The 71,355-nt window shown below is 46.7% G+C and overlaps 1 protein-coding gene across 5 annotated transcripts; it reads right to left on the bottom strand.

The window, feature by feature from the left end:
- Positions 1 to 20,420: 20,420 nt before the first annotated feature.
- On the bottom strand, positions 20,421 to 64,402 carry Steap3 (STEAP3 metalloreductase). Of its 5 annotated transcripts, none has more exons than XM_004836067.4 (6): positions 64,203 to 64,279; positions 42,012 to 42,103; positions 38,104 to 38,603; positions 36,014 to 36,541; positions 29,842 to 30,006; positions 20,421 to 23,319 (listed from the first exon to the last, which is right to left on the bottom strand). In XM_004836067.4, exons 2-6 carry the CDS (start codon positions 42,034 to 42,036, stop codon positions 23,038 to 23,040), a joined length of 1,500 nt encoding a protein of 499 aa, XP_004836124.1. In that variant the 5' UTR covers positions 42,037 to 42,103; positions 64,203 to 64,279; the 3' UTR covers positions 20,421 to 23,037. The 5 variants fall into 5 exon arrangements, with proteins under 5 accessions (XP_004836124.1, XP_021092305.1, XP_004836120.1 ...); XM_021236646.2 differs by lacking the exon at positions 64,203 to 64,279 and adding an exon at positions 56,084 to 56,168; XM_004836063.4 differs by lacking the exon at positions 42,012 to 42,103 and having other exon boundaries at positions 64,203 to 64,402.
- Positions 64,403 to 71,355: the final 6,953 nt, after the last annotated feature.

Raw genomic sequence — 71,355 nt, 5'->3', positions numbered from 1 at the left:
AGCATTAATCTCTCGAGAGGGTTCCAGCCCATAATCCGAACATCTTTCACCAGCCTTCCCCCATAACACTGCAGCACTGATGGCCAAGATGAACAGGGACATATTCAAACCATGGCATTAAGTAAGGGCATCAAAAACAAAAACAGTGCTTCCCTAGCCAGTAACAAAATCCAATACTCTCATCGTTATCAATATGTGAGAAAGGATTCCAGCACAGACAGGTGTGAAGGCTGTAGACTTAGAATAATGTGTGTGCGCGTGTGCATATGTGTCTGTGTATATGTTCATGGGTATCATGTTGCTCCGCATGAGTCAAAGAAGCCATGATGGTGCTCACCCAGAGTCCTAGCTACTTAGGATGGGGTGGCAGGAAGATGGCCTGAGTCCCAGGAGGTCAAGGCCAGCCTGGGCAACATAGCAATACCTCATTGCAGAGAAAATAAATAAAAAGAAAAAGACAAATTAAAACTTCTTCATCGAAGCAAATTGGCAGTGCTGAGGAATCACTGGCTTGTCTGCTCTTTCTGCTGTCTCCTGTTGACCGCCTTAATTACCTTAATTGTGAAATTACCACCTTCAAGTGAAGGGATCTCCTAATTATCCTGAAACTGACGGTTCTGATTATGGATTGTCCTGACTCTTACTTTCTGCAGATTTTTAAGAAGCCACTTCAGCCTTGACATGCTTTCCCAGCAGTGTAGTAAGTCCTAGGAACCTTGAGCTATGAGCAAGCAGCAGTGGAACCTGTTTTGCTCACTGCTGTGTCCTAGGACCTAACACAGTGCCTGTCACACAGGGGCTGTTTGTTGAGTGAATGAATTGAATTGCCAATAAAAGGGAGAATTTATTTTATTCTTTGCATGTGGGTCTAATAAACTCTTCATATAAAACTCATTTTCAAATTCTGAAACATGGTAATAAAAGGAATATTGTGAACCCAGCACACAATTTAAAGGAAAAAGTAATTTTGTACATAGCTCTTCCTTGCTTCACTAGAAATAAAAACTATCTTGAATTTTAGGTTCATCATTCCTTTCTTTTCTTAAAGTATAGTTTAAACAATTACATATCTACGTATTCCAAATAGCAGTTTAGTCTTTTCTGGTTTATGATCATTATAAAAATAGTATCATGTGGTATATAATCTAGCTTAAATTTTGTGTTTATTAGCCATGCTTCTTGAAAACAGTTTTAAAAATCACATTAATATGCATTCCTAAGCAATATGCTATTTAGGTTTTTTCTTGGTTTCTGAGGTCTATACAAATGACATCATATAGCATGTAATATTCTGCTACTGCTTTTTCCCCCATCCTGTGTTGTTTTCTAAGTTTTACTGATCATGTATTTTCTTGATGAATAACAGCCTGTTATGGCTTAAATATGAAGTGTCCCCCAAAGACGCATGTATTGAGGGTTTTACCCCCCATACAACAGTGTTCAGAGGTGGGGCCTAAAGAGATGATTTGGATCACATGGGTGATAACCTCGTCAATGGAATGATCCATGGATGAGTTCATAGCTAAATGGGCTACTAGAAGGTTGAGCCCAGTTGGAGTTGCTGTGTCACCAGGAGTGTGCCTTTGAAGGGCACAGCACCCTGGCCCCTTCCTCTCTGGCTCTTTCCCTTTCTCTCTTCTTCCTGGCTACGGTCAGGTGAGCAGCTTTGCTCCACCATGCCTTTCTGCCATGATGTTTCTGCCTTGGAGCCAGTTGGCCATGGACAGGCCTCTGAAACTGTGGGCCAAAATAAGCTACTTCTCCTTTAAGTTGTGTGTGTCAGGTATTTTGTCCCAGCAACTGAAAAGTGACTAACACACAACCATCATCTGAATAGTACTATTTATTCGTGTAGCCTATGTCAATCAATTTAGATAATTCCCAGTCTGGAGCAACTATGGACAATATTACTATAAAGACTCTTTGAAATGGCAAGGTGGGCAGAGGGAGATGGAATAGGAGCTTATAGATGGAAGGAGACCTAAAAGACGGGGGAGAAAAGAGAGAAGAGTGGGCCCTGGAGAGGGGAGATGAAACTGGTGTTTAGAAATATAAGGAGGGTAATTGGTAGGAGGCCAGAAGTTACCCTCAGTGGGAAGGGGACTCTGGCTGTACCTGAACACCCCTAATCTCGTCTGATCTTGGGAGCTAAGTCGGGTCAGGCCTGGTTAGTACTTGAATGGAAAGGGGAGAGCCCTGTGTCTGAAAAAGGGAGGTGCCGGCTTATGAGGTCAGAACTAGTTTCCTTTTAATAGGGCATTTAAAGGTGGTAACCTCTTAATTGTATTAATCTTTCATTTCATTTCATAGTAGATATGCACACGTGTGTATGTAATTTTAAGAACTTCAAATATGTTTTTCATTTCTTTGAACACAGTAAAATTAGCTGATATAAACTCTGTGTATGGGTTGGGGGTATGGTTCAATGGTAGATTGTGTAGCATGCATGAAGCCCTAGGTTCAATCTGATATGCCATAAAATCAGACAAACCCAAAACACTGGCACAAAGTCCTTCCTTAGTAAGCCCAATATCTGGGCTTCCTCAGGAACTATTTTATTAATTGCTTTTCCCCCTATGTACAGACTATACTATATATTTTAAGCAATATAATAAGGCAACTCTGGAAGTTGGTTTTGTCTGTTGGTTTTGAATGTGTCTCCTCCAAACTTCATGGCTAAGGTGATGACAGTAAGAGGTGGTGCCTTTATGAGGTGATTAGACCACCAGGGGTCCTCCCTCCTGAAGGGGACCAGACTCTTCTAAAAGGGGCTTCACGGCAATCAGTCCTCCTTCCTCCACAGGAGGACACAGCGTTTGTTCCCTCTGGAGCTTGCAGCAACGAGGCTCAGTCTCAGAAGCAGAGAGTAGCCCTCTCTAGACATCAAACCTTCCTGCACCTTGATCTTACTTTCCCACCTCCAGAACTGCCAGAAAGTAAATTTCTGTTCTTATGCATTACCCACCCAATCTTAGGTATTTTATTCAGGCTAAGACAAGGTTCTCCCCTTTCCCTACAGTTTCTTATTGCTGCTGTTTCTTCTCATGGTTTTCTGGGTGATCTTCTTGAATTAATTAGTAAAGGTTGTATCCTTTGTTGTCCATGACCAATACTGAAGTCTCCCCTTTGTTGGCTTAGAGGATGCCTTAAGTGTCTTGGACTAATAAGTCTCCTAGTCAGAGAGTTGACAGCTGAGGCTTAACCTTTACTTCATGCTTGTGCAGAGCCTCAATGTCAGTCAGAGAGGAGAATATAGGGCTTATCATGTCCTTCCTGGGCATGTGTGCAGCCCTGTGTATGCATGTGGACTTCTAAATCCCAAAGAACAATTGGGCACAGTGACTACACTTGTGATACCAGCTACTTAGGAGGCTGAAGCAAGAAAATTGAAAGTTGGAGGCTAGCCTGGACAATTTAGTGAAACTTTGTCTCAAAACAAAATAAAAAGGGCTTGGGATGTGGCTTAGTAATAGAATGCTTGCCTAGCATGTAGGAAGCCCTGGTTTCAATTCCTGGTACTAACAAAAGAAAAAAAAATTCATGAATTCCAAGAGACATGTTGGCACTTTTCTAAGCCCCTGTGTACATCTCATTATCTAGCTCTTGCCTTTAAGCTTTGTGGTTAGTATACTGTTTGCCCCAACTGTTATCCAACACCCCAAGTAGCCATTTAAAAATTACCTATAATTGTTTTCAACAAATGTCCCTGGGAGAAGCCTTTTGCACTTGACATGCACAGAGTCAGGTCAAATAAAGGCAGTCTTGAAGTGTTTGGGGACTGTCACACAATTCAGGTGATGACAGTTCTCTGGCCATCAGGCTTTGAGGGAGACAGCTCCTCTTCTCTGCTGTCCTGTGGTTGCTGGGCTGCTGGGTTTTACCATGACCTTGGGCCCCTGGTTTTCAAGACAGCTGCAGAGTGGGAATCAGGGATGAAGCAGACAAGTTAAAACACCAAAAACACTCTCCATTCATACTGAGATACAGCTGTTTTTGTGCCTAGTGTTTCCCAGATTGTTCTGAATCTTTGGTTAATTTCCGGTGTTAAGAAAGAGTAGATTCTGATAGTTTTCTCGTTGCTTTTATGAAGGATGGTTCTTGAACCATTTTAAACTTAGAATATGTGGTTCCATATTTTTCCACAGCATATGAAACTTTGGTCCTTCAAGAACAGTGTTGATATCTAATAATATACATAATAAGTTTTAAAATAAATTATTTTTGAAGCATAATAGGCCTCCAGTTGAAATATACAGATTGTAAATATATAATTTGTTGATTCTCTGTAACTCTGTGCACTCATATAACCCACACTTTTATCAATATATAGAACATTTTCATTGCCCCAGAAAGATCTGCTAGGCTCATTCCCAATCAATCTCCACCTGCAAAGGTGACCTCTCTTCTGATTGCTTTTACCACTAAGTCTTTTTCCCTTAACACTTGATAGGTTAATTTTGCCTGTTTAAAAATTTCATATGAACAGATCCACAGAGTATGTACTCTTTTATGTCTGGCATCTTTTGGGTAATCATGAAGTATTAATCCACAAAAGCTATTGATGACTGTGTCAATGATGTAGTTCAATTCTCTTTTTATAATGCAAGACTTTCAGAAGAGTGCTTGCAGTTTTTTCCTGAAATTTTCTTCCATTCTGATGTCTATTTTGTAAGTTATAGTAAAAACACTTCTTGGTTTTACCAGAAGGTAGCTATGAAAACCACCAGGACTCATACTTCTTTTTATAATATTTCATAAGGCCATTGTTGGCTGAAAGATCAAATTTATCAACAGAAATCAAAACCTAGCTTGAATCTTTGTGGATCATAATAACTAAGTATTGGTTTCTAGGTAATAGTGACAATAGATGCTATCAATTGTAAAGAAGCATTCCAAGTTCAGAGAAATTAAAATATGCAAAATGTATATCTTTAAATCAATAAAATATGGTATATTATTTCCATATCTGTGCAGGTCTGTTTTTAGGTTCTCTGTTCTATCTATTCCTGTGCTTATACCATATTGTGTTAATTAGTATAGCTTTAAAATACATCTTGATATTTGGTAGGGCAAGTTTCCACATCTTATTTGTCATGAGTACTTTAACTTGTCTTGGGATTTCACATTTCTACAGAAATGTTGGAATAAGCTTATGTATTAGCCATGTTATTTTAGCTTCTGAAAACCCAATGCTCTAACCCTTGTCCTACCTGCTCATGCAAGGCACACATCATTCTAGACAAACTGATATGACTGGCCACCTTGCCTTGGCCCCTGCCACTCTGTCATCCTGCTTTGGGAGAAGTTATTATGGTTTAGACCTAAATTGTCCCCCAGTAGTTTCATGTGTGTGGAAGGTGATTGGATCATGGTGGCACTATGCTCATCAGTGGACTCATCCATTCATGAGTTCAGTAGCTGAATGTGCTATTAGGAGGTGCGGTCTGGTTGGAGGTGGCCACTGAGGAATACCTGGAAGGATGTGTTCTTGTCCTAACTTCTCTGTTACTCTGCTTCCAGCTGCTATGGGGTGAGCAGCTGTCTTCTGCTATGTTCTTTCACCATACCCTTTCTGCCTTGAAACCAGCTGGCTGTGGACTGAACCCACTGGAAACTGTGCACCAAATAAACTTCTCCTCCAAGTTGTGGGTGTCCAGTGTTTTGTCCTAATGATAAGAAAGCTGCCTAATGCAGGAGTCCTTTTCCTTTGAGTGCTCTTTCAAATAAAGTCCAAAGTTGATACCCCCAGCTACCTCCCTTGTAGGCTATCATGCTCCAAGCCACTGTGCACCCACCCTAACCACCAGAGGGTCAGAGAGCAGACAATCAGAGATAGCTCTCATGCCTGGAGCCCAGTACTGTCCAAACCTGCTGCCCTCTCTTACCCATTCCTCCTGCAGAAACCACAATAAAGGTGCCTGCCCACATTGTCCCTTCTCCTTTGCCTCCTGATTGAACCCAGTGCTTCCCCATGGGGCCCTGTGGGCACAATGTGGACTCCCTCTTATAGCATGTGTGAATATTATATGGCAATTTTCTCCTGATCTGTTGGCCAGAGCATAGTTAAATAATAATAAAACCTACTAAATAGCTTACCAACTTAATTTTAAAAAGCTTATTGTGTTTCTATTGCATTGAATCTACAGCTCAATTTAGCCTTTATTCAATTTTCCTTTCCAGGAACATGGTATATATTTTGCTCTTTAATGTTTTCAATAAATTTATATAATTACATACTTTAGTTTTCTCATTTCGGGTTTCCCCCAGTTGTATTAGATTTATTCTAGGTATCTTGTGTTTTTGTTGTCTTTTTAAGAGGTGTGGGTTTTTCTTTTAATGTTTTCTTACCATTTGTTGCTGGTGTATGAGAATCAATAGATTTTTATATTAATTAAAAGCAGCTAACTGGCTAAAGTCTTTTTTTGGGGGGGGTACTGGGGATTGAACTTGGGTCCTTGCACTTGCGTAGCAGGCGACGAAACCACTGAGCTAAATCCCCAGCCCAAAAGTCTTTTATTACTTATGGTAATGTTTACATTCTTTCAGGTTTCCAACCCAGGCAATTGTGTTGTCTGTAAATAATGACAATTTTGTGTCTTCTACTCTTGTTTCATATTTTTAAATTTCTTTTATTATTTTTCTCTTTTCCACTGGCTAGCACCTCTGGTACAATCTTAAATAGAAATGGTGATAGTGGTCATCCTTGCCTTATTCCTGATTGTGTGTGTGTGTGTGTGTTGCTAGGTATCAAAACCAGGGTCTTCCACATACTAGGCAAGAGCTACTGCTGAGCTATATCTCCAGTCTTTGTTTCTAATTTTCAGTGAGTTGCTACTAACATTTCACCAACAGAATGATATTCTCTGAACATTTTTAATACATTACCTTTACCAGGTTAGAGAAACCTCCTTCCATTTCTTTTGCTAACAGGCTCTTATTTTTTTTGTTTTGTTTTAAAATCATGAATGATATATTAGTCTGTTTTCTGTTACTATAGCAAAATATAAGAGGCTCAATAATTTGTAAAGAGAAGAGATTTATTTAGCTCATAGTATTGAAGACCGGAAGTCCATGATTGGGCCATCCCATTGATTTGGCTGTGGATGAAGACATCATAGTGGATGCATTACAGTGGCAGGAACACATGCAGAAGGAGAGATCTCATGGTGAAACAGGAAGCCAGAGACTAGTAAGGAGCTAGTCTCGGCTCTTTTTATAAAAACTCACACTTTCAGGAACTCACTAAGGTTCCACAAAACTAAAAAAATGCTTTCTGAGAGCAAACCCCTAATGATCTAACCATCTTCTACTGGACTTCACCTCTTAAAGGTTCCAACACTTTTTATTTGTGCCATGTTGGGGTCCAAGCTTCCAGCACACAAAGCTTTGGGGGACATGTTCAAACCACAGCACACAGATACTGAATTTTATCATTTTCTTTTTCACTATATATTGAGATTTTAAACAATTTTAATGTGGTGAATTTGGTTAATGATATTTATAGAATTTATGTAAAACCATACTTTCATTCCTGGAATAAACCAAACTTAGTCATGATGTGTGATTTTTTTATATATCACAAGATTAAGTTTGTTAATATCTTTGCATTTATGCTAGGAATGAGATTGGCCTGTAATTTTCCTTTATCACATATTTCTTGTCTAGTTTGATTATTTCTTATGGCCTCATAGAATAAGTTGGGGAATAGTTTATTTTAAAAAATAATTGTTGTGCTGGTCAGAAGAGGAGGGTCACTGGGAGCATGGCCTGGAATGGTTTGTCTTTCTCCTCCCTTTGCTCTCTGCTTCCTGTTATGCCAGGAGCAGCTCTCCTCTACCATGCCTGTCTGGCATGTGGTCCTGACTTGGAGCCAGACTGTAGACTGAAACGAGGAAAGTTGATCAGGCATGCTTTATTCACTGCTGTTAACTTCAGTGTCTGAGAAGGTGCCTAGGACCAAAAGAAGACCAACTGTGCAAAACACACAGGATCACTTACTAGAGTTCTGAGAGGATGATACAAGGATTCAGAGGTGACTGCAAATCAGAGAGGGCTTCCCAGCTCTTACTATATAGTTCATGCTGGCCTCAAACTCACGATGGTCCTCCTGCCTCAGCCTCCTGTGTGCTGGGATTACACGCATATACTACTATGCACAGCAAGAATTCTGAATTATAGAAATTACAATACCTGTGGATTTAAGACTCAAAATATTTTGTCTTAATAAATGATGCTGGGAAAACTGGCGATCCATGGGCAAAAATTACTTTTTTTTTTTTGGTACCAGGGATCGAACTCGAGCCCTTGTGCTTGTGCAGCAGGCAGCGAAACTGCTGAGCTAAATCCTTGGCCCTTGGGCAAAAATTGAACCTAGACCCATATCACTCACCATGCGCTGAACTAAACTTGAAATAGATCAAAGCTCTAAGTATAAAAACATTTAATCAGCTGGAAGATAGAATAGGTAAAACTAGAAGATATAGGTGTAGGCAAAGACTTCATGAACAAATCCCCAATTGCAAAGGAAGTAATACAAAGAATCAACAACTGGGATCACATCAAATGAAAAAGCTTTTGCATAGCAAAAGAAATGACCAATAGGGTGAAGAAACAACCAATAGAATGGGAAAAAAATTTTTACCAGCTACTCCTCAGGAAAAGGACTAATATCTAGAATATATAAAGAACAAAAAAGTCAGACCTCTCAAAGTTAAAACCCAATTCAAAAATGGGCATCTGAAATGAATACACAATTCTCAGATGAGAAAGAAAATAGCAAATAAATGTATGAAAAAATGGTGAGTATCACTGATAATTTGAGAAATGCAAATTAAGACAACACTGAGATTCCACATCATCCCAGAAAGAATGTCTATCATCAAATCAACCAATAGAAAATGCTGACAAGGCTGTGCAGAAAAAGAAACACTTCTCCATTGTTGGTGAGAGTGTAAACTGGTATAACCACTATGGAAATCAGTATGGAAATTCCTCAAGAAACTAAAACTAGAGATTTCATTTAACCCAGGTGTTCTCCTTCTAGGTATCTTCCCAAGAGTTAAAAGCATCATATCATAGTGATATTGCATATTTATGTTTTATAGCAGCACAATTCATAATAGCTAAATCTTGGAAACAGCCCAGGTGCCCATCAATGGATATATGAATAAAGAAAAGGTGGTATTTATATGCAATGGAGTACTACACTGCCATAAAGAAGGATAAACTTGAGTCATTTGTAGGAAAATGGATGGAGCTCAAGACTGTAATTTAGATAAAATAAACCAGACACACAAGTTTAAATATAGTGTTGTTTCTCTTGCTTGAGAAACCCAAAGGGTACACAGGGAGCATAATGGAGGACGGATATTGAGAAGTAGGAGAGACATGTTCAAATAGGAGAAAAAGGGAAGGGTAGGAGGAAGGGAAGGAAGGGAAAAGGAAAAAAAGAATAGAATGAAAAAGACATAAAGCTTCTGTAAATGATAAGGGAAGGAAGGGTTGAAGAGTGAGGAGGGGAAAGGGGAAAAAATCAAGATATATTATGCATAGGTACAAATTCCCTATAATGAATGTGATTAATATGTATGACAAATATGTACTAATAAAAATAAAGTTAAAAATAATTGTTGTAAGATAGAATTATTTGATTATTTGTTCCTTGAAAGTTTAGTAGAATTTTGTTCCAAAAGCATCTGGGCTGTGTGTGTGCATGTGTGTAGGGATTTTAAACTACTGATTTAATTTTTTTAATGATTTTAAAGAATATTTAGACTTGCTGTTTCCTTGAGTCAGTTTGGGTATATTTTTGTTCATTCTGTCTAAGTTTTCAACATTATTTGAGTAATCTAGGTGCAGTATTCTCTTATGAACTTTTGAATTTCTGTTTCACCTGTGATTTTTGTCTCATTTGTATATCTAAAGTTATTTATTTGAGCCTTTTTTATGATCAGCTTTATGAAAGATTCACCTACTCGATTAACTTTACCCAAAAACCAACCCTTAGCTTTACAATCCTCTCTATTGTATCTTTGTTTCCTACTTCTCTAATTTCTGTTCTTAAATTTAGCATATATTTCTATTTACTTTATTTGGATTATATTGTTTTTGCATTTATTTCTATCAAAGCTACTGGTCTCCTTCAAAGAAATAATTTTCACTTGACTCCCTGTTTGATATACAGATATTTAATAATTATTTGGTTTAAATTCTTTGAAAAGACTTCATTATAATTTCCCCTTTGATAAACTGACCTAGTTAAAAATACATATTTTAGAGGACTTCTGGGAAGATGGCAGAGTGATGAACAGCAGAGAAACAGCCTCTCCAAGATTTGGTGTCCAGATTCTGGAATATAGTAATGTGAGGAAGAGAAGGAGGGAAGTGGGTCACTGGGACCCAGAAAGGATCTAAAACAAAAATTGAAGCCCACAGGGAGAGCAAGGAGAAACACCTCAATGAAGAAGAAGAAGGTGGCAAGCAGTGCTTTCTACCTGAGCCCTGACTTACTGCATGAGAAGGTTGGCTCAAACCTGCAGCACATGATGACTGCTAGCAACCCCAGAAGCCTCTATGGAGAAACACACTAATGGAACAGAGCACTGGATGTAGTGAACTGCAGTGGCTGGTGAATTTTTCACGTTCAGACATCCCCCAGGAGAGGGCAATTGGCTGGTAGCCATCTTGGAGAGGAGCCAACTGAGGTCAGAACTAAGAACAGCTGCAGGCTGGCTCCATCAGGGCAATGTGGAAGCAAGTTCAAGACAGCAGGAGGTCAAGGAGCCAAGTTCACACTGGCCGGAGGCACACAGAGTGTTGCAGGCTGAGCAAATCAGGTTCCAGCCTCACAGCCAGAAACAAGCCTGAGACTCAGAACTAAAGGTGCAGACTTGCTGGGATTATCCACTACCCCACCATAAATCTATGACTAGCTTGTTGGGATTAATCAACACAGATCTCGACTCTGCCTGCCCACTTTGTATACCAGTGACAGCAAAGACACAAGTGGACATTTTTTTTCCCTTCTTATTTTCTTTATTCTTTTCTTGTTTTTGCTTTGTTTTGTTTTTCTTGCTTTTATTTTTATATAAAAATTGTTTCTAGTTTTTTATTGTTCTGTTCCATTCTTGTTTTTATTTTTCCTGCTCTCTTTCCCTCCTGCCTTCTTTACCAGTTTCCCAAAATTTGTGTAATCTTCATTTGTCCTATAACTTTGGTTCTAATCTCTTCCTCTTCATTGATTTCTCTATTTTTTCCCCCAAACTCTTTCAAACTTTCTTCCCTGAGGGTAAAATCACCACACTGAGGGCATACTTACTATATACTATTTTCTGGCTTGTTTAAGACTTTGTTATACAACCATAAATCTAGTTCATATAGTTAAAGGTGGCAAATAGTTACCACAGTTTGTCATTTTCTAGGCTGTGTTTGATGCTATTGTTATTGCTGATTGTACTACTTTAGTCAAAGTGACATAACTGTTCTAATGAGATGTTCTTCTTGGTATGCCAAGACTGAGATTGCATAAAGGTCATAAACAATACTACAGGCCAGTGGCAAAGAACCAGGTGTTAGGCCAAATAGGCAGCGACTTCTCATCCCCAATAAATTAAAGAAGTAGGATCTTGCAACAGACTCAAGAGACTCAAAACCAAAAGCCATCTATACCTGGAAGACATCTCTGAGAAGTAGTCATTTCCTAAGGGTTCTAAATACTAGCAATAAAGCTACTTGCTATAAGCAGTTTATAAGCATCGACCCAGGAATTAAATTAATATGACAAATCCATGCAGTTAGGAATGAGAAAGGTGAAATCACAATAGATCTTGCAGAAATCCAGAAGATAATAAATACCTACTTTGAGAACTTTTATTCCAATAAGATGGAAAACACCAAAGAAATGGACAGATTCCTAGATACAGATGAATTACCAAAGCTGAATCAAGAAGATATAAAAATTCTAAATAAGCATTTATTTACTTCTTTCTCCTAATTGCTCTGAATAAAGAAATTAGACAGGAGAAAGAAATAAAAGTAATAAGGATAGGAAAGGAAGAAGTTAAATTATTATTTGCAGATGGCATGATGCTCTACATAGAAGATCCCCAAAAACTCCACCAAAAGACTTCTAGATTTAATAAACAAGTTGAGTAGCATAGCAGGATATAAAGTCAACATTAAAAAATCAATAGCATCCCTGTACACAATAACAAACTCACTATTAGAGAAAAAAAAATTAGGGAAGCAACACCTTTCACAACAGCATCCAGAAAATGAAATACCTATGTCCCGGCCCGCGGGTAAGTCAACGGAGACCCTAGAGGGGGAGCGAGGATGAGAGGGGACAGGGGACACGAGAGATGGAGACAAGACAGGTTTCTGATCAAGTCTCGTTTATTGCGGAAGCTGCTACAACATATATACCGTAGGGCGAGAGGGGAGGAGCAAGAGGAGTGTACTGGGGCTACTTCCTTGTTGCCGGGTAGATCTGCAACAAGCCCGGGCATGTCCGTAATAGGCACTCAAGAATTCCAGCGGGGGGGGGGGCAAGGCCCCCCACATACCTAGGAATAAATCTAACAAAGTAAAAGACCTTTACATGGAAAACTACAATACTCGGACAAAGGAGATTGAAGAGGATATCAGAAAATGGAAAGATACCGCTTGCTCTTGGGTAGGAAGAATGAATATAGTGAAAATGGCCGTACTTCCAAAATAGTTATACTGATTTAATGTAATCCCAATCAAAATACCAATAGCATATCCCACAGAGTTAGAGAAAACAATCCTAAAATTCATTTGGAACCAGAAGAGACCTAGAATACCAAAAGCAATTCTGGGCAACAAAGGTAAGGCAGAGGGCATCATAATCCCTGACTTGAAATTGTACTACAAAGGTACTGTGATAAAAACAGTATGGTACTGGAAAAAAAAAAAAAAAAACCAGACCCAAGGATCAGTGGAACAGATTAGAAGATATAGAAACAACTCCAAGCATACTCAGCCAGCTTATCTTTGACAAAGGAGCCAATCACCCTCACTGGAAGAAAGATGATCTGCTTAATAAATGGTGCTGGAAAAACTGGCTGTCCACATGCTGAAGACTAAAACTAGATCCATATCTTTCACTCCGCACTAAACTAAAATCAAAATGGATAAATAAGATCTAAATATTAAAACAGAAACACTAAACCTGTGGAAGATAGAATAGGTAGAACTCTTGAAGACACTGATGTAGGGAAAAACTTTATGAACAAAACCCCAATCACACAGGAAATATCACAAAGAATAAGATGAAATGGAACCTCATCTTATTAAAAAGGTTTTGCACAGCAAAACACCTATAGATTGAAGAGACAACCAACAGTTTGGGAAAAAAATTTTGCCAGCTGTTCTTCAGACAAAGGACTAATAGCTAAACTATATAAAGAATTTTTATAAATCAGACCTCCCAAATTTAAAGGCCCAATCCAAAAATGAGCATCTGAAATGAACACACATTTCTCAGATAAAGAAGTACAAATGGAAAATAAATATATGAAAAAATGTTCAACATCACTGGTTATTTAAGAAATGCAAATTGAAATAATGCTGAGATTCCCTCTCACTCCAGAAAGAATGGGTGCTAGCAAGAAATCAACCAGGGCTGGGGATTTAGCTCAGTGGAGCCACTGTTTGCCTTGCAAGTGCAAGTGCCTGGTAGAAAGAAAGGAAGGAAGGAAGGAAGGAAGGAAAGAAAGAAAGAAAGAAAGAAAGAGAAAGAAAAAAGAAATCAACCAATAACAAATGCTGGCAGGGCTGTGGGGAGAAAGGAACCTTCTCCACTGTTGGGGGGAGTGCATACTGGTGCAATCACTGTGGAAATCAGTATGGAGATACCTCAAAAAACTAAAACTAGAAGTTCGATTTGATCCAGCTCTTCCCCTTCTTGGTATCTTCCTGAAAGAATTAAAAGCATCATACCACAGTGATATATGCACACCTGTGTTTATAGCATCATAGTTTGTAGTAGCTAAGTCTTAGAAAGAGCCCAAATGCCCATCAACAGACAAATGGATAAAGAAGATGTGCTTTTTAAAAAAATACAGTGGAGTACTACTCTGCCATAAAGAAGGATAAGCTTGAGATATTTCTATCTAAATGGTTGCACTTCAAGACCATACTCTTAAGTAAGATAAATCAAACACACATGTTTAAATACCACATTGTTTCTCTGCTGTGAGGAACTGAAATGGAGATAAATATCAAAATGTATAATAGATATTGAGAACTGGGAAGAAAATATTCAAATGAAAAGAGGAACAAGGAAGGAAGGAGGGGGAAAGGAAAGAAGGGATAAGGGAAAAAGAAGGAAAAAATGGAAACAGCGCTTTTGTAAATAAAGAAGGGAAGAGGGCTTGGAGGGAGGGGAAGTGAATGGGAAAATACTAAGCAAAATGTATCATGCACAGGTACAAATTCCCTATGATGAATGCTATCATTATGTATATCTAAAATATACCAATAAATGTTTTGCTTCAAAAAAAAAGGATCCTAAAAGAATACATATTTTAAATTTCAAAATATATGGCCATTTAAAGTATAACGTTTTGGTTTTTTAACTTTTTTATTACACAATGACTCTATCTCTAATAATGCCCTTTGTGATAAATTATGTTTTGTACGATAATAACCTAGCCACCCCAACTTTAATTTGATTTTTCCTAACACATCTTTTCTATACTTTTAGTTTTTAGGTATGTCACTTACAAATAGTATATAAATATATTGAAACACTCAAACTTCAAAACCTACATTTTTGGTGAAAAGTTCAATCTGTTTGTATTTATTTGTTACTATGGTAGCACAGGTCCCTGAATGGCCTTTGATGACCCAGTTCACTGTTTCTTGAAATTCTTGAGCAGAATGTACTGAGAATGCAGCATCCTGAGATCAGGAAGAGCAGTCTGGGCTTTATCCTCATTCCTCGAAGAACAGGAAGCTCTACAATGAGTAAGCTCAGTGAGTTAAGTGGCCCTTGAGGTCTAAGAACCCAGAGTGTACTTGTTTCCGGGTCCCTCAGCTGCAGTATAAAGTGGGTCACATGCAGATGTGATTCTTTTTGCCTTGGACAGCTCTCCTGCATCTTGGGGCACTGGCTGGTCATGGATCCTAGGCTTCTGTTTATCCTATCTGTGAGTAATGGTCTGCTTTCCTGACCTGTGCAAATGTTTTGTCTCACCAAACTCTGGCAACTGGATTTGTGGTAAGATTCCTGCCAGACCTGGGAACCTGCCAGATCTAGAAATCTGAGTAGAATTGGGAAGGAGTTTGGAATCCTCCCATGGTAAACAGTGCACTGTGTTCCCCTCATAGGGACTGATACTAGTGCATGGAATTCTGCTTCACAATTATTTGTATGTGTGGTTTTGTTTTGTTTTGTTTTTTTGGTACCGGGGATTGAACTCAGGACCTTGTGCTTGCAAGGCAGGCAGCGGAAACACTGAGCTAAATCCCTGGCTGTGTGTTTTTTTCTAATATTTACATTTTTTTCTATGTGCCTTGATTTTTTATGCTATTTTTTTCATTTCTTACTTTTGGAAAATTAAACATTTTCTTTGTTTTCATTATCTATTCTTAAGGATTAGATATCATAATCACATTTTTAGCTTTAGTTTTACATTTTTTACAATTTACATTTTTTTGCTTTAGCAAATGTTTACCTTGACATTTTTCCATGTGTGTTTAACACAATCTAAATTTGTTCAGAATTTGTCCCTACCTCTAAAGAAATATAAGGGCCTCAGAGCATTTGAACTCAATCCATTATTTGATTAATTACATACTATTATTGTCCAGTCTTTTCATGTATAGGAAAACACATAAGTAGATATTATAATTATTTCATATAGAATAAATTTGCTTATATTTATTTGCATGGTCACTATTTCTTTGCTTACAGATTACTTATTCTTGTCAGATCCTCCTCTGGGAGGAATACTTTTTAGAAGCTTTTTAAAGGAAGAACTGTTTATAAATTCTTAATTTTTATTTATCCAAAACATTCTTATTTTGCCTTCATTCTTAAAAATTGCTTTTGTTGGATTTGAACTTCTAAGTTGAGAAGTATTTTTTCTCTGCACTTTCAAGATATTAGGCCAGCATTTAAAAACTTTCCATTTATATGGTGAAGAAGTTTGTTGTAATTTCACAATGATAGGTAATGTCATTTTCTTTTGGTTCTTCTATGAGCGCCTTGGTGTGTTTCAGTACAACTTTTAAATTCACTTTTCTGCCTGGTGGTATACATTATCCTTTCTGCTCCTTTGGATTCCTGTCTTTCAGTGATTTTAGAAAGCCCTCAGCTATTATCTCTTTAAAATTTGCCTCTCTGCCATTCTTTCCTCCTGAAAGTCCAGTTATTGGCATGCTAGCCTTTATAAAAATTATATCCGTGATGTCTTTTAACTTTCCTTTTATATTCTCTAACAATTTTCCCTTTTTTGCATTCTGAGTAATTTATTCAGCTCCATTTAAAGTTCACTAATTTCCTTACATCTTCTGTTAAACTCACCTTTTCCAGCAATTTTTCACTTCTGAAGGATCTATATTTTTTTTAGATTAGAAATACTTAATTTTATTTTTTAATTAATTAAGTTTATTGGTATATTTAGATATACATAATGATCACATACATCATCGGGAATTTGTACCTGTACATGATATATCTTGATTCTTATTTCATTGTGCCTGGTCCTTCCTAGTGTCTTATTGCTTATTTTTTTTGACACTGTTGTTTTTTTCTTAATTCTTTAGGTATTTAATACGTTATTATCCTATGTTTGACAGTTCTATTCTTTGAAGTCCTTGGAGGTAGTTTCTGCTGATTCTCACCTGTGGTTTATTAATCATGGGTATAAAGCTCCTATTCAGTTGGTATGAACTGAGATTGTTTTCCACTAGAAGGAACTTGAATTTGCTTTTGCCAGGAGCCACAGAGAGCTATTTGTTTATTTGTGTGTTTCCGTTTATTTTCTGCCCTGTTGACTTCCCTTACCCCCTGAGAGTACACAGGGCCTGAAAAAGTATGTCTTTTGCAAGAGACCCAGTTGTTTTGTAGCAGGAAGACCCTTTAGGAAGTGGAAGCCCTAATGAATTCTCTGGTGGGGAGAAGTTTTTCCTGTTGGCTAAAATTATATCTTCCAGGGTAGGCTCCACATAGGACGGGAATTATAGAAATAAGCTAGGTTTCTGGCCCAATAAATAAAATCGACAATAAACAGGGCCTGACTATGCCCTCCACGGTGGTTGGTGGTCGTGGTAGCAGCAGCTTTCTCGTTGCTTGCCTCGTCCCAGGTTCCATTTGTGATTGTTCATTTCTCAACAGAAAAAAAAAAAAAAATGAAGCCAAAGCAGTTTTGAATAACTACTAGAGATCAAATTGAGCAAAGAAAAACTATCTGGAATTATTATAGAAATCTGTGGGTAAACAGAATTTCACTGAACAAAATCCACTTGCACTCTTTCAGGGAAAGATAATTAGACCAAAAATAAAAGGATAAGGTTTTTTTAATCCTAGTATGTTTTTCTTATCAGGTCCTTTTTCATTTTCTCCATCAATTATTATTATTACTTTGTTTTGTTTTTGGCACCGGGGATCAAACTCAGGGCCTTGAGCTTGCGAGGCAGGCGGCGGAACCACTGAGCTAAATCCCCACCTCCATCAATTAGTTTCAACTTTCTCATTCCTTTCCAATCTCAAAGCCTTACCTTCTTTCTTCCCTGTTATCCTCAGCAGATGGCAACACTTGTGTCATCAAAGCTAAAACCCTCATTGGCACTTCTCTTTTCTCTGTCCCTCCTAAGTGTTAAGAGACAAACTCTGCCACCTGTACCCTAAGCCTCCTGCTCTGGACCTCAGCTTTTCCCATACCCAGTAGGACTTGGTTCATCCGCATTCTTTGTATGGTTTGAATATGATACATTCCTCCCAAGGCTCACTGTATTGAATGCTTAGCTGCTGATGGACTCTTGGAAAGTGATTGGATCATGAGGGCTCTGACTTCGTCCGTGGATGAATCTGTTGATGAGATCATAACTTGATGGCATTATGGGAGGTTATGGAAACAGGTGGGATCTGGTTGAAGGGAGTGGATCCTGGTGGTATGACTTTTGGGACTATATCTAGTCCCTATCCCCTTCCTTTTGTCTTTCTCACCCTCTCTCTGCTTCCTGGCTGCCATGAAGTGAGCAGCTTTCCTCCACCATGCCCTTTTGCCGTGATATTTCTGCTTCACAACAGACCTAAAAAAAAAGGGAGGGACTGAAGCCACTGCAACTGTGAGTGGAAAGAAACCTTTCCTCCTTTATGTTGACTTTCTCAGTTTTTTTTGTCACAGGGATGAAAAGCTGACTAACATAGTCTTTTTCTGTATTATGCCTTCATCCACTCCTGTTCATTCTGTTCTTTCCAGAAACATTTAAAACACGTTCAGATCAGAGGCAGGGAAAAAATAAGGTCAGTGCTTCTTTGGCTCCCCCACTCCCTTCCAGTTACCACCCTTTCTCTTCACTCTGCTTACTTAGCCTGGTCTTGAAAGAGTTGCCCAGAATTCCTGTCTCCATCTCTTCTTACTTATCTCTAATCTGGATTTTACCCCCCCATACTCAATTGACATTCTCACCATTAAGTTTCCATGATTCCAAATGTAGTCAACAATTCCTAGTTCTTGCTCTACTTAACTTCTATATAACTTTCAACATAGTTTCATGCACTTACAGTCAACACACACACACACACACACACACACACACACAGCTTTAGCCTTTATCCTAAAATATCGGTTATAAAGCAAGAAGGTTGTATTATCAGCAATCACTGTGACAAAAATACCTGAAATTGTCAATTTATAAGGAGGAAAGGTTTATTTTGACTCAGAGTTTGAGAGGTTTTAGTTTATGGTTAGTTAGATTCATTGGTTTTGGGCCTGTGTCAAGGGAGAACATCATGTTGATCATGGTGGGAGCACGTGGCAGAGCAAACCTGCATTAGCAATGTTTACTTAAATATCATTGTATTTATCTTAAAACCAACTTCATGCAAGATTATTACTTAATATATTATTATTTATTATCACATATGTTAATATAAATTATATTTATTTTTACTTTTTCAATTAAGACAGTTCAATTAAAAATTATATATACAGGTAGGTTACATTATTTCTAAATTTTATTTAAGATGAGTAAACTGATTTTCAATATAGTACCTGTTAGAGAGTTGTGCTGGTCTGATGGGATTCAGGATTTCTGCTCTGTTGGTGCCAACTTCCTCTTGGTCCAGAGACCAGGAAATGACCCAGGCCCAAAGAGCTGCTCTTCCTGCTTTTGAAAAACATCCAACTTTCCAAATGGCTGAATGGTAACTTCCTGTCTCTAACAGATGAGTCATTTTGGTTGTTCCCGAGTTCTTACATGAGCTGAGTAGTGGGTATTTTCCATTGAGTTTTGGAAATTGATTTTGCTTATTCTTTGTAAGCTTCACGCTTCTAGTAATGTGAGAGGACAGAGAATAGGAAAGCGAATCCTCAAGCACAAGATTTTTCTCTCTCTGAACATTTATTTTTTTCAGTTATTTCCCAGCCACAGGAATTTCTATGGAAAGCTCTTATTATGGACCCACAATGGCAAAGCTCTCTTTTGGATATTGTTCTCCAGAAATAGTTTTTAGCCACCAGACTGCCATAGGTTTTATTTTCCTCCATCCAAGTAAGTTTCTGGTGCCTCTGTGGAAAGCTTGGCTGCAATGACAGAGAAGTGGTCTCCCGATGGGCTCAAGGCCAAAGGGCTGCATCCCAGGGGCATTGTGCATGTGGCACACAGTGCAGCACGATGCACCAGGGCATGGGGAAGGGTAATGGGGCCAAGACATGTGTGTGCACTGGTTTGTGTGCCACAGAGTACAGCACAGCAGAAGCAAGAGCCAGTCAAGCTGTGGTTCCTCAAAGTGTCCAAGAGTCATCACCATTGGTGTCACCCAGGAGCTTGTCAGAAATGCACAATCTAGGGCCTCCTCCCAGACCCATGCATCAGAGCATGCATTTGAACCACACTGCCATGAGAATCAGAGACACATTATAGTGTGAGGAGCACTGGTGTCCTTAATGGCCTGGAGCCTCAGCCTTCAGACCACTCCAGGAGCCTCCTGTGCTGCCTCACTGGCCTGGGGTACTCTTGTCACTCCCAATCCATACTGTGTCCCCTAATTTCGCCCATTTCCCCCACTGACCTGCCACTGTGGTCTGAGTGTCTGTCCTTCCTCAGTGGCTGGACCTAGCACAGATCATTCCCTAATAACTTATGTGCTACTCGACTGAGAGCTCTATCAGAAGGCAAGGAACTCTCAGGCACATGATCTTTGTACCACAAATAAAAGCCTGAAATTTATGGCAGGTTAGATATTTATTTTTGCTGTTTCTTGGACAAGCTCTATAAGGTAAGAATAAAATACACAGATTCTTTCAACAGCATAGATTTTACAAGTCAACTTCAGACTGTGGCATTTAGGATTCCCAGAGTATGTGGGTTGAGGCACTTTTGTACCCAGAGGCACGTAGACTTTGCCAGGCTCTGGGAGAGTGACTCGTGGTCTTGCGGATGCTGTTGCCAGCTGCCTGGTGAGGTAGGGAAGAGCAATAGCAGACACAGGGGTTGGGCCAAGCACATAGCCCACCTGCCTTTCCTGACTGGTTGGCAGATGACAGATCCTCTGCTCCACCAGTTTCCTCCTGTAACCTACCTTTGAATCACTGCTGCCCTGATGAACACCTTCAGCAAGGGCTGGGTGGGGAAGGGAGGAAGTACTCTGGCCTTTGCTCTGTGCCGTTATCTTTAGTATAAGGAACCTTCGCTGGGCAGGTAAGACTGGAGAAGAAAGGCAGCCAACACCCACTGGGGTTAGAATCACTGGGGGAGGGGGTTGCTTCCATTAGCAGGGAATCATTGTTACGCCAAGCAAATGCTGAAGTGTGTACTTCCCTTGTTTCCTTTCAGTGAGTCATGGGCCACAGCTGCTGCTCTCATCAGGGCCAATTTATGCCTCAAGATAAGCTCCTGCCACCCAGCTGGGAGTTGCAGCTGGAAACACCTGCAGGAAGAGGATGGCCTCGCCCCATCAGTCATGGGCCTATTGAGAGGTTCTGCACTGGGCTTCCTCCTTTCTTGGAAGGACACTAATGTTCTCAGGAAACACGAGGGCACAGTGCTCCCGGGGCCTGCATGGCACCTCCTCTTCCCCACGCTCTGGTTGGCTTGTGCCAGTCCAGCTCCCTGTTCTATCAGATGATGCCTTTTGGGCCGGGAGGAGCCCCTTTGAGACCTGTGTATTTACAGATGAATTTCTGGTAGCAGATCACTCTGGGCCTATGAGAGGTCGGGGTTCTTGGACTGAGGACAGCTGCTTCTTCATGTTTCAATGTAAATCAGTGACAGGTGGCATGGGACTGAGGACAGATATCCTGCAGCCCTCACTGTGGTCTGGCCTCTTGTGCTTTAGGACAGTAATGTTTTCCATTTGTACCTTTGCCAGGAAAGTCCCTCCCAGCTTTTTTTTGAAATGTAGTACAGCAGTCCCCCTGCTTATTCCTCCTTATTCAAGATCCCATTGGTGGCCTGAAACCTTGGAAAGTCCTGAACCTTGAATGTATATGGTCTAGTCCTCCTAAACCTACAGTCCTATCATAAGGGTTAATAAATTAGGCACAGCAAGAGACTAGTAATTAGTAAAATAGAACAACTATAATAACATATGAAATAAAATACATGAACACGGTGCCTCTCTGGAAAGAGGACAAATATTAATATTTTCAAGACTGCAGTTGATATTGGGTAACTGATACCCAGGAAGGCAAAGTTGTGGTTAAGGGGGAGATTGCTATCTCAGGAGGAGGAGCTTGGAGCCTGTGTTGTTTTCTGAATATTCAGTGACAGCCGAGGACACCTGCAAGGGTCCCTGATATTTTTCCAGAGGGCAAACCTAGTGAAGACAGTCCTCAGCCCTGTCAGGTCCAAGAAAGGCTGTGGCTGTGAGGCTCAGTGAGCACAGCTGTGTGGCCTCCCCAGACTGATCACTAAGAGTGTGCTCTCAGCCTTGTGGGAGACATCCAGATTAACAGGGAAAAGGTGAGAAGGCACAGCAGCTTCAAGAATGGTCACAACTGACTTAAAGGAGGGACAGCAATTACGCTTGTTCTCAAAAGGGGATCATTTGTGGCTCCAGCAAGAGGTGACTTCACACCCTCACAGGAGGATCCATTTTCAGGCTCTGTGGTGATTCTTTACTTTTGGAGGAAAAGAAAATCTCCCCAGCTCAGTGAGGATCAGGTGAAACAGCTTTAGTCCCAATCCCCCATCTGAAAAAAAACTCTACCTGGAAAAAAACCCGACTTCGGGGGCCTCTGGGGACAAACTCCAGGCTCACCACCTACACCGCCCTCCACTCATCCTCCTGTTGCTGCCCAAGGGGGACTAGAAGAACCAGACCCCCAGCCCCTGCTCACTGGCATCTCTTCGTCAGTCCCAGGAGCCTGGGTGGGCTGCAGGCAGAGCTATTATCTTCCCTGCCATTTAGAATTACAACTCTGTAGTCACCTTGGGAAAGTAGCCAAAGGGAAGTGGAGGTGAGCTAAGGACAGTACTCACCAGGATACACAAGTCTGTTCTGTGCAAAAGTGTGTATGTATCTCTGCAAAGGTCACAATAGCATCATCTGCTGCTTAACATCTGGCACTTGCTTTTAAATCTACAAGTTGAAATCTCGGGCACCCAACTTTTAGCTAAGTAAGTATAATCTCAAATTCTGTTATATATATATGAAATATATGTACATACAAATTGCACACATGTGTGTGTCATTCTGAATATTATGGCACACATTTTCATACAGGGAAGTCCCACCTTGAACCACCTGTGTGTGCACAATTACTCTGCTCTGCACTATCCAGAAAAGGAAAGTGATTATGAGCCACCTGCACCTAGTTTATGGTGCTAGGCACAGGTACCTTACACATGGCTTGTTTTTTCTGCTAAGATGGAGTCAGCTGGCAGTGTAAATTTGACCGCACCATCTTTCTCCCAGCCTCTTCGGATCTTGGTGAGTCTGCGGCTGAAGCAGGGTAGCAGGAACAGGCCTTTGGCCAGGATGATGACGCAGGGCACCAGTAGCGTGAGCGTGAAGGTAGGCGGCAGGTAGAACTTGTAGCGGCTCTCCTCGAAGGCGCGAGTCCAGCCATAGGTGAGTGTGTGCAGTGTACTCAGCACCAGGGCCACAAAGCCCAGTGTGGACTATTAAGGAAAAGAAGGCCAGAATGAGGCAGGGTGAGGTCAGACCGGGGGGGGGGGGGGGCTTCTGCTGCCTGGCCAAGGGGGACAGCAGTGGTTTAGGTTTGAAGCCCAGCCCTATCATTCTCTGTATGCAAGATCTTATGATTGCTTCCAGAACTCCCAGAGCCTAAATCCCTAGCAGAAAAATGGAAATCATGTTTCTATACTGAAGATGCATAAGGATTAACTCTTGCACATTTAATAGCAATGCTTTTTCCCCAGCAGCTCTCCTGGCTGCCAGATGACTTTAGATGGAATTTTGTTCAAAGGAGCTAAAAAACATTTTACTAACTTTGTGTATACTTTAATGTATATTAAAGTAACAGATCTGCTGGTATACCCAAATCACAACTTCACAGGTACCAGGGGGCCTAAGTTAAGGTGGGGCAAAACAGAAAATTGATTTTAAGTTGACTTAAAGAGAAACACAAAGTGAGTAACTCACAGATGGCACATGGACTTAGCACCCAACAGGTAAGTGGCTCTGAGTCTGGGTAACCTGGCACGAAACAGAAAGCCCAACATAGCCAGTGGATGGTCTTTGCCAGGGCTGCCTCACAACGAGTTATATGCTCCCCAGGCAGAAACCCCAGCAGGCCTACCCTCTGCCTGGGAGGGGATGAGAAATTTGGAGGGGAGCTCCAGCTACTCTGATTGGATAGGTCTGGGCCTCCTTACAGTGGGGCTCCACACGCCTTGAGGCATAGATGACTTTTGTGAGTCACTGCCAGAGAAAAGCAGCTCCTCCATCACTGCTCCAAACAGGACTTTGTACTTGGGTGCTCTGTGAAATACCCTGGAAGGGCTGCTTGGGCAACTTCAGCCTCTTTTGCCCGTGAGCAGCCTCGTGGACCGCAAAGGGGAGGTGCAAATTCTATTTCTGCTACTAGTTCTGACTGACATGACCCTAGGTGAGCCACTTGATCAGTCTCTGTGGGAAGCAAGAGATTCCAAAGGCCAGTTTCAGAGAGTGCAGGGCTGGAGGAGAGAGCACTGTGCATCCAGGCTGAATGGGGAGGAAGAAGAGATGGAGGCAGCTCTAACTGCATTCTGTGGGCACTGGAGTTACTGAAGAGTCAGGGTGGGAGAGACCTGTGTTTATGACATCAGGAATGAAAATAATGGTGACCCATCAAGCAATGGACACATCCACATTTTCTCCAAGGAGATGTTGCAAAGGTTTAATTTAAATGTTGTGGTAAGCTGATTACCTCAGCTCTTTATAGATTGGTTTGGAGCTTTCCACAAAAGCTGCAAAGGGGCCTCCTAGATTTCTAGCATAGCTTGTAAGCATCAACCTAAGAGCCCAGCTAAAAGAGTCTGTCTGTACTCCCCTCAGACACTTTTCTAAATGAGGCTGGGTGGCTAGGAGTACAGCTCAGTGGTGGAGCACCTTACTAGTATATGCAAGGCTCTGGGTTCAAATCCCAGCACTGCAAAATAAGTAAGTAAAAATGAATGAATGAATGAATGAATGAATGGAGCTGATTGCGCATGGTGTCTTGTTTAGGCTACTTTCTGGAAAGGAGGGAATATTCTGTGGTACCTGCTCCTGTACAAACACCAGGATTGTGGGAACTCTGGAGAATGAAAGAATGCCAGTCAGAAGAACTGCTTGTGATGCTTTTGTTAGACATAATAATAAGCATTTTCTAATGGAGATACACTATAATTTCACAGAGAGCTTCCCAGGTACATTTTTGCCCCACATAATATACCTCAATAAAACAAATCTCCCCCTCCTTTAGTCTCTGCCCTTCTTGGCCATCTCTGGTTGTTCTTGGCCTTGTGTCCACTTCAATGATCTCATTTCATTATTAATGACTTTCAGCTTCAGTGTGGCCATTTTGGGAAGCTGTGGTTGGCTTTGTGCTATTCTCTACAATTAATTTATAAATCATTTTAATGCCATATCCACATATGCAAGCTTCCTTGAGTGTAAGTCACATGGAACCAAATCCTTGTCACTCAGAGATGTCTATCAAAAATTGCAAATATGAGCCAGGTGTGGCGGCACACATTTGTAAGCCCAGCACTCTGGGAGGGTGAGGCAGGGGCCCAGCCTGGGCTAATGATTTAGTGAGACTCTCTGTCTCAAAAAGTGAAAAAAAGGGGAGAGGTTACTGGGAATGTAGCTCAGTTTGAAGGCCTTTGGTTCAATTGTGGTACTGCAAACAATACAAAACAAAATGAACCTGTAACTTCTGGGCCACACCAATTTTTCTAAATTCTGATGTCTCAGCATAGAAGATTGGGAGGAATTTGTTTTAAAAGGCTCCCAGTGCTGACCATAATGAACAAGTCTTGAAGAGCCAATCGACATTCTCCAACCAGAACAGCCCCAGCTGGTGGTCTTTCTATGCCTTTTTGTGGAGTTCCTGAGTTGGCTGAGATGGCTGCAAAATGCCTTTAATCCCTGAGAATTGCTTGGTCTGAGACTGGTTTCATAGCTGCTTGGTAAAAATCACCTGGGGAGCTTGGGAAACATGCAATTGCCCAAGGGCCATGCCAGAAAATTCAGATTAAATTGGTTTAGGGTGGGGCTCAGGCATCTGTTGTTTTTAAGAGTTCAGCAGATGATGCTAATGAGCAGCCAGGACTAAACCACTAATTTTGAAAACTCTTACATTCACACCCTTCTAGCTTGTGGTTGAAACATCCACACAAGTCTCTATGCTCAGGCTGTGTGGTTAAGGAGAAAATGAACCTGTCTGTTCTTTAGACAAACACCTACTGAAGGCCTTTTGGTTCCCACATTCTGTGTCATGGGCTTTCCCAGACGGACAACAACGAGAACCCACCCAGATCTAGGGTGGTAGCCCCACTGAGGCCTTAGCATCTCTCTTAGGGGACATGCCCTGCAGCTGCAGTGTGACCCATGTGGGCCACCATTCCCAGTCCCTCATCTAGAGAGCAGTGGATAGGCATGTGGGGCCCTAAACTGGGAAGACGTGGAGGCACACTACTCCAGGGCCTACCAGCAGCAGGTAGATCCTCCCACTCATACATTTGCATCCCTTTGCCTTCCAAGACCCTAAGGTATGGATGCCAGAAGCCACAGCCACCAGCTAATTGTCCATAGGAAGGCCACACAGCCAAAGACCAGCCAATAACAAAAGCCCTTTGACTTCCATATCCTGGTGGGAAGCTTGGATGATTCCTGAGTTTGAAACTGTCTCTCCTTGGAAACAATTTTAAAATCCCAGTATTGCCACATGGAACTAAAAGAAGAGGAGGGATTGTCCTGGGGCAATTAATAATCCCCTCAAACTAGGACCATTTTTATTATACAGAAGCTTGTTAGCAAAAAAGAAACAGCAGGGTCAATGTGGCTCCTGCTGGTGCTCAATTATAATGGTGTGAAGGGGCTTTGACAATTGCTCACCAAGCTGGGGTTAGGCTGCTCTGTCATTATTTTAGGAAAGAGATGGGAGTGAACAAGGTCACAGAATGTTCTTCTATCTCTGGGACAGAACTTAGGTGCTAAGGGCTGAATCCCAGCTTTCTATGCAGGACAGCTACTGGCCTGGGTATTTTGCAATTTAACTGGTGAATTGGGAGCATTTAGCATAGCCGAAGCTAACACCAAACAACAAAAACAACGAAACAAATAAACAACCTCCACAAACTAAAACTTTGAAAACAGCCTTGGAAACAAAAGGATAAATGCAAGCATGAGTCATCTTTTGCAAACAAAGTAATACAGATCCAGGGTTCTTTCCAGGTTCCTTGACAACCACAGTTTCTAAGCCCTGTAGCAATGTGTCCATGTGTGGTGGGGGAGGGAAAATAGGGGCTGGGTAGCTCCTCACTGGCCATGCTAACTACATAGAAGGTTGTATCTTTCCTCAGAAATCATCCAGGGCTGGGGGTGCAGTTCCATGGTAGAGCACTTGTCTAGCATGCAGGAGGCCCTAGGTTCAATCCCCAGCACCACAAAGGAAAAAAAAAAAATAGAACCCATCTTGGGTTCATGGGTCCTGCATTTGATCTCCTTCCAATGACTGCATGAGTGAAGACAGGGACAGGCAGGGAAGCAGTAGTCCTGAGAGGCTGAGGAACAAATCAGAGGGTGCAGAGCCCACACATGAGATCTAGGGACTGGCCCAGCTCTGCCACACCCCTTCTAGTGTGCAGCCAAGAGGGCACCATGCAAGACAGTGTTTGGCCCTGGTGGTCATCCAGAGTTCTAGAGCCATCTCGGAGCATCTGAGTCCATAGGCGAGAGGCAGGCCTGGGTATCTGTATTCCTCCAGGAGTGCTCTGTGGTTTCAGACCTTCCTGATGGAGTCTCATGATAAGTATATGTTAGTGCCAGGAGACAGCTAGGTCTAGCACAATGTATATTTAACTATTACATCGGTGTACTGAACACATCTATCTGTACATCATGAAAACCACTCTGATGTTTTCTTTGCCGTTCTATCATTCTATTTCATTTTTAAAATGTTCAATGTACCTGGGCATGGTAGCACAAGACTATATTTAAGCTACCTAGGAGGCTGAGGCAGGAGGGTTGCTAGATTTGAGGAGTTCAAGGCCAGATGGGGCAAAATAGTGAGACCTTATCTCAAAAAGCAAAACAAAACAAGAAATGGGTGGATGGTAGCTTAGTCAGGGATAATGGAGTGGCCAGATACCCTAAGAATAACAGCAAAATGCTTTCTGTTTTTCTTGCACACATAGTCCTGGGCCCTAGCAGTGGCTCTTCCATACTGCTTCTCTTGAGAGACATAGCAGCTAGTTTTTGTGGATGGAGTGCAGGCATTTGATTTCCACAAATAAAATCCTGCCCTCCCACCCATCCACTCCCCTCACCAGCTCCTGCAGTGTCAAAAGGGCTTTCATGTTTTCATTGCAGCTCTTCAATATGCAAAGCAAAGCCCAGCTGCTGGGGTCCCAGGCAGTTTTGTTAACACAATCAAATCCACAGGCTTTCTGCAGCAGCCAGAGCAGGGGATGTAATCTATGCTGCTTAAGGGAGCAACTTCCTGGTGAGGGAGCTGCCTGCAGTCTGCTTTAATTGTGGACAAACCATGCACCCAGGATACTCCTGGTGGGAACAGGAAAATCCTAGATTTGGGTGTGAGACACAGAGGGATTAGTGGCAGATCAGCAAAATGCCTTTCCCCCTGCCTTATGCCAGCATGTGCCATCCTGAGCCCTCCTCCAAGGACTTTCTGAGATGAGCAGAGCCCTCGAGCTTCAGAGGCACACTTTGGAAAACAACCAAGACCGTTTTGTTCTGAGGTATGCTAAGGGTCTCTAGTCACGAATAATTAATCTGGATTACATAAAAGCAGTACACTGTCACTGTCCCTCTGAGTCCTCAAGGCACACAGAAGATACTCAACAGATTTCTGCTGACAGTGGGGGCGGGTACAATGGTGTTCTCTCCCCTGATACAATACAAGGCAGGATCCAGCGTTAGTCACCTCCCATCCTCCAGAGGGGATGAGTTAATCGCCAACACTGACTGCGGACTTGGTGCAGGGGGCAGTGGGAAGTGCCAAAGAAGTGTCAGAAATGTCCCCATCTCTGTTATTTCTGTTATACCTGAAACAAGCCTCTGTTTCTCTTGTCCCCTCTCATATTCCAGGCCTAGTGTGGCACCTGGCATGGAGCAAGTACTCATTAAGTGCTTACTGAATGAACAAGTGCACAGAGGCCTCTGGACCACTGGCAGCGCTTCCCAGAGTGTGCCACAGTAGTGTCCTTAGCTGTTATCTGAGAGCCCAGGACGAGGAGGAACTAATGCTTCATGAGTCTGACTCACAGAGGCTGGCAATTGTAGATGTAACTGGACTCTTTAAGGGGGAAGCAGATCTTTTCTCAAATGTGTTTTGATGACATATCTCCTTTTTTGTTCCTTCATGCTGCTACAGATAGAACATGGGCCTTGTCATGCGAGGCACCTGCTTGACCCCTGAGCCACACCCGAGGCCCCAGCCCTCCTATCTGTGGGTATTTCTCCAGGAATGGTGTCCTTTGGGAAATGCCACCTCATCCCTTATAAACAGTGATCCTCATGCTCACCTCTCATTCACCCTGCAAGCATCAAGGGCTGCAGGGAACAAGAGCACCAGGTTGAGAAGAGGGTGCAGGTGGTGGACTAAGCTCACTCATAGTTCACTGACTCCCATCTAGACCACTGCACTGTCGGATGACCACACATGATAGAATTTTGTTTGGAAATCTCGAGGATGGTAGAAACTGAGCATGCCTGATGAGGGTTCAGAGCTCTGCTCTAGTCTTTCCAAGTGCCTTTGTCTGGCTTCCCTGATGTCAGGAAATGAGCCTGTGTGGGTAGCTCTTCACCAGGAAGCTGAGAGGGACCTGAAGATGGGAAGCCCAGTGTCCAGGTGGTGGCCCTGCTGTGCCCATGATCAAAGCCAAGGCAATTTGCAGAGGGAAAGGCACTTCCACAAGACAGGTGGGCTGGGCCCTTTCTGCATTCACTTGCACTGGAGACATCTGCTTTACCTGCACGAAGCTGAACTCTCTCCAGTTGAGCGAGTTTGCAATGGATGGCAATGAGGTGATGGCCAGCAGGGACAGCGTACCGAGGGCCAGCACTCCCAGTGAGAGGTATATCTCCATGCGCCAGACTTCCTCCTCCACCCAGAGGTGGCTCTTGTTGGTCAACATCTGATATGGACAGAAAGAAAGGAATGAGCACTGTGGCCTCAGCTGAAACACTTGCGATGTAGTGAGCCAGTGCTGAAGGAAGCAAAGACAGTTAGGGATGCCTATCACATCCCACCTACCACCCAACAAGCACTTGGCTGTGTGTGAAGTTCTGCCCAGGTCTTATTAATCCATTTAATCTCACAATCACCCCGAAAAGGAGGGGTCACTATTAACCCATTCTACTAGGGATGAGGAAGAAAAGGCACAGAGACCAAGTTCACGGGCTCCCCTAGGCTCTCACATATCCGCCTGGGGGGCAGCCAACTGGAAGGGTCACATTGGCTCAAAGTAAGGAGTCAGAGAGATTGACAAGTACGGCCCCCCCAAGTGGGACTGGTCCTCACATTACAGGACAACAGAGAGATGCTCTCCCAGACTGGAACTCCCCAGTCAGATGGGCTACTCTGCTAGCCATCTTCCCTCTAGCTGGGAAGACCCCTGTCACCCTAGTCCCTCAGTCTGCCCCATCATTGGCTCACACTCAAGACACACAAGGCATTCCATTTGATCCAGCTAGCCCTCTTCTAGGTATCTTCCTGAAAGCCTTAAAGACATCACACCACAGTGATACACGCATACCCGTTTATAGCAGCAAAATAGCTAAGTCTTGGAAGCAGCCTATATGTCCACCACCAGATGAATGGATACAGAAAATGTGGTATTTGCATACAATGGAGTACTGCTCTCTCATAAAGAAGGATAAACTTGAGTCCTTTGCAAGAAAATGGATGCACCTTGAGACCATAATGTTAAGTGAAATAAATCAGACATACAAGTTTAAATACTGCATGGTTTCTCTTACATGAGAAACCCAAAATATAAATAAAGAGCAAAATAAAAAACAGATAATAGGAGGTAGGGAGATAGAATTTATTTAAATGATAAGGGGATCAAGAGATGGAGGGAGAGGGAGGGAAGAGAAAGGGAATGAAAAAAAGAATTAACATGTGTTATGTACATGTACCAACTCTTCACAAGGAATGTACTCATAATGTAAATACTCATAATGTAAAAATAAAAACTGAAAAAATAAAACAAAAAACCCACAAAGACACACACAGTGCTCACCCTCAACACTTCTAACTCAAAGCCTCAAGACTCCCACCTTCCCACCCACCTGTCTCTCTCTCTTTTTTTTTTTCTTATTTCTGGTACCAGGGATTGAACTCAGGACCATGCGCTTGCCAGGTAGGCATGGTGCCACTGAGCTACATCCCTGGCCCCCCACCTGTCTATTTCTGCTGGAGGCAAATGGCTTTGGCTGAACTGTTGCTAGGCAATAGAGACCAACAGAGACTGATGTCCCTTCGCCAAGCAGCTCTGTGAGTGTCCAGAAAGTACCTACCGTGTGTGCCTGCCTGGGGCTGCAAAGAACAACACCTCTCTCAGAGCTCTGGGATCCCCCATTGAGCTCTAGGATGCATAAATGGGGGGCGGTTGAGGGGCTATGCAAAACTGGAAATCCATCCCCTTCTGCCCTCCTGGAGTGTCTGTAACTGGGCCCTCTAGCCTAGCAACTCACTGGCACAACAAGCACAGGGAAGAACATGTCGGGTCCTTCTATAGGACTGTCACTTCCCAACTTGTTCAGGGAGCTGAGTTCATAGAAGTCAGGGTCTCTCTGAGAAGCCCTAGGAAATGCTAGTGCTTTAATATTACCAGGACAGCATTTCCCTGAGAAAATGACTCTGCTTTAGCAGGCCAGTCCCTGCCTCTCCAAATAGGATGACTCATTTGGGGTTTTTGAGAAAAGACTGCAGCAGGAAAAAAAAAAGTTAAGCCTGCTTACCAGATAAAATATTAAAAATTAATCTAGGCCCTCAGCAAAGGCAGTTGACAAGTTCATGAGAGGAAATGTAAAGAAAATGAGAAAACTGCCTGCAATTTGTGAACAATGACTGCCGCTGTTATTATAGGGCAGGCAGCGTTATTTTGGCATCTTTAAACCACAGAAAGACCAACAGCCTGGGACCCTGCTTCTTGTCCTGACCACCAGTTGTGTGTGACTCTGGGCATCTGTCTCTGGCCTCAGTTTCCCTACCTAGGAGATGTGGATGATGTCATGTCTGAAACGTTACCATCTTGGTTGTGTGTCTTGTGTGGTGGAAACAGCAAGGGTAGCTTTAGCTAGAAAGGCGTGGCCAAGGTGACCTGCAAAGGGCACAGGTCCCCTCCACAGCTGCACCCAAAAAAGACTTACTTGCTCTGCGCTGTGCTAACAGCCACTCCTAAAGAAGTCTCTGCCTAGCTAGTTGTTTGCTCTTCACCTCTACTCCATTAATCACTCCTAGCTGCGTTTGGGTAAGATCAAGCAGTTAAAAGTCACAAGTCAGGGTTTGCACGACTGCACACATGGGGTTGCAGAATAGCTTGGGATTTTACCAGTTGTTCTACTCTGCAGTGATGCTGGGTGGTGGGGCAGGGGAGCGCTGGATGGTGCGGGAGCTGCCGTGGGATCTGGATCCCATTGAGTCCCATGCTTCCCGGGAGCTCACAGCTCTCCATCCCCCTAGGGATCCCCCCATCCCTACAGCAAATCAAAGGCTGGGGTGGCCACGTGTGCTTTGATCTTCAGAGGTGAAGACCACAGTGGGGTATTTTTCCTGCTATAGGAGAGAGGTCATCAGCCATTGATGGAAGGATGGCATCGGGGATGGGGTTTCCTTTTCCGCAAGGCTGCAGCACTGGCCCCTCTCCTAGTCACCATGGTAGGCGCGGTTCGGTGAGGAGGAGAGCTGGCCCCTGTCTCCCAGCACAGAGGAGGAGGGGCAGGGAGTGCAAGAGGTGCTGGGAATGCAGCCAGCGTGCCATCCCACAGCCTGAGGGGCAGTCATGGGACCCAGGGACCTCACCACGGGTTGTTACCTTATTAACAGTTACCGTATTAACAGTTCCACTGTCTCTCTCTGGCTGTGTTACTACAAGGACTATAAAATGATGGTGTTTACCTGTATTCCCACATAGCCAGGAGGATTGCAAGTTCAAGACCAGCCTCAGCAAATTAATGAGACTATGTCTAAAAATTAAGAAAGAAAAGAAAAAGAAAAACCAAAACCAAAAAGATGCTGTTTGTGAAATGAGTAATATGTGACTTGCACATAATAGGTGCTTAATATAGTAAGTGGCTGGTGGAGTTGTTCTTAGTGGCAGCTGGGCAGCTCAAAGGAAATCCTGGAGGAGGTTCCTGTGCCTAGGCTAACATAAGCCCTTTACCCAAAGGGCCAGTGGGCAGCTGGGGTGAGAACAGGCAGGGAAAGCAGCACTCTAGGTGGGGCCCACTACAGGCCCTGCTTCGAGGACACAGCCAACCCTGCCCATGCAGCATCTGCTTAATGCCCCCAGATTCCCTCAGCTCACCCCTTCTGGGCTGCTGTGTGTTAAATGGGTCCCTCTCTGGCCATCGCCCCAGACATGCCCCAACAGCCTGGTTCTGCCCTTGAGAACTCTGCAGAACAAGTTAAGACCCTTTTCAAGACAAGCCTTCCTCGGTGCCTGAGTGATCCATCCTATGGGGAGGCATGGTTGCCTGGCAACCTGGACTGGGGCCTGCAGCCCTAAAGGGCTTTGGAACCTGGGAAATCACTCCTGCCTGTGCCTGGGTCTTGGCATCGAGGCGGAATTGAGTTAACAGAATATCAAGGAGAGCCTAGGTTGGCAGAGTTTAGAGAAAGGCAGTTGGGCAACTGCCCTAGGGGTGGGCAGGAAGCAGTGGTTGGTCTTGTATCCTGCAGGTAGATGCTGTCACCTTCTTCTGCCTGACACAGCCGCCAACTCAGAGGAGAGGGCTCCCCACGTCTTGGGCCACAAGTGCTGTCCCAGTACCCCAAGAGCCCCACAGAGCCCCCTGCCAAGTGGGCTGGCTTTTTAAAGAAGCAAATGCGAAAACATAACCAAAGATCATCAAACACATCAGCACTAGGAGAGACTTTGATCTACACATCAGGGGCCTGAGGACATAGAGGGCCTGGGACTTTCTTAAGGTCGAGGTCTGTGTTCTAATCAGTGATGCAGCAGGACAGGAGTTCCCAGGTCTGGCCTACCAGCCTCCAGTCCACCTGCACCAGCTCAGGTAAAGGATGAGATGATCTTTCTTATTCCTGTCTGTGGCTGCAGGCCTGGCAGGGTAGGTGCTCAATGAATGAGTAAATGAATTAATACCTTAGTTCTGAGACTTTTTACTCAATTGGTAATTTGGCTTTGTTTCCTTTAGAAAACAGGATGTGTAAAAGCATGGAATAGAACAGCTGGTTCTGAAACCCACGTCTGCTCCTTTCTGGCCGTGTGGCTTTGGTCAAGCAATTTCACTTCTCTGTGCCTTTGTTTTCTCATCTGTGAAATGAGGGTAGTACAGCACTTGCCTTATGGAATGAGATGGGCATTAAATGAATTCAGAGTGGGTATGGAAAGCTCTCAGAATGGTACAAGGAACATATCAAGCTCTTTTTTATGGGTTCGTGACTATTATTTTTTCCCTTTCTCTCATTCCCAGCAGGCATCTTGCTTCTGCACCTGACATCGGGGGTTCTTGCTTTCTCTTAGGAAAGTTGGAAACTACAGAGGCGGTGACGCCAGGTGTTCGTGGGTGGGGAGACAAGGGCCTCTGAGAAGCTGCCAGTGGGGAAACAGAGCCCAGAGTTGGCAGGGGCAGAGGTCTGAGGTCCCCCTTCTGTGTGGGGGTGGCCACGCTGTGGGTGTGTGCACAGAAGTCCCTGCACTCTCAGCAGGAGAGGTGCTGCAGGGGCTCCAAGCTGGACTGAGGGAGGATGGGAAGTGTCTCCTGGGCATCTAGGCCACCTGTGCTGTGGGAATAGTGTCCTGGAATGGGCAGGGCCCATGCACAAGGGGTCCAGGGCTGGAGCCTGGAGGGGGCTTCAGTAGGCTGGCAATAAGGACAGTCACCCTACTAGTTGCCTTCCTTAGCTTAGGTCTGAGACCTATGCACCTGGGTGCTTGGAAACCAGGAGGGAGCATCACAGAATTCTGTGCACACAGCTTGCCAGCTAATGCCATCTCTGTTCCCACCTGGCCTGGCCTGATGGCCCTGTTTCCCAGGAATCCTGCTGGCGAAGGAGTACCATATGGCTTTTCTAAATGAATAAATAATGCCACCTACCACCCTCCAAATAAAAAAAAACAACCTCATCACCAAAACACCCACTCCTGCACCCTCCCCTTCTCAGCGGACAGCAGCTTGTCTTCCATGGCTCACACCAAAGCCCAGACTCCCCTGGACCACCCCAGGCAACCCCACGCCTGTCACATCACCACATCTGCGTACTCCATAGAGAAGCCCTGCCCTACTCCACAGCTTCCTGCCCTGCTGCTGCTCCCTTCCTGCCCCACTCTCCTGGCCTTGAGTGTGGGTTCCTGCACAGCCTCCTTCCTGGTCCCTTGGTGTCTGCCTTTTACCCTGTTGTCTGTTCTGAGCCCAGCAGAGTGAGCCCATTAAAAGCATCAGGCAGATCATCAGTTCTAGACTGAAACCCTTCACTGGCTCCCTAGTTCCCTCAGGGGCTACAGCTAAAGCTCTTCCTTTGCCTTCAAGGGCCCCAGTCTGGCTTCCACCTCTCAGACCTTGCCCTCCACCAGCTCCCTCAGGTCCAGTCCCACAGGCCTCGTGGATGCCAGGCCTGCTCCTACCTGAAGGCCCTGCTCTTGCTGCCACCTCGGCCTGCACCACCCCCAGCTCACTCTTACCCATGCCACATCAATAGGGCCTCCCTGGCCACCTTTAACACCACCCCCTTCTGCCCTCCCAGCTTTGCTATACTCCCCAGTGCCCATGACCTGCCAGATGTCTGCTCTTGTTTAACTTCGTCTATGTAAGTCTGTACCCAAGAGGGTGGAGATTTTCCTGTTCCACTCCGATACTCAGAACCCTGGGCAGCAGGATGGGAGCATTGCCTGGATGGAGCAGAATCTGCTGTGTGTGGAGGGACAGGAGAGAGGAGGGCAAGGGTGGCACCTGCTTGACGGCCAGGTTGACCAAGTCGTAGCGGTGAGAGCGGCGCAGCGGCAGGCAGAAGCTGTAAAGCGCGTGCAGTGCAGCACAGAAGAAGCTGAGCAGCCCGATCTGCTTGCGGTGCTGCAGCCAGTGGTCCAGCCAGTCGGGGAAGCGGTGGTACTTGGTGCCTCGCCGAAGCTGCAGGGTGGCCGCCAACACGCCGGGCAGGTACACCAGTGACAGCAGCACATAGGCCACGCACGGCAGCGTGGTGTTGACCACAGACACGGGCAGCTTGTAGAACTTGTTCTTGCCCTCCTGTACATAGGGCTGCAGCACATCCCGGGTGAAGTTGTATGCAAAGAAACACACAAAGAGCCCCAAGGCTAGGAGTGCAGGCACTTTCCAGGCTGGCAGGAGATGCAGCGGCATGGCCTCTACCTCTCGGGCTGATACCAAGGAACCCATGTCCAAGGGCATGAAGCCCATGGCATGAACCATCTCGGAGATGGTGCGCTTGGCTTCTGGCTGGTCACTGCAGATGGGCACCTGTTGGGAGAAAGGAAAGGATAATCAGGCAGAGTCCCAGGCCCTGGGAATGGGCAGGGCCTCAACCACACAGGCTCAGTTCTACATTGAGCAGCTGAGGAAACTGAGGCCTACAGCCTTGTCCAAGTGAGCTTCCAGGGAACAGTGTAGCTGTGAGCACAGGGAGGCTCTGGCTTCCAGGCCAGGGATCTTTCAGGGCCTTAGTGGCCTCCTGGCCTCAGGTCCTGTGTGCCCAGGGAGGCCCACCACTAACAGTGAGTGTCCAGCTTGCTGACAACAACCACAGAGACATGTCCACTTAAGAAGCCCCCTGGCTCTTGGGGTGGCCGCTCCTGAGGACTGTGGCCTGTTCAGTTGCTCAGTCACAGGTTCTACACAGAGCCCAGGACATGCAACTCCAGCTGCACCTCCATCCCTCAGTACAAAGGGGTCCCCTTGTTTCCATAGGGAGCCTGCTGCCAGCGAGTCCTGCATGCCTTCTCAGCCCAGAAGCCCTGTGTTCCTCATGAGCTCCCACTGAAGGTGCCAGGAAATCCTCACACCTCCAGGCACTCTGTGGGCCTTGTGACACTGCTAGGGTCAGTCTGGTCCCCAGCACTGAGTACCTAGTCTGAGCCAGGCTTTACACGCATGATCCCTTGGCCTGCAGGTAGGTATAATTGTCCTTATTTTTCAGATGAAGCAACTGAGATCTGGGAGTACAGTCTTGTACCTCTGTGCCTTGCAGATTGTCCCCTCATCCTGGAATGCCCTCTGTGTTCCCTGAGCATGACAACACCATGTGGGACACTTCCAAGGCTTCTCCAGCTGGCCCTGTCCCAGCGCTTGCCCACTGTTCCCAGCCAGGCCCCACATGAGAGTCCAAGGAGGCAGCTGTATCCCAGGCCTTGCAGCCAGAGCTGGGCAGCACCTCTGGATCCTGCCCTGGAGCCCCGGCACCTGCCTGGACTTGCTGGATGTGTGTGTGGATCTGGCATTCTTCCACAGGAAGGGGCAGATGGCCTTTTACATTAAAAACCATCTTGTCTTGGGAAAACTCCTCCTGCCAAGAAATATGTGCAACTCTGGTTGTGCTGTGGAGCTGCTTTCCAGCCCCAGAAAACTTGTTGGCTGTTCTAAGAAATCCACTCAGTTCCCACAAGGTCTTGAAATTAACCAAATGAAGTCTGGGACCTCCCTGTCTTCCTCAGGGCCTGGCACCTAAGTGTGCTACTTTCCTCTTTCTGAGTCCAATTTTATAAGGGAAGTCTCTCTCTGCCTTCAAATAGTCAAAAAACCTTTTTCTCCTCAGGCCCTGGGAAACCTAATGCCTTAACAGAAAGAACATGGGTTTAGATCCACATGAACAGAGCTCAAATCCCAACTCAGCAACTGTAGGCTCTTGGGTGTGATCACCGATATCTCTGAGCCTCAGTTTCCTGCCCTGTAAAATGGAATTTTGCAGTGACATGACATTAGCTGAGAAAATGCACACACAAAAAAGCTGGTGTGCTGATGGTCTTCAAGGAAAATGACCCATTTGTATTTATCGTTATGATAGCAGTGATTTCTCAAGGACTTACCTGCCTGTTCCCATCCCTTGGGCCAGCCTGGAGAGTCCAGGCAGAGATGACATTGAAGGCCTTGACCACTGTGCAGGTGGGAAAAAGCGAGGCCAGGTACTCCGCATTGGACTCGAGATGCCGAAGGTGCTCCTGCTCTGTCGGGTTGCTCACGTCCACCAGGATCTTGCCGGCTAGTTGATCACTGAGGCCACAGAGGGAGGAGTAGTGCTCTCGGAACACAGCCACAAAGATGATGCCTGGGGAGGTCACCGCCTCCTCCTGGAAGGTCACTTGGGCTGATGAGGGGAACAGCCCGGCTGTGCGTTTAGGGTTGCGGCTCCCCACCACCACACTGAAGCCAGAGCCCACCAGGCGTGTGGCCAGGGAGCGGGCAAAGTCCCCACTGCCCAGGATGCCCACTTTGAGGGCCCCAACAGGGGGCTCAGCAAGGCTCCCATCGCTGTCTACCAGGTGGTGGCTGATCAGGGGCTTATCTATCTCTCCGGGCATTCTGGTGGCTGCAAGAGAAGACAGGAATCTGGTCACTGGAGGGCTCCTGGGCACCCCCTCCTGCCACCCTCTTCCTCATGTCCAACATTCACCCATCATGAAGTGCTATGGTATGCTACCACCAGGGGGCAAACAGAGCAAGACCAGCCTTGCCCCAAGAAAGGCACAGAGGCAGGAGAGGAGAGGAAGGACTTCTGCCCCTCATCCTTTGTCCTTCCTGTGAATTTATTTCCTCAGGACACATGGGCAGCTGGGAGGGTGCTGGAAAAGGATGACGTGGAATTTCTATGCCCGACGCTATATGTCCACGCACAATGGACAGATGGTGACACTGGCTGGGAGTGACTGTCTACCTCCAACCTCATCGTTGCTGTGTGTTATCTGTGATGGGCAGCAGAGCAAACATGTTCCTGTTGTGCTCACACTGTGCACTGTGGAGCAGTCAATGCCCCTCCTGCTCTTCCTCAAGAAAACCCGGGGCGGTGGGCAGGGCCCTCTCTCTGACTCTGGGCCTGGTATAGAGGTGGTTCTCATGCTTGCTGAATGAATGAATGAGTGAATGAATGAATGAACACACACCTGAACCTATTCTCTGAGGGTCCTGGGAGACATGAGGATGAACAGGATTCAGAGACCTGGATGCCCTGGGCTCTCCTTCCATGGGCCTGAGGGACACAGAGGACAGGCTGGGTGTGGAAGAAGACCATGTGAACTCAGACAGGGAAAACCATTCTGCAATTGTCACCAACTTGTGACGGAAACTGGCTATGTCCTTCGAGGATGAAGGTAAGCAACAAACCACAGTAGTCCTGGCAGAACATGTGGGTTTGTCACCAATACTGACAGGTCCAATCCCAAATTCAGTTGTGACAGAGTACCCTGAATGCTACTTACACCCACTGTGAATTTTACATTATGGTAGATATTAAACCTGCCACTAGATCTTTTTATATAATGTGCTAACACGAAAGTACGTATATTACTAAAGTGCATCTTCTTCGGGGAATTAGTAACTGCCTCATAGTCGAGTACCCCACAGCACTGTATTTTGTGCCCATCACAACATTATTGTGAGCAGAAGCTCATAAGCTTCAGCGGCCTATGGGTTCCGTGGGGTCCTTAGCACAGAAGGATTAAGAAGCCATGTCCAGCCTGGCGCTGTGGCGAACACTTGCAATTCCAGCTACTCAGGAGTCTGGAGCAGGAGGATGACAAGTTTAAGGTCAGCCTGGGCAACTTAGGAAGACCCTGCTATGCTCGCTTGGGCAGCACATATACTAAAATAGGAAGACCCTGCTAAAGATAAAAAAATAAAAAGCGCTGAGGCTGTGTAGCTCAGGGTTAGATTGCTCATGGGTTTGTTGCCTCATACTGAAAAGAGAAAAACCCCAAAAAACAAAAAAGAAGTCAAAAGTCTTCCTGGAACCTCTGGGGCAACAGGCAGCTGTTAACACCCTGTGCACGTATTTACCTTTTTCCAGTTTTCCATGGCAAACTCCTGGGACTCTATTAACTATCAACACTGGGAGAAGTGCGGGGGCCACAGGATCTAACACAAGGGTGGATGGAGCAAGAGGACCAGAGGGTTGAGGCTGTGTCCTTGGGCAAGTCCCTGTGCCTCTCTGGGCCCCAGCTTCCACCTTTGTTACAGAGATCACACGTTCTCATCTCAGATGACAAATATTGCAGTCTTACAAGGTTTTACAAACTGAGATACGGATCTCTTACACAGCATCAGCAGCCACTCGTTTATGGGATGCCTGCAATGTGCCAAACATGGCTGTTGGGCCTTTCTCCTAGTGATGGTGATCAAGACCCTTCCCCAGTAACTCCACAAAGTAGGCACTGTTACTATTCCCAGTTTAGAGGAGGAAACGGAGGGTGAGGTCAAGGCCTGTGCTTAAGGCAACACAGGCAGCGAGCAAAGGAGGAGAACGAGACGGGACTCAAGTTGTCAGCTTCCAGAGCCCAAGCTTCATTCAGTCTTGTCACCCAGGGGACGATGAGCTGTGCACAGATGCTCCAGAGAGGCAGCAGGCCCACCTGGGCTGAGGGGAGGCAGGGGCTGTGCTAAGTGCCCCTCCGGGGAGAGGACACGGTTCCCATCCTGCCTCTGCTCCCATAACCTCTCACACATCTTTAAAGTGGTTTGGAAACATCATCCTGTCTCTCTCATGGGATAGCAGGGACTTGTTAGGTTAGGCCACTACAGAATTGTTTTGGGGGGACCCTGCTTCCCGAGTCCAAGAATACAGACAGGCAGGCACCGGCCACAACCCCACCCTGCTCTGGACAGACTCGACCTCCCTGCAAAATTGGAGAGGGTGTTTCCTGCCAGTTCTGGGAGCATTTCCCAAGGGGGTGATGAGCTGCTCCTTGGGGGTTAAAGCAGGCCTCCTGCTGCACCACCTCACTCACCCAGCACGGCCTTGAAGCCATCTGCTCAGGCAGGGAGGGCTGTGCTGGGCGTGCTAGGCCAGACTGCCTGGGTTCTGACTCTGACTCTGGCAAGTGCTGAGTGACCTTGGGCCAGTCAGTGCCTGGTTTCTTCAGCTATAAACGGAAGACCATCCTAGTACTGCACCTTCCCATGGGCAGGTTGGAGAAGTAAAAAGCAGAGCCGAGCACACAATAAGCATTTGGCCAGTATTGTTCAGGAATTACTAAGCAAATACTGGTTCCCAGCAGAAGCCAAGCTGTGCATCAGCAGTGGGTATGTGGTAGAGAAGAGGGGTAGGAGACCCTGGCTGCACCCCTCCAGGCCTGGGGAACCAGAGCTGGATGGGAGGGGGGTCTGGACAGGACAGCAGCAGGCCAGCATTAGGGACCCTCCCAGGGGCCTCCAAAGTCCCTGTAGCTGGGACGATCAAGGTTTCCCTTGTAGTCAGTGAGAACTGGGACAGACATACCCTGGTCTTTCCTGGTCACCGCCCAGCCACCTGGAGTGAGGAGGAAGTCCTGTCCTGAAGGGGAGGGAAAGGAAGCACACAAAGGCTTCCACTGCTGTTGCCACATTTGCCAGCAATATGAATGATCCCAAGATGCTCTCCTCCTGGATGAAGCCTGTCCTCTATCTTTGCTCTCTCCTTCCCATCTCCTAAGTAACTGTGCCGAACTCGGAGGAGTGTGACGATGGTAAGACTGGTTCCCACTCTTGGATGGGGGTAGCGTGTATACAGGGGGCGTGATGTGTGTACAGGGTGCGTGGATAAGCTCTGCCCACCAAAGACTGGTTGCTGGGAGCTGGGGATGGGACCCAGGAGCAGTGCAGGCCTGGCTGAACCTCTTGTCCTCAGAGGCAATGCTACCTGCCATCTGACAATTCTTGAAGAGGCCTGATGGTTTTACCACCTTGAATCAAATACAGGACCCACCCAAGGTGAGGAACAGCATCAGTCTCAGACTTTGCATCTTACCCATGGTGAACCCCAGATTTAGCATCAGAGGTGAAGCTGGCCCTCAGGGTCACTGCTCAGAATCTGAATGATGTCTCCTTTCTTTACGGGAGCTGGGAAAGAAGTGGTCACAACAGAGGAAAGTCACAGGCAGGGGCTGGGGGTCTAGGCTGGCCCCATCTCTGCCCCTAACTAATGTTGAGACCCAGGGGTGTCATTGAGCCTTTCTAGGTGGCTTCTTTGAAACAAGTCACTGCACCAGATTATCTCCAAGCCCCTCCCATCTCCAGCAGTCTAGCAATCTATTAGAAGTCCCAGTCTTAAATCCTAGGGGCCCTACTTTCAGCTGTAGGATGAACAGGAACCTGACATAATATACCTCTAATGTGTTTCTTGCTATCAAATTTGATCCTTGGGACAAGAGAACAACAGGTTGTCATGCCTCCTTGAGTTCTCCCTCCTACCCCAGGGGTAGCTCCTTCCTTGGTATTTCTGAGGCAGGGACAGAGCCATGTGGGTGGAGGAACCAGTTGCGCAGATGGTTGAAGACACCAGGTCCAGGCCAGGCTATTGGGCCGTACCTACCACTAACTAACTGGGCACTTTGGAGCAAGTTACTTACCCTTTCTGTGCCTTAGTTTTCCCACCTTTAAAGTGGGGACATTGATTGTTCCTCCCTAAGGGTTGTTGTGAGGATGAAATGAGCTAATACATGCAAGAGCTCAGAGCTAACCTCTATGACTGGTGTGTGTGCACATGTACACTATCCTCTAAGTTCCTCATGGGCAATGACCATGTCACATCCGTCTCCCCTCCCAGTCCCAGCACAAGGCCTGCTGCAGATCTGAAGGCCAGTGGGGGTAGGACAGGACAGGCCTGCGGCCTGAAGTTGAGGGTGTGATTAATCCTGTCTGAGCCTCTGTCTGGGCCAGGTTCCACCCTGGAGTTTCTATTTAGAGGTCCATGAGAGAGCACTGAGGGGATCAAATTGAAGCAGGTGACCCGGGCCTATAACTAGCAAACCACCTTTCCCAGTTGTGGTTAAAGGGCGCTGAGCCTTGGGACCTGTACCCTTTGGTCCCTGCCCAGGCTTGCCTGTTTCTCCCACTTCCTCAGCTATGATTGTGGTAGAAGCCATGCCTGGCCCCCAGGCCTGCCTGCCAGGACCTCCCCAGGCCACTCATGGTGACAGCGATGCGGCACACAGCCCGAGATTTTTTTTGCATGGGCAGCAACAGCCCTGCAGACATGGAGCTGCACAGGCAGGTCACTGTTTATCCTCTGGGGGCAGAAATACTGCCAAAGTGCAGCATACACTTGGAGAAGGCATCATATCCTCTTCACTCAGAATCCAGGGATCACCCCAAGTTCTTGTACTTTCCACTATGTTCTTTTATTTTTTTCCATAGCTGGGGAAACCAGGGACTTGAGCATGCTAAGTTATGATTTTATGCAACATTTTCGGAAGTTCTCTGCCTCCTCCCTCAGTGTCAGGACTTAGTCAAAGCAGTCTGTCTGCCTGTGCAAGCCCCTTCCCCACACCCCAGGTCCTGCTAATTCTCTGCAGACAAGAAATTCCCAGAGCACACTATCAAGAAAGTGAAAATGACAACCCATAGAACGGGAGAAAAATGTGGCCAGTCACATATCTGATAAAGGACTTGTTTCTAAATATATAAAGAACTCATAACTCTATTGAAGACAAACAACCTATGTAAAACTGGGCAAAAGATTTGAACAGACATTTCTCCAAGGAGCAAAGGATACTTAGTATGGTTAGCCCTTGGAGAAATGCAAGTTAAAACCATAATGAGATACCAATTTATAGCCACTAGGGTGGCTAAAATGATAATAAAAAGTAGTTAGCAGTAAGTATCGGTGAGGATGTGGGGAAACCAGAACCCTGCTATAATGTGCGAAGGGAAAATGGTGCTACCTCAGGAGAAAGGGCCTGGCTGTTCCTCAAAAGTCTGAACAGTTTCTTCATGCCCCAACAATTCCACTCTGAGGTATAGTCCCAAGACAAATGAAAACATATCCATTAGAAAGGTGTATATGAGGTTAGTAGCTCATCAACTGTGGTTAAAGGAGTGGTATATACATATGATGGGAGGTTAGCTAGCCTTAAAAAAAAACCTAAGTGTTAATGCCTGCTCCAACATGGAGCAAGATTGCAAGTATTATGCTCAGTGAAAGAACCTGGTCAAAAAGGCTCAAATAGTGTACGGTCACATTTATACAAAGTGTCTATGAAAGGCAAATCCATAGAGATGGAAAATGAATTAGTGATTGCCAGGGAATAAGGGGTTGAGGGAAAATGGGGAGTTTCTTAGAGATGTTGAAAATATTATAAAATTGATTGTGGTGATAGTCATACAACTCTGAATATCCTAAACACCACTGACTACCTACTTTAAATGGGTAAATTGCAGGGTGTATGAACGATAGCTGAAAAAATCTGCTATGAAAAAGAAAAGTTGCTATTAAGTTTTTTTAGCTTGCTGTAGTAGTGTACACCTGTAATTCCAGCTACTTGGGAGGCTGAGGCAAGATGACTACAAGTTCAAGGCCAGCCTAGGCCACTTAGTTAAGACCCAAAATTTTAAAAAATGGCTCGGGACGTAACTCAGTAGTCCTGGGATTTGATCCCCAATACAAAAAAAAAAAGTTATTCTCTGTTAAAAAAATAAAACTCCCATGCCACAGACTATTGCTAGTACTGTATGTGTGAGCTAAAAGCAAATGTGTTTTGGGTGAGCACTTAGGGACATTCCGTGAGCTTAATGCATGGACCTCACTATTGCTGGCTCTTCAACCTTTTCAAGCATTTTCCTAGTTTTCCACAAATTTGAGTTTCCTAAACCCATGACCTCAGAGAAGTGAGATGTGTGTAACCGACACTAATAACTGTTGTAGTTGGAGAGACATTAACTTGGGCTAAAAATTCCTCTTGGCCTTGGTGGGCCCTGTGGCTGCTATTCCCCCAGCTGCCTGTCTGCACCCCACCATATAAGCAGACAGCCATTCCAGGGCCATGTGGTTGGAGGCAGGTGCTGAGCACTGAGATCTGGGCCTACCCCAGCCACTCCCAGGCTGGGAGCAGAACAGGCGTGTTCCAGTGGGAGGGGGCAGGAGGCATCATGTGCTATTCACCCAACATCTAGGGGTTTATGTAAGGACACACAGCTGGAAACAAGCACACAGCTGCAAACCTGCTATATGGGGCATTGGGTCTGATCACTTCCTTGCTGTGCTCTGAAATTCACATTGAAATTTAATCCCCATTACAAGACCTCAACAGGTAGCACCGGGTAGGACCTTTAAGAGGTTTAAGAGGGGAAGCCACTCATGTGATGAATGTGTTAATGGATTATCTCTAAAGTGGGTTTACTATAATAGCCAGTTGGACTAAGTCTCTTGCCATGTGATGCCCTGAGCCACCTCAGGACTCTGCCAGCAAGAAAGATATCACCAGATGCAGCCCCTGGTCCTTGAACCAAAATTAGGAACCAGAGTAAATATTTTCTTTATAAAGTATCCAGGCTTGTGTATTCTGTTATGGCAACATAAAATGAAATAAGACATCCCTATTCCCCAAACTCATCCTTTCCCTACTGAGGTGGAGGATCAGATCAGACCTAGGAATCTCCCAATTTTACCAAGCCAGAACTGGTCTTTGGGAGCTTGCCTCACCAGGCCAGGCTGCAGCCCTCATGTAACCATCAGAATATGGGCTCAGGCTGGGCATGGTGGTACACACCTTAATCCCAGAACTCTGGGAGGCTGAGGCAGGAAGATTGCAAGTGTGAACCCAGACTCAGCAACTTAGCAAGACCCTATCTCAAAAAAAAAAAAAAAAAATTTAAAAAGGCTGGGAATCTGGTTTCGTGTGAGGGCCCCAGCTTCAATACTTAGTACAAGGAGAGGAGGAGGAGGAGGAAGGGAAGAAGAAGGAGAAGGAGAAGGAGAGGAAGAGGAAGAAGAGAAAGAAAGGGAGGAAGAAGGAGAGAAAGAGGAGGTGGAAGATGTGGAGTAGAAGGAAAGATGGGCTTAGGAGAACATGTAAATGTTCTGGATTATTCAGGAGCTATCATCTTGTAAGCTACAAGGTCAGCCAGCAAGAGCACAGCTTGGATGTAGGCTGAGCACTTGCCAGCCAAGTGGTCTGGGTGTCACTTTACCTTTCCAAGCCCGGTCTCCTCATCTACCCAGGGGGTGCTGGTACTTTAATGAGGTGTAGGGTGGATGCTATAAAAATAAGTAGAGGGCCACACTGTGGGCCTGTTAAATTCACTCAGTTTTCATTTTATTCCTCTCTCTCTCTAGGATTTTTCAAAAACCCTTTTGTCTGTATAAAGCAGAAATAGATGCACCCAAATCAATATATGGTGTTCTCTGCCGAATGGAAAGATATACTTTAAAATTTTCTAAAACTGTGCTGAGATAATGGCCTGGAGGTGCACACATCTCTCTCAAGACAGCTGGGGAGAGGAGACTGTCTGGGATCGGGGGATGGCGGTGAGGCAGGGGACTGGGCACAGTAGGAGAAACTGGCAGTAGGGGCAGGGCACCAGGATGACTTGGGACTGGGACACTGGGCTCCCTGCCAGGAACATTCCTCAAGCTATGGGGTGCCCAGGGCCCCCTTCTTTGCTCAGGATCCTCAGCTCCTGGGTCAAGGCCACACCAGGGGCCACTCTGCCTCCATAGCCCTTAAGAGCCACCCCCATCCCACTGGCTGGTATTTCCCCCTTTGCTGCCTCTCTCCACCTCAGACTCCAAGCTCCTCAGAGATGGGAACTGAGCAAAACTCACTTCAGTCACCTCCACACTTAGCACAGTGTCCTGCACACATTTGGTTAATCTAAAGTGCACTGGCTTCACCTGAGGCTTGTGAAGCCTACTCGTGGGCTCTATAACCAGAATCTCAGATGCTGCTGGTCGTGGAACCACACATTAGAAACCTCTGCACCAGGTGCTCTCAGTACAGGACCGTGGAAGGCGCGAGTAGGTTAGTGAATCACCTGTAGGCAAGAGCCACCCCAGGTGCGGCCTTCTCCCAGGTCCCTCCCATGGGCCCAGCTCCCAGTGCCCCCATGCCCATACAGACCCATGGTATCAGTGTCTCCTATGCTCCCATCAGCCTTGAGGGTCAGCTGTACATGCCCTGCACCCACCTGTCCTGCTGCCCAAAACAAAGTCTTTCTGGCGAGGAGGTAGCCAGGCTCATGGGGCACTGTCATGACATGCCAAGCTCCATGGCTCCATTCCCACATGTGTGAGTCACCAGGCCCACAGCGGGCCAGGGAAGAAGAGTGCTGTTGGGGATCATGAAGGTCCTGGGGGTCCCAGGTGCCCATTATTACCCTAAGAGGATATGCCCAGAGGACTGAGTCTTCTGGTGTGGACTCCAGATGGCCACCTCTGACTCAGGACTATTTCACTGCCTTGATTAGACAGCCTGGCGCAAAAGGATGGGTCATTGGAACAGTTTATTACCACCTGCTACCGGCATATGGGCAGGGCAGGATGGTGGTCAGTGCTGGTTGGAAATGGGAAAAAGGAGGCCCTGAGGGGAGTACCAAGGCCAGGAGATGAGCAGCAGGGATGCCTTAGAGTCCTCTCACTGCACACCCCAGGGGGCCTCATTCGCACTGGAATCCATGCAGGGTGCACCCTCTGGAGTAGTGCAGTGGCTCTGGGGGCTTTTAAGAGAAAGGTGGCTACACGGGAGCAAAGTGCTCTGAGGGGGGTAGGACTAGGTACTGTGGGAGCCAGGGAGGAATGGCTAACTCTACCCAGGGAACTCGGGTGTGGGGGCCAGCTGGCTCCCTGCAGGCCAGTTAATGCAGCCAGGCTGGAGGCCCACTACTGAATCTGCAGCCTCAGCGTCTGGAGTTGGCTGCTTTCTTTGCTCTCCAGGGAGATTTGGAGCTGCAAACCCTGGGGCCAGTAGGTCTTGTGGGCTGTGCCTGTGCCTGCCCCTACCCTGGCCATGGTGTTTGCAGAATCAGAAAGAAGCTTTGGCCTTGATCCTGAGCAGGGAGGCCCAGGGGCAAGGAAAGGGCAGATGCAGCTGAGACACACAGAGGCAGCTGTAGGGTTTCTGCCAGGAACTCAGTGGGCCTCCAGTGTTATGAGTCTTGGGCTTGGCAAAGCCCACTTCCTCCTCTGGCCAGTCATGGATCACCTTTTCCAGGAAGCCTTTGGAGGACCCTCCCCTGACCCCAGCCTCCACTCTCCTGTTGCTCAGCTTGGGGAGGGCCAGGCAACCACTCTCCAACTCTGCCATGGTCTTGCTCTGACTTTTGCAAGAGTCTTGGAGAGCTCAAGAGTTCAAGACCAGCTCTTGCTTCCTCCTGAGCCAGGACAGAGGGGACCTCACACACTGGGACTCACTCTGCACTTCTGTTCCATTACCACTGACTGAATCCATGGGTTCCCTAGTCCATCACCCCACCAGATGGCGGTCACTTAATCAACTCTGTTCCTCCTCTTACACCTAGCTCAGGTCATGACACCCAGTAGGTACTCAATTTGTTTTTGGTACCGGGCATGAAACTCAGGACCTTGAGCTTACAAGGCAGATGCCAGAACCACTGAGCTAAATCCCCAGCCCATACTCAATTTTGCTTGTAGCTTGAATGCTGTAACTTCTGGATTCTGTGGCTGAGGGCAGAGTGTGCTTATAGCTCCTGACCATTTTCCCAAAACCTGTCTGGGGCCCTCAGCATCAGTGATGATGAAGCAAAACCAGGAGTTTGTAACCCAATTGCAGCCTGTGATACTGTTAGACTTGGCCAACTATTTTTCCACTTGAGAAACTTACTAACACAGAGGCCTTCTCTACAGGTGAGTTCAAATACTGTAAACACATAGACTTCTATGGCTCTGGTCAAAGCAGAAAATCAGACACCAGATGTGAGGAGCATTGGGGTGCAACCTGGTAGAGGGTACCCATGGAAGGGAGCAGTAAGGCTGCTGGACCAGTGGCTCCTAGGTCTGTGGGGAGTCAGTCCAATCTCTATGAGGCAGGGTGTCCAACGGTGGCAAGGGCAGATGTGCCATCCCCTTGGTTCTTCCCAGCTGGGACCAGTCTGGTCTATAACATTTCTGGCTACTTCCTACCCAGATCTCAAGCTTTTTTTCTGCTCAGATCATAAGGACCTCAGGTTACTTCCCTCCAACTAAGAAAATTCAAGTTCCAATAAGAAGGTCCAGATCTTTAAGGCAGAATTGATCTCTCTCCTCTGGTCCCCTTGGTGTTTGCACACAGCTAAGAGGATGTCCCTAACCTGCTGTTGTTGGTATCTTCCCTTAGGAACCAAGGGGGTGGACAGCAGGGGACCCTGGCCCCCATAATCTCCATCACTTCCCCTATGCTAATGTTAATATTAAACCTAACACTCCTTAATATGAATAATTCACATTTCTCAGACAGGTGAAATGAATCATAACTTCTGTAGTCTTCCCAACATATAGATCTGAAATATACTGATACTCCTTAACTTGGTGTGGGGCTACATCCAGATCAGCCCATAGCATGTTGAAAATACCATAACTTGAGCCAGATGCTAGGAGCCTACATAGGATAAGGATCTCAATAAAAGGAGCTGCAGACAAGTATGAGCAATTCACTTTTGAATTATCCCTACTCATCCAGAGTAGCTTTCTTATTTATTTATTTATTTATTTATTTATTTATTTATTTATTTATTTTTGGTACCAGGGATTGAACTTGGGACCTTGGGCTTGCGAGACAGGCAGTGGGACCACTGAGTTCTTTACCAATGCTGGGTTTAGGACTGCCAAGAGCTGTGTGTTTCAGCAGAGCAGTGGCTTGCTGTCCACCCCTGAATGTTACAGTGTGGCATCGTGTGGCCTGGTGTATAAACCCTCCCCAGATGTTACAGAAGCCATGTACACAACTTCCAGAAAGTGCCTGAAAATGACCTTACTTAGAATCAGACAACATGCAGCCTTTCAGATGGACCTTTTCTCATTTTGCAACTAACCATGAGAAATATGATAGAAGAAGCCATCGGAGTGCTGTTTCATTTTTCCTCATTCTTCTCTGACAGAAGATTTTAAGACAGCAGGCCACCAGTCAACGTTTGGTGATATGATACAATTCTGGCAGTGATATGTGAAGGGAAATGCACGTTAAATTCAGAAGGAAACACTACCTCCCTCCAGTTAAAATGACTATTAACAGAAAAATAAAATAGCAAGTGCTAGTGAGGATGCAGAGAAAATGGGATTCTTATAGTTCATGGAATGTATGTACAGCCCTAGAGATAGAGGATGAAGAAAGGAATTAAGAAACTTCCCACACATCATGTAAACATTACGGACTACACATATATAAAAAAATCAAAATAGGATTGCAAAAAAATTTAAAAATAGAACTACCATAAAAGCTAGTGATCCCACTACTGAGTATATAAACAAAATAAGTGAAATTGGTATGTTAAAAAGGCGGTTGCACTCTCATATTTATTGCAAGACTACTTACAGGAGGCAAGATTCACAAACTGCCTACATGCTCACTGTGTGTATTCTAAGTAGCCTCGTTTTAATAGATTATGAAAAAATTGCAAGTCGTATTTGCTGTATTAGCTGATGGTAGCCTCAAGTGTCCAATCCTCACAGAAACTTATTGAAAAAAGTTATTTATGTAAGTTGTTAGGGTTACTGAAGCATAAAACTTTCAGATATCCAAGTTTTTACTTAGTTTTGTAACCTATGTAGAAAAAATTTGTTTTCAAAAAAAGAGTATAGTAATAATTCTTACAAGAATAGTAAAATATCTAAATATATGTGTAGGAAAATGGACGAACCTTGAGACCATAATGCTCAGTGAGATAAATCAGACACACAAGCTTAAATATCATTTGATTTCTCTTATATAAGAAACCCAAAATAATATGAATAAATTAAAGAGCAAAATATAAGATAATAGCTAGCTGAGGAATAGATCTTTTGTAAAAGGGAAGAGGACCGAGAGATGGAGGAAATGAAAATAAGAATTAAGATGTGTTTTATACTAACTCTCCATGATTAGTGTAATCAATGTGGACTCCAACCACATATATATATATATTTTTTGGTACCTGGGATCGAACTTGGGTCCTTACACTTGCGAGGCAGGCATTGGAACCACTGAGCTAAATCCCCGGCCCCCTCAACCATATATTAAAAAGATGAAAAAAGAATATTAAAAAAAGAACTGACTTTTCATGTCCTTCAAGTAGTTTTCCATTGTTTATCTTTTTCTTTTTGATGACTAATCTCTGTTGGGCTAATAAATTATGTTTTTATAAAATTCAAAAAAGAAAACACCATAACTTGAAAATGCGTGGGGTTCACCTCCCCTCCTGAACATCCTTGCTCAGCCACGCAGTACACTGTAGACTCAGTTGTTTCCCCACATGACTGAGGGGCTGGCTGGGAGCTGGGGCTCCGTGCTACCACTCAGCATCATCTGCATATGGCTAGCCCCGGAAATGATCAGGTTTCAAAATTTGAAGTAGTGAACCAAAATAAACCCTTTTTCTTTATAAGTTAAAAGGCAAAATTTGAAGTGTGATTTCCACTAAATGCACATTTCTTTCATAATTGTAATTTTGAAAATCGTTAAGTTAAACCATTGAAAACTGGGGACTGTTAGCACAATCTACATAAAAACCAGGGCCCTTTATGCAAATAGAAGCAGCTCTCAGGGAAGTCCCCTAGTTCCCAATTCCTGGTGACTGCCCAGTGTAGTAAGCCAGGACTTCCCCAGGGCACAAGGTCAGTCTCTCTCATAGAGGCAGTGGGCAGGCACATTCCAGTACCCAGCCGGCTGGACACATCTGCAATCACCAGGAGGAACCAGGAGGCGAGGTCAGACTCGTGAAGCAGAGAGGTGATAACTGTGTATGTGTGAGTGGGGGTGACCTGGAGAAGGCTATCGGTGCTTCCATTGCAGATGACAGAACTGAACCCCAGGCAGGTGAAGGGCTTCCTTCAGGTGCCAGGGTTGGCTCTGAGCTGCCCTGGATCCGCTGTACCCTATTCCTGCCCAGTCTCTACATTCAAGCTGCCTCCCAGGTAGTGAGGGTGGGCAGGTCTTTATGTGGGTGTCACAGGTAGTCACTTGATGGGCACAAGGTTCATGCCTACTCTCTGTCAGCTCACCCTTCTCCTCACCGAGCTGGTTCTCAAGCTGTTTCCCAAATCCAGGGCTGCCCTCTATCCCAGAAGCTAAGCCTCAGGAAGCACCATTCCAGGTCTTGCTCTTTCAGGCTTGGGGATCCAGGGCCTCATGTCCCTCTCCTCACCTGACCCCTTTCCTCCCTCAGCTGACAGCAGGGGAGAGGACAGAGGATGCCAATCTCAAATCAGAATGTAAGAGCTGGGTGACAGCCACATACATCTTAATTGGTGCATTTCTATTTTCTCTGTGGACATTTTCCCTTTCTGATGGACTCTTACAAACATTTTACTGTTACATTTCTTGTAATACTGCCTGGAATCATTATTTAGACATCATAAAAAAATCATTATATTTTTAAAAGGAAGGCGGATATGTTTCCACCAAAGAGAAGTCAGAAAGCTCAGGCACACACACAGGCCAATGTATACACACACACACTCACATGCATGTTCTGTCTAACAGAAAACAGAGTTTTATCCCCGCATCTCTTTGCAAAATAAAAGTGAACATACAATTCATAGGGCTTTTTACAAACATCTACATTTTTGAATCATTCTAGAAAAATCCAGTTCCATTACTTACAGCAGCAGTTCCGTGATAAACCAATGCAGAAATGGTTACCAATAAGTAAAATGTACAATTCCCAATAGGCTTGTATTCTACAGAAATGCATCATAAACATTAACGTTTTTTGAAGAACAAACCAGAAACCACAAAGCTGCTTCTCACTACCTGCAAGCATTGTGTGCAGTAAATCCTTGGACACTGTACTCTGAAAAAGCTCATGACTTAATTGTCTGGACTCCCGTCCCTCAAAAGGAGGCCATGAAAATGTGCAGATGAGAAAATCTCCCTGGCTATTTTACAAGAACCCTGTTCTACCGCTCTCTTTGCTACCAGAGGTGGTGCAGCCCTCCAGGAGTTGTCCAGTTCTCTGGACTCCAAAAAAATGTGAGGGGCCACCACTCCCTATGCCACCTTGGACATGGATCTGTGCCCTAACTGAACTCACCAACAGGCAGGTGAGACACCTGGCTATGGTGAGAATCAGAAGCTCTGGTCTCTTGGCAACCGTACAGAGCTGGGCCACGGCTTCTCTCAGATGCCCAACCTGTATCCAGCTTGACTTCTGCTTCTCAGATGAGGTGCCTGCCAGGTAAGGGCCTGGGCAGCCTGGCTGCCTCCCCCTTAACCTGTACTCCACTTGCTGGCTTCTGGGAGTGGTGACTGATGCTCGGTTAGAGAGTGCACTGTGGGAGAGCAGTTCTGGCCTGAGACTTCCTGTTTGGGGAGGAAACCTCACTGGGGCTGGGGATAATTAGTGGCTCAGACTCCAGTGTCTTTGCTACAGGAACTGAGGCGGGACAGCCAGAAGAATCCAGGATATGAATAAATGTCATCCAACACAGGGCAGACTGCTGTGTGTGTGTGTGGTGGCGGTGGGGTTGACTCCTCAGATACAAAGCCAAACATAATGGCTGCAGAAAGTGGCAATTTATCAATTTCTTCAGGGGCAATTTATCGCAATCACCATGGCTGTCATTGGCTTAGTGATAATTCTCCAAGCATTTTGTGCCAACAAAGGCTTCATTGTCATCTTCACTTGTTAGACAGCATCCACAGTGAAAAGAAAGACAGAAAAACAGCACTTCCAGAAGGGGAATCACACATGATGGTGAGAGCACAGGCATGTGGCCCTCTGCTGCCAGTGCCTTTCAGTTGGCCCTGGAGGCCACATCTATGGCCCGAAGAAGCCAGAGGTTTGGAGACCTCTGTACCTTTGCAATGAATTATACCAGGTTTCATTTTAGGGAAAAGTATATTTGATTGTTTTCAACTTGTTTAAAAAGTAGTGACCTTAGAGTAGGGCAGCTCTGAATAACCCAGGGCATTTGATAACCAGAATGCATTCCCCCGGGCTCCAGGAAGGTTTCCTCCGAGAGTCTCCAGAATGACTGAAAACTGCAATGCAGCCTGCACTGTTCTGACTGTTGCAGCCCCTACTCTTGTCTCTCCTTTGAGATACACTTCCCGAGGGCAGGAGTAGATTCTGGAATCTTTCTGAAGTCCAGTACAGGCCAGCAGGCCGAGATTGACTTTCCCCTGGCTCCTTCCTGACTCTGCCCTCCCTACTTTGCCCTGTTACATCCACCCAAGTCTTAACATCCTCCTGCACCGTCTGAGTCTTCTATCCTTGAAGATGCAGCCAAAGTTCTTTGGCAGTGAAGGACTTGCCATCCCCTACAGCCCCCAGCAATCTCTCCGCTCTGAATTCAGAGGGAGCAGCTGTTAGCGCCTCTTTACCCGGACAGACCCCGAGTGTGCATTTAGGTTCAGCCCCATGCTATCTGTGTGACCTTGGCCAGGCTGGTTTCTGTCTCTGTGCTGATGATTAAGTGAAACAGTGAACTTGAAAGCCCCAAACACACATCTTCCTTAGACCCGCTCCTGTTTTGCACATGGCCTTGCTTTGCTTGGCAGCTCACCGAACTCCTCTCCCTCTGCTGCTCTGGAGAGCTATGTCACTCTGCCACACCAGCCAAGGTCAGCCATCTACCCAACTTCAACCCCTAGGTGTCCACACAGCTCCTCCCTCTGTTCTCTGCTCACTGTGCGGTTGGCAGATGCCTGTTGGGACAAAGAGGCTCTGGCAGTACTTTCAAATGGGAGTGAATCTCAGAACCCACTGGAATAGCCCAGATTTCGGGGCAGCCCCAGGCCCAGGTCCCAGATTCGGTAGACTGGGGTGCTCAGAACTCTGTTCCTGTTGAAGCTGCTAGGTGGCCTCTGGGTCCCCTTGGAGAAGATGCCCTGTTCAGACACCACACTTCCCTAGGAACACAGAGCTGCCAGGTGTGAGTGGAAAGCAGCTGTGACATCGTACAGTTCCTCAATACTCCAGGTGGGCTGTGGGGTCCTGCTCCCCAGGTTCTCCTGAGACCCTGGCTGCACCCTGAGGCCCCTCAATCTCAGGAACTGCCTCCCCTCGCTATTCCACACAACCACACCAACCACTTCTGCTCAACAGAAGCTGAACAAGGGCCACAGGAGGACAAAAAGCAGCCACCCCGGAACTCAACAGTTTGGGGATGGCCCCTAGCCCAGCCCTCTGATCTAGGATACTTTCCAGGCCCTGGCCCCCACATCACAGTGTGTGGCGCTGGGCCCAGCACTGTCCTGCTTCCTTCCCTTCCAGTTTTGCTGCCACCTTATTTCTAGCCAATCAGGAGCCATTTCTAAGGACCAGTCACAGAGGGCCTGTTTTCACCCCCTTTGCGGTTCTGGCCTCACATCCATATGGGGCTGATGATTCCTGCTGTCCTTGCCATGTACAGCTCCAGACAGCCACCCGGGGAGCCTCAGCAGAGACCCCTCAGATGGCAGCAAGCCCAACATGGCAATGTGCAGTGCAGACTCGAGCTGGAAGGTCCAGGTACAGCCACTCTGTCCTCCAGCTGTGTACCCAGGGCCAGTTCACCCAAGACCCTCACCCCGATGACAGGTGTCCCATCACCCTCTCGAGCCCATCAGTTAGATCACAAACCTTACTTTCTTCCCTGCAGCCCGACAGCCAGTTCACCAGCATCAGACACCCACAGTAACAGGAGGGGTCGCTCCACGTAACTGAAGCTTGAGAGCCCTGCTGTGACAGCTCGAGATGCACCTGCATTTAGTAGCCCTTTCGCCAATCCCCACATTCCTTTACAGTTATGCCACCAGTCAGTGTTACAATCCTGGGGCTGTATTTTTTTCTATCAAGTTTAATCTCCTAATCTGATAGCTCAAGAAGGCTTTAAAAATGGGCTGTTTGCTTGGATGCCAACCTGGCTGTCATTAAGAGGAAAGCAGAGGTAGGAATAAGTTACCATCTGACCTCAGAACAACCGGTGCTTACCTGATACACTTCTGCAGGTGAACCAGTGATGTAGGACAACTGTGAAGAGCTGAGAACAGACGGATTCCCAGCAACAGGATTCTCACATTGTTGAAGCAAATGAACCATAGTCTGTGCAAAGAGCAGTGTTTCTGGCAAGCTGGCAGGTGGAGGAGGGACACTTTCTACCCTGGGTTGAGCAACAGGGCAGGAGTTTATGATTCATGAGCAGCTCCCATCAGCCCTGCCCACAGCACAGCAGTCAGTACCCCCAGCTTGGAGGTGGGGAAGTATTTGTTGTCTCCAAATCCTTGTTAGCATTTGGGTCCTGAGCCATGCTGAGGTGGTTTTCATGCTTGTATTCAGAAATACAGGGAAGGTGGGGTTATTGGGGGTGATAAACAACAGCCAAGACACTGATCCTGACAGAAGTGAGACTGGGCTGGTCTTAAGAGTGCCTGGCACAAAGTTAGTGCTCAGTAAATGTTTGCTGAATAAATAAATAATGAAGCAGAACTTGGACAAGAATAGAGTTTGTGGTTAGGAGTCTCAGGTTTGGAGTTGAAAGAAGAGTCTGTCCCTGGGAAAGTTCCATCGTTGTGAAGAATAACACTCTCCATTTCCTAAGCATCTCAAAGTACAAGTGAATTCATGTGGTAGGGCATAGTGACACACGCCTGTAATCCCAGAGCTTGGGGAGCCTCAGGCAGGAAGATTGCAAGTTTGAGTCCAGCCTGGGCAATTTAGTAACTTAGCAAGACCCTGTCTCAAAATTAAAAAAAAAAAAGGCTGGAATATATCTCAAGCCCCTAGGTTCAATCCCCAGTACCACACACACACACACACACACACACACACACACACTCACACACACACACAGACATACACACTCACACAAAAGCTCCTGTATACACTGTGTGGCCCAGGGCCTGGCACATGGGAGGCTGAATGTTCGGGTATGAGGACTGTGATTTCAAGTGTAATGGCACTGGGACACACAATAGGTTGGGAGGGGCCAACAGGCCGGAGTGTGCACACATCTGAGAACCATGCGGACCCAGTTGCAGGGGGAGGCATAGGAAGTGAGGCTTCTACAGCAGGTCTGCTTGCTGCCCAGGGCCCTGCCTCCACTCACTGCCTTCCCTCTCCAAGCTGTATAATCACTGGCTTCACTAAATAGCATGGGGTCAGTGGAGGTGGGGTAGGAGTAGGAAAAGAGGCACATGCCCCTGCAACCCCAGGAGGGAGAAAGGAGCCAACTTGGCCTTAGGTTTCAATAACTACTTACATTGGCAAACTTCCCATTTTAAGTCAGGAGACCCCTTCCTGGTCATGATACTAGAAAGTAATTTCATGGAGTACTTAAACTTAGCTGCCTTCTGCCTGCCCAGCCCAGGAGGTCTGGGCCTCTGTGCATGGTAGGAAGGGCAGGAAAGGGTGGACACAGCCTCAGCTGTAAGGTGGGAGGTCTAATTCTGCAATGGCCTGCTTCCAAACCTATCCAGAACCTGTCTGAAAACTATACCAGGCTGCACAAGGAAAGCAGTAGGTGGTCACACTTCTTCTCCTGGCCCAGACACTGAAAGGAGGACCTTAGAAGCCACAATCTGGGGTTCAGTTGCCTTCTCTAGGGAACTCATGGGTTCTAACTAGAAGAGCAAAAAGTGTAAAAGGTCCTGTCAGATTAACATTCAACACTAGGGGAAAAGAGAGAGATGTGATATTTAATGCACTCCCACAATTCAGCACTCCACATAATTAACCCCCAGACAGGCACCATAGTCCCTGCGTTACAGGGCTATCATGCCCCAAGCCCCTGGAAAAGTTTACAGATGAAGAAAAAAGTTTAGAGAGCTGAAGACTTCAACACTGGCTGAGATTCAGCCTCGGGTTCACCAGACCCCAAAGCCAGGCTCTCCCTAAAGCCAGCCAGCAGTCTTTGCCTCGTCAGGTGCTCAGGTGTTCAGCTTTGGACTCTGGTCAAGAACTTTCACTTTCTAACTCCCTGAGTCCCTGGCCAGCACTCTGGTCTCTGGTAAGTCTAAGACCCTGGGACAAGGACAGGAAACATGAATGGTAGCAGCGTCTACCTGTTGATGTCGTTAGGCTGCAAAGAGCACATCTGCTCGGCCAGGCCAGGTCCCGGGGACCTCAGCAGGGTTGGTGCAGGCTGTTCAGTTCTCAGCTGACCAGCTCACCTGGCCTGAGGTCCCTACAGGCCGAGGCTAGCACCGTTCCCTCCACGTTAACTGCGCGCTGTCTCCTAGGGTGCCTGGCTGAGGCTGCCTGTACACACTCGAGATCCCCTTCAGGACGCCTTACCCCACTCCCCCCAGGGACACCTTCTACCCCACTAGGACTCTTCATCTGACACTGAATAAGTAGCTGCTCTCTGACAGCCCCTGTACAGGCCAGGGATGACCTAGAAGAGCCTAGGGCCTCCAGGCACTAATGTGGTCAGCTGAACTGGGCATTTGCATTTTCAACAGACCTTGCAGGTGACTGAAGGGGCAGACCCAGGTAAGGCCTTCGGTCTTGCAGACACACTGGCCCCCAGCACTGCATGCTTTGAACTGCCAACATCCCCTTGAGTACACAGCTTATCTGTCCCACTAGCAGGCTCAGCTGGGCTCCCAAGTCAGTCAAACCTGGGTTCAAATCCTACTTCTGAAACTTGTGACCTATGTATACTTGCAAAATACCCAGGCTCTCTGGAGTTCGGCTTCCCCATCTGTTACAAGAGATAGCAATGGTATCTTCTTGCTGCCAGCTTCAGCTGGATGTTGGATACAGAGGCTGATGTAACGGGGCCGGGCCCACATAAACACACAATCAATGCTTGCTATTAATTATATCATGGCTGCACTCTGATGGATAGAAATACCTCCAGGGGGGCATTTCCAGAACCCCCACTTTTGCAGCCTCTTTCAGAGATGGCCCTGGTCACCTAGGAGCCCTCTTGGTGCTCTGTGCTAGAACCTGCCCGCATTTTCCCCTAGATGAAGCTTTTGGCTCCCAAAGGACATTAACAGCCTTCACCTACACAGAGTGACCAAAGTTCCAGCCACACCTCTCCGGGCAGCATGCCCCTAAATTTCCGGGAAGAGGGGAGGAGTGGGTATTTCCCAGGCAAGGGCCCTGCGGACAGCGGCCGGCACTGGACAGTCCAGCGTCCTGAGGATGAAGGTCCGGTGTCCCTCCCCTGGCTGGAAGAGTCTGGGAGGCCTGGAGAGGAAGATCCAGGAAGGTCCGGCCCACAGCCGCCCACTCTCCCTTGGGACTGGCGGGACAAGGGCTCCACGGCGGGGCTCATGGGTCTGGGGTCCTGGCTGGAGCCGCCGGAAGGGGCGCCCAGGTCGGCACCTGGGCTCCGCACTCCCGCTCCCCCTAGTTGGGTCCCCAGCCCTGCCCACTCCGCCGCGCACACGCGGCTTCCGTCGCTTGGGGAGGAAGCGCACAGGGCTGGGGACCAAGACCGGGGTCCTCCGCCGCCCGGCACATGTGGCTCGGCCCTAAGGGACGCCGGTCTCCAGACGTCCTGCGACAGCCAGGGTGCGCACGGGCGGGGTTCTGGGGACAGGGCGCGGCCCACAGCCCCGCGGGGCCGGGCAGGGTCACTCACCTCTGCAGCCCGCCCGCTCCTAGCAGCAGCGGCCGTGCGGCTTGCAGGCGGAGGCTGTGGCTCGGCCGAGCTCCTCCCTCCCTGCGCCCCGCCCGTGTGCCTGGGGGCCGGACCTGTGCGCGGGGAGGTGGCCGCCCGCCAGCCCGCCGCTGCTTATCCGGCTCCACTACCTCCCCAGCGCCACAATCAGGGAGCGACAGGGTCCTTAGTCCCTATCCCCCCCCCCCCCCCCAGGAGGTTGGGGCCGGCCCCATCACTTGTTCTTCTGCACACAAAGTGAGCAGAACTCCGGACCAATCCTTAACAGGACCGGCTAGGCCTGGGGGACGGAGGGACCTCTGCATCCCCTTAACCTGAGGGACTCCTCTGTTCCAAGTCTGCATCATGGCTGAAGCCATTGTGGCCGGTCGAGAGGCAGGTTGAGGTTGCACAGGTGGGCAGAAGCCAAGGCCAACTGCCTGGGATGCTTCCCTTCCCTGAAGCTTTGTGGTCCAACACACCTCTGTCCCTGTCCACCCATGAGGCAGACTTCCACCCTTCCTTGTAATTGTCAAGGAAGAGGGCTGGTGGCTGCCTTGGCCCTCCAGGAGCTGGTGGCTACCAAGAGCCCTGCCTGGCCATTTTGGACTCCAGAACAGCGTTGTGCCCTGAGGAAGTGCCCTCTGGCTCTGGGACACTGTCCACTGCTGCCCCCACACCTGCTCTCAATGCCAGTGTCTTACCAAACAGCAGGAAGCTGGGGCACAGGTGAAAGTTGAGCAGGTACTTTCTACAGACATACGCATCATTGGAAGCCCTTACTCACCTTTGGTCACACCTACTCCTGACAGGGACTGGTATGGAATGTGGGCTCTGATGCTTGGGGAGGGGACACGAATTTCACTTCTGGGAGCCAGAGTGGGGGTTCGGGGCCCCTGGAATTCTTCGGGAATATTCTGGAGGGTGTATTTTACCAGCCCCTGATAAGGAGCTTCAAGTTACTCTTTGGAAGTAGAAGAGTACTGCTTTCCAAGAATTCAAACTGTATGGGGGAGATAAGCCCAAGGGAGCCAGAAGCAGGAAAGGTAGGCCTCAAAATGGCCCTACTGTTGGACCCCAAAACATAGAGCAGGGCTGAGAGGCAGTGTTTAGCCCTCCCTGTGGAGAAAATATTTCTATGAGCACCAGGTACACCTGTGCCTTCTCACAGCCATAGGCTTCCTCCTGCCCCTGATATCCCTCCCCAGCTCTCAGCCAGGCCAGGTCCCAGAGCCAGTCCCTTGGTCTTCTTCAGGGCTCCTCCTGCCCCACCCTACCCCAGGGCAACACCCTCTCTGAGCTCTTGTGACAGTTCTCCGTCAAGTCCCTGTGCTGAACCCTGCCCTGGGGATACCAGGTCTGGGGAGTGGCCTCTGCCATGGGTTGTTATAAATGTTAGGAAGAAGACAAGAACTGGTTGCTAGCACTCCATGGTGTTATTGGTACAGTAGCTACTCTTTAAATACCTGCTTTGGCTGGGGGGGATCTCTGAGTACCCTTCCTGCAAGGAGCTTGGCCTTGGAAAATGGAAATGCTCAGGGGTCTTCCAGAATCCTTAGAACGAGTCTTGGATCCATCTAGTATCACTCAGACAGTAGGTGTCTTGGTGGGCTCCCCAGGGTGCAGGGAGAGGCAGAATGAGATGGAAAGGGAGGGAAGGAGGGAGGGAGAGACCTGAAGGCTGGGCTGGCCAAGTTCTGGAAATTGTCCTAAGGGGAACATGAGTTTCCCAACGGAGACTCGAGGCCTGGCCCACATTTCTCCGTGGACAGAGCACCACTCTGCTGTTGGCCTTTGGTCCATCCACCTCCCCTAGACTGGGAATGCCTTGAGTGTGAGCTTGTCTCACCTAGCATGGGATCTGGTGTGGGTGTGAGCTCCATAGGTGTTTCCTGAAGTTTGAGGGCCAATTCACATGAGGCCTGCCCTGCTCCAGTAGGAGAGCAGTGAGCTAAGGTTCACTGAGCACTTTTAAGGCCAGTCCCTGAGGTCCTGAGCCAGGCCAAGGTGAAGTAGCCTGTCCTTGAAAGGCATTTATTGTGCCATGTTACTCCTCTGCACAAAACTCCCCCTGGCTCCCTCGGTCTCAGAGAAGACCAAGTCCTTGGAATGGTGGACAAGGCCCAGCATAATTAACTGGCTCTTACCCTCGTCTTCCATCGCCCTCTCTTCACACTCCACCCTGGCCAGCTGGCTTCCCTTTTCCTCAAACACATTAGGCAGGGTTCTTGGCCTAATGTTGGCCACTGCTCTGGCTGCCTCCTGGGCCTGATCTCCATGACCCCTCCCTTTCGCCAAATCTTTGCTGAAATATGGTCTGTGTGACACAGGGCTCCTGGGCACCCTGTTCTCCTGTGTATGCCCAGTGCTGGTGCACTGCTGATACAGCCAATCCATTCTTGCATTCATGTTTGCACGTGGAGTTGCTGAACATGCTATTTATGGCACTCTTGAGATCACCCTTTTCCTTGAAGACAAGGCTACTCCTTTGGCTGAGAAGACAAGAGTAGTCAGGATGAGAATCTAGACTCATCTGTTACCTGGACTGGAAAGGAGTGGAACACTCTTCATTCTTAGCCCCATGGACTGATCCAGCATTTTACAGGCCAGGACAAAGCACATCCATTTTATGAGATTGAAAGATTTGACTATTAAAACAAGACAGCCAGAGGAAGCTATGGGCTCTGATGGACTCTGACAGCCCCTGCCAGGAGCCAGGCCACCTGGATCTGGTCCCATCTGGGCTGGGCAGGGTGGGCTTTGGCACCAGGAAAGGCACTGCTCCACACCAATGCTCTCCTTCTACTTGACCAGGTGCCAAAAGACATGGCCAAACTTTTGGGGTGAAGTGGAATGGGGACAAGCTGCCCTGGTGTGGGAGGAGGGACCCTGAAGGAGACTTGGAAAGTAGAGGAATTGTCTTTGCCATCATGATGACCCAGTGTGGGGGACATGGCTACACTCAGTGCAGGGAAGGAATGGTCTGTGAGGCAGGCTGGCAGATTGTACTGGAGCCTGAAGTTTAGACATACAGACTGCTTTCCGTGGCACACTGTCATGAACCCATGGTGCAGACTGCATGGCATTATCAAGTGTGGCTTAGGGGCCATTGGGGACTGCTCCATGTGTACCCCAATATCCCTGCACTGCAGAGTTTGGTACCCTGCTATGGTATAAGAATGCCATAGCCTCTCCTCCAGTCCTCTCTTGAAACCTTAGCTCTCCAGGGAGGAAAAGGTATCTGAGCTCAAGGTAGTGAGAAACTGCCCACAGGGAGATTTAACTGTGACCAATACAAGGGTGTGGAGGAGGTTCTAGAGGCAGGTGCTTGGGGTACAGTGGGAAGAGGACTGAGGGTAGTGTGGGTCATTTCTCTGAGGGAGCTCCCTGGCACACAGTGGGTACTTAATAAACTTTTATGTGCTGGCTTGTGACTGGATCAAGGTAGCCCACTGGAATGCAGAAGTCCTGACCACACCTCCAGGAAGTGTGTGCTGGGCCCAGGAATAGGTTCTCCACATCTGTTACAGATGCAAGTGTTGCCTTTCCAGCAGAAGAGGTCAGAAACAACTGAAGAAACCTGGGCCTCTGCCCTTGCTACTCCAAAGGTGGTGCCCATGATGGCCTGGGAAGTTTTGAGAGTTACAGAGCTCCCAAATTAGAAGCGCATTTTAACAAGACCCCCTAGGAAATTGTCTGCATATAAAAGTTTGAAAGCCCTGGTTTACCGTACAGCTGAGGAAACTCCCAGCTCCTTGCCTGCCTGGGTCAAGGGAGGTCAACAGAGAACTCTCATTGGATAACAGTCATCCTCACCTATTGCGCTTTCATATTGTACTCTGCTTTCGAAAGGGCCCTTGGTAGTCTATAGACTCAGGTCATCTGCTTTTGAATTTCTGTAAATGTGAAGTCAATGACTCTACCCTCCACAACACTCAGTGCCTATTACACAAAGCTTCAAGAGAAAAAAAAGTATGCCGACTCCTTTCTAGTGCATGTTATTTCCTTTTTTTTGGTATTAGGGATTGATCTCAGGACCTTGCTCTTATAAGGCAGGCACAGTGCCGATGAGCTAAATTCCCAGCCCAGTTACTTCCCTTTTTATGTTCTTTAACATATTATCCTTATTAAACGTATTTCAATTCTACTTTCTTCTTTCCTACTCCATGATATTTCTGTGTCTAGTTTACTATTAACCTTATTGTTAAACTTTCCAAATTAAAGCTATTTCAAATAGCCTCTGGAACAACTCTATAAACAAAAATAAATTTAATAGACACTTACATTACAGTGGAGAATCTCCCTTTCCCCCTGACCGCTGTCATTCTTTCAGAGCCAAGTATCTCCTCTGCTGGATTTTGGGAAAAGGGCAGAGGATTGGAAGAAGTATATCTCTTGGCATTCTGCCAGGAGTTAGAAGAAAAGAAACCTCAACAGCTGGGCTTCGCTCCATGCCATATGCTGCCCCCTGCTTCCTCCCTGCCCATCAACCCAGCTCACCAGGTGTGTCCATGCCAGGTGACTTTCCGCAGCCCTGGGCAGGGATGGTGGGGCAGGCAACCTGGTCACCAGGAACCTCCTCTGCCATTTCACTGTATGCTGCTCCTTCTGCTGCTGGGACCCTTGGTTGGGTGGCTGGAGTTTACTCAGCACAGCTCCTGTGGTGGAGACCAGTATGAGCTGAGGCTCAAGGGTGACAGGTCACAGCTCCACCCAGCCAGGCCAGAGCTGCAGGTCAGTGGCCTCAGGGTCATCTGCAAACACACTGAGGTCAAGGGCAGAGATAAGGCTAGTGATGTGACTACCTGTGGAGTTCTTTGCTTCCTTGGTTTTGGCCTCCAATGGGAGTTGAGGGAAAGAAAGTGAAGTTTCTTAACATTCTGTGCCACTTGAGACTGTGCAAAACAAATGGGATCAACACCATTTTTTTCAGAGGATGATATGATTTGCTTGGCATTATGCAGTGTGGAAATGGCCTACCTGGGATTGGAACCAGGCCCCCTCCACTCCACTCCCAAATCCTTCCCTACCTCTTTCTTGGCTCCTATGGGCAGGGACCTGAATGCCTTTAGCAAAAGGAGGTGGGGCCAGCAAGATATGAAGGTACAACAGGCACAGTGCAAGCAGAATGACTGGTGGGAGATCATTCTGTCCAAAACACTCCTTGTAATGCACCCAGCTTGCCTAGGGAGATCTCAGCAGCTGTCCCCAGCCTCTTGGCAAGGTTGGCTCCAGGCTGCATCAACTAGCTGGAAAGCAGCTTCCCAGAATGGTTCTATCAATTCTAACTAGCTGACTTCAGGGACACTACACAAAGGCCATCATTCAGAGTCACCTTTAGACAATGCTCCTGGTTGCAGCATGGGAGAAACCAAGGCCCTGCAGGAGAAAAAGTAGATAATGGCCCTGTCCAGACCTCTGGGCCACAGCCAGCCAGGCTTGGGGCTTCCTGGGAAGAAGAAGAGCAAGGTATTGGCCTCTGGAAGTATCTATGGGGTAAAGGAACATGCATGGGCTTTGAAACCCTATAGACCTGTGTTCAAATTCCTGGATCTTCTCCACTGAGTTTCACCATTTCCTCCACCTCAAATGGGAATGTATATACCTCATCAGCTGGTTGTGGGCATTGGGTGAGACGTTACCAGGAAAGAGCCGGAAATTAGCAGGTGTTCATTAAAAAGCAGTCAACTCAGTTGAGCATGGTGGCACAGGCTTGTAATCCCAGCACTCTTGGAGCCTGAAGCAGGAGAACTGCAAGTTCAAGCCCAACCTGGGCAACTTAATGAGACCCCATCTCAAAATAAAAAAATAAAAGAAGCCTGGAGCTGTAGCTTAGTGCATAGTCCCTGTGTTAAATCCCTAGTGTGGAGGAAAAAAGAAAGAAAGAAAGAAAGAAAGAAAGAAAGAAAGAAAGAAAGAAAGAAAGAAAGAAAGAATAACAGCTTGATATAGGGGGAATAAAATATCTCCCAACCAGCTATATATCAGGTATGCCTAGTTTGTGTTCCCTAAAATCGAAGAGATTAGGAGTAGGAAAATTTTATTGAGAGATATAGCTTCTGAGAGATAAGGAGGTCCTGAAAGTCAGTGAGCCTACTATCAAAGAAAGTTTTATAGAGTAAACTACAAGGTGGGTACCAAATCATGAAGTGGATACAACATTGGTCAAAACTACGAGCAACCAATAAGATTATAAGTATAGTTGCTTAGGTGATATTGATCCAATGGGGATGCAGGTCATGTAGCAAGTGTACGTGGAAAGAATAAAGACCTTTTTAGGAAGGGATGGATCAGGAGGCCCTAATCACTCACCTGGGTGACTGATGTCTATCTAGACTTTATTGGACTAGGTGATACCAGTTATCTTATCCCTGGGAAGGCATGTAGGCCTGGTCATTCTGTTTTTATCTTGAGGCCTGACCTTCAGATGCTCCTCCAGCCAAAATTGCAATGTGTTCTCATCTTCTTCCCTGACTCTCTCGAGGGCCCAGCCCTGTCTGACTGCATATAAAATTTCTGCCTCACTTAGCTGTCTATAATAAGCTCATCAGAGAGGAAAAGAAGGGGTGTTCAGAGAGAAGAAAGCAGACTGCTGAAAAAGCCAGTTCCTCCAGGAAATAAGTCTCTAGGCAGGCAGGCAGTGGATGCCAGCCCCTTCTCTCTGTCCCACATAGTTCTGCTTCAGTGGCTGGCCACCTTGTAGACTCTTCTTGCTGGACCTCACATTCCTGTCTGGTTGAGGTATCTGAAGTCCTAATGTTGAAAACACCCACCTCTGCTGTGAGAAGTGCTGGGAACAGGCCCTGCTCTGTGCAGGGTTTAGGGGCTGGAGAGGCACAGCAGGAGCCGAGGCTGGGGGATGAGGGGCCGATGAAGGGAGGCCTGGTTTGCCTTTGTTGAGAAGCGAGCCTTGACTATGCTGGCAGCAGGTGCCTGGGAAGATCCTGGGAGGCCTGAGTGTTGCTAATAATAATAGTGAGGGCTTTTTTGAGGGCTTGCCACATACCAACTACTGTTCTAAGCATTAAGCATTAGCACTGTATTAAGTCAGTTAATCCTTAGAGTGTATTTTGGCTGTTTTCAAATACAGAAACTGAGAGGCATGAGATGGTTAAGTCACTGTCTGATGTGACATAGTTTGGAATGGTGATCAACCAGGTATTCAACCCACTGGTCTGTTTAGTGGCCATGCCCACCCCCACATCCTTGTGGTCCAGATGTCCTCACTCACCACAGGGGTGCCTCTCCTGGGCAGTGTGGGGAAGGTTGATCCACAGAAGAGATGAGGCTGGGGTTGTAGCTCACTAGTAGAGCATGTGCTTAGTATGGGTGAAGCCCTGGGTTCCACCCCCAGGATTGCATTGAAAAAAATTAAAAAGAAAGATGCAAGTCTGGGACAGGTCTAATGAGCAACAGGCAGACAGAGTTGTCCTGGCTGTAAGCAGGTTGCCAGCTGGTCCCCCAGGCCAGCAGTTGCCTTTCACTCAAAGTTTAAGGCCTCTGACCCAGAGCGAAAGGCTGCAAAAATGCCATTTGCCCAAGCCCAGACCTTTCACCTACCAAGCCCAGGAAGGGAAGCCCTGCAAGGCCTGTGGTAGCCTTACCTACTGACTTGACACATAGAAAGGACAGGCTTTGCTTGTTTGTTTGCAGTGCTGGGCATGGAACTCTGGGTCTTGAGCAAGGTAGGCAAGAGCTCTAGCCCTGAGCCATACCCTCAGGCCTGCCTTTGTTTTGGCAGAAGATTTCCTCAGGTGGAGGAGGCAATTTCAAGCAGAGTCTCTCCGTGTGGTTGGAGGGCAGAAGCCAGACAAAGCCAGAGGGACCTCGATTCTGAGGCAGCTCACAAAGCCTCTGAGTGTGTCAAAGTGCCAGTCCTTAAAGGTATCATTTTCAGAGCCTCAGTGGTTCCATTTCCTCTGATATAAAATGAAGGACCTCAAACAGTGTGAGGAAACAAGTCTTTGCAGATGCCTTTGGGAATGAGGTGCATAGACAAGGGTGGGAATTCAGGCTCTTACCCACCCCATTCATATGCAGACCAGAGCTTTTATCTCATGTACAAGGGAGGTCATACTGTTGATCCTGAGTTAGACATCATTAAAGTCCCCTCAGTGTCTAAGCTTCTAATCTGGCCAATTTAGGGCCAGTTAGAGAATCAGAGGTGCCAAGGCCCAGCCTTCCCCAGTTAGCAGAACTTCTGGTGGAGCCACCAAAGGCAATGGACAGTAGCTCTTAAGGAGCACTGGGAACAGTGCAGGGCAGGCCCAGGGGAGATGTTTTCTGCCGGGGTGGTGAAGGGCTCTCATCATGAAGCCACCACTCTGCTGATGCCCCTTCCTTGAACACAGAGCTGCCTGAACATAGTGATTGACTACAAGACACACTAGGAATATACAACACATGCAGATTTATGCTAATACCATGCAAATGCAGCTAGCCTTAGGCTGGGTGCCCTGGGATGGCAGCTGGCTGGGGTGAAGTGCCTCTGTTTCTTACTTCTGACTTTGCCTTAGATCTTCAGAGGACTTTGCAGAGACAGACCCACAAGATTCCCTCTGCACATTCCCTCTTTTCAGCAGGCTTCAGCAGGAGACAAAAAGGTATGATGGAGCACCAACTTTGAGTAGGTCCCATGAAGCAGGAAAGGACATGGCACAGAGTGGACACCAGAGAGGAAAGCTGCAGGCTCATTTTAGGGCTTTGCACAGACTGACTGAGGAGTGGATACAAAGGGCAGTGAGGCTTGGAGAGGTACAGCCCCACAGCCAGAGGGAGGAGCTGGAATCCCATCTGTGGCTGCCTGACTCTGGTTCTGCTTGCTGCCTTCACCATGTACTGTGGAGGGTACTGGGGTGCTGTGCCACCTGGCTAATACATAATGCATAGGTTTGTATGTGTTTACTGTCATGCCTGACTGGAGTGAGACCTTCTCAACAAACATGCCTCACTCAGCAAACAACAGGATACCACTAAAGGGCCATGCAGTCCTCAGTAAACAGAACGGATGGCCATAAAGGAAATTTAGGACAGGGCATACAATCTCCCTGGTGCAGAGAAGCCCAGTATTATCTACACACCTGCACTGACCATCCTGGGAACTTTGACCCCATGCGTTCCATTCCAGATTCCTTAAAATTACAATCCCCATCCCCAAACCCTATGCAAACTTTGCTTCTTCTCTCTTCAGCTGCTGACATCTTTCTTGATCTCAGCTTGCCTGCACCCAGGCAGAATAAATCAGCTCTTATTGCTCACACAAAGCCTGCCCTAGTGGTTTCTCATGCACCTTTTGTTACATGTACCTACCATGCATGAGGCCCTGAGTTTCATCCCCAGTGTAGCCCAATAAGTAAACAAATAAATAAATGTTGGAAATAATATGAAAGTGTGTGGTGACGGGCATGGAGCCTCCAGAGCCTCTGATCCTGATTGCCTTCCCATCCTTGCCATGATGTCCAAACATGGCTGCCCCAGAGCACCTCTCCATTTCCAGCCCCAGTGCCTGGCTTAGTATGTGTTTTTCTCATCTTCAGAATGAAAGCTCATCTTCAGAATGCTTAAAGGTTATTTCAGCTACTGAGGATCTTTGCTATTTTCTCAAATCAGTGCTGTCCAAGCCAGAATGTAGTTGGGGGTGGTGGAGGTGAGGTTTTCTTGCTCTTAGGGTGGGATGTTCTCCTAGCAAGTTATCTGGGAAGGAAGTTACTGGAGATAGGCGAGAGAAGGAGGGCCTTGGACTTGGGGGAAGGAGGGCCTTTTGTGTCTGGAGAGTCTGGAGCCTGAACAATCAGAAGTGGAGAAGGAAAAGCCTCTGTGTTTGTGTGTGTGTGTGTGTGTGTGTGTGTGTGTGTGTGTGTGTGTGGCAGGCGGGGGGGGGGCGTCTCTGTCTTTCTCTGAGCACACCCTCTTCTATCCTCAGCCAGGCAAGTTCTGAGGCCATAGCTACAGACTGAGTAGAGCTCTCCAGCCAGGTTGAGGTCTGTGTGAGCTGAGAGGGCTGGATTTGGGCTAACTCCAAGCTTTTGCTTTAAATCAGAGCTGAGCTTTGTTGTGCAAGCAGGAATCTCATTCCTTCTTCAAAGAAAGCAGGGAGTTAGTGAGCCCCAGTAGAGAGTGCTCATCTTGAGATAAGAGAGAAGATATAAAATCAGGTAGAAAGGAGGCAAGGAAGTCAACATTTTAATAAATTGTACTTTAAAGAAAAACTGCAGCTTCAGAACACAAGCCCAGTTTATTTACTTGTTTTCCTTCTCCCCAAACAGCAAAGCTGGGCAATTCCCTTTCAGCTGCAAAGGGACCTGCCTATTCCCTTTTACTTATAAGTGATCCTCTTTCACTCATGTATGGACCACTTTTTTGGCATTTCCCCTAGGAACAGACCATTATCTCACTAGGGATGGGCCATCCTCCCCCACCCATTAAAACTAAGACTTAAGACTATAGATTATTGAACTCCACAGATTTCCACCTCCCAAAACACATAAAGACCCCGATCTCCCAACTGTATTGTGCCTCAGTTCTTTGAGCACCTGCTCTCTGCTCTTGGGTGCATCCTATATCTTCCACTGAGAAATCCTTCTCATGCTTCTTTTACTGACACGTCCTGAAAATTCTTCTTCTATGACAGGAGTCTGCAAACCCACATACTTCTGTTAAAGAGGTGGGCTAAATTCCTTATTTCAGCCTCGGGGACCCTCAGACCTAGCCCATGACAATCTCACATGGTCATCAACATCAATGAGACATCAACACAGTGACCAGACCGTAGGCTGGGGGAAGACTGCTCAATCAGAGCCCGGGGAGATAATTTTTGGGAAATACACAGAAATCCTGGTAGTGGGGTGGGGCAGGCACATGTACTTCAAAGGGGATAAACCTCTGGGTAGATGGTGGTGAGATCTTGAGCTATAGATTTCAGCCTCAGAAGCAAGTACACAGGGAGCAGGTACAATTACGGGTAAAATAAGATGTCAAACCCCACAGTAGAGACCTGAGTCCTTGTCAGAGGGCAAGCCAGAATTGATGGTGGCAGGGAGAGCCAGACTGGGCCAACCCTGGGCCTGCTGCCCAAGCAGGGCAGGGGTGGGGGAAGGCCCACTTGGGAGGGGATGGAGGCTCAGCTTGTGTCACAGAACCGTTATTGAGGTGAGTGACCACCATCCTCAGTAATGCCCTTGGAGAGGGGCTCCTCTCAGGGGCTCACACAGCATGCTGTGGCCCTAGGAACAGAAGTAGGACAGCTGGTGCTTTCAGCCTTTGGGACAGGAGAATGAAGAGGAAAACAAGGACTCTGACCCACACAGAATTCATAAAGTGGGTTTGGGGTCCAATTGAGGACTGGGGTGTCTCTGACATGGACCCTACTTGAGTCTCAGGCCTGGGAAGCCCCCTTTGACCCCTGCCTGAGACTCTGCCCCCTCACCTCGAGGGCTTCCTATCTGTCCTATGCACTAAAGACAGGCCCACATTCCTCATTCAGCCCTAAAGGCTCTTTCTTGGGGCAGAAGCCTCACCTTAGTGCCCTCTGGGCAGTGCTCCTACAGAACCAGAGGCAGGAGAGTGGAGGCAAGGGCTAGAAGCCCTGGGGCTCCCTCTGCTGTCACTAGACTCCTCACTGGTGCAGCCAGAGCCCTGTTGCCTTTGTGTTGGG

This window comes from Heterocephalus glaber, unplaced genomic scaffold (genome assembly GCF_053883595.1).
Source record: "Heterocephalus glaber isolate CG9 unplaced genomic scaffold, H.glaber_assembly_v1.0 deba00000347, whole genome shotgun sequence".
Classification (NCBI taxonomy): Eukaryota; Metazoa; Chordata; class Mammalia; order Rodentia; family Bathyergidae; genus Heterocephalus; species Heterocephalus glaber.
Note: the sequence above shows the minus strand (reverse complement) of the source record. Positions and strands in the feature narration are given on the sequence as shown.

What these genes read in the sequence shown, in the direction of transcription:
- Steap3 (XM_004836063.4), bottom strand. Translation starts at nt 64,290, where the DNA reads ATGGCAGAGGAGGTTCCTGGTGACCAGGTTGCCTGCCCCACCATCCCT. An exon ending in TCAACCTGGCCGTCAAGCAG is followed by an intron (nt 30,007 to 36,013) that starts GTGCCACCCTTG and finishes TGTCCATATCAG; the next exon opens with ATGTTGACCAACAAGAGCCA. An exon ending in GAGAGTTCAGCTTCGTGCAG is followed by an intron (nt 23,320 to 29,841) that starts GTAAAGCAGATG and finishes TTTCCTTAATAG; the next exon opens with TCCACACTGGGCTTTGTGGC.